A 60,948-nucleotide genomic window follows, 5' to 3' on the forward strand; every position below is an offset into this window, starting at 1 on the left:
CACGTGAGCCCAGCTGCATGCCGGAGCCCTTCTCTTTGGTGACCCGGTGGCTGACGGTAGGCCAGGCCAGTCACCAGGCAGCCTCTGGCACTGCTGAGCACCCAGAGGTGGCGTCCTATTCTCGGCTCTCGGCCAAGGGTGGCACTGAGTTGGCCTGGGCATCCGACGGCCCTGAGCCCCAGGGACAAAGAGAAAAGTCATCGCTTTCAGGCGCCACACTGGGCACTCGACCAGCTACTGTGGCTTTGCTGATTTCACAGCCTCACCGGGCAAAGCCCGAAGCGGATGTCAGCTGTGGCCATGAGGCTGCTGAGAAGGGTGAGGTGGGTGACAGCTGCTGAGCAGCAACCCTAGGTGGGGCTGGTCTGCCCCCTCGCACGCGCATCTGCCCCGGGGGCAAGCCTCTCCTTTGCTGGGTCTTGCCTCGGTTGACAAGCCCGGGTATTTGCCCGTTTGGAGATCACCTGCCAGGGTGGCTCCCCACTACTTTTAAATGCATCCCGGAGCTCGGGCTGGGAGTGGCCCTGGGCAGCGTGAGGCGTGGACCTGAACGCAGGGCATCCTCCTGGGGAGAAGCAAAGGCGTTCTCTAGGGAGAATGAAAAGCGACACATGCATAAATCCTCTCTCCACAGAAACTGTTTCAATCGCCCAAGAGAGCTCAAGTTTTGGACCTCACCCCTTTGGGGTTACCTGCCCCCTTGGGTGCTTCTTAGCGACTGAGGTGAGACTCTTCACTCGCTAGAGCCCAGGGTGGGACGAGACCCTCGCTCACCTGAGGACATGAAATTTGACCTGAGCCACGCAGCTCCGGTCTGTTCCCCAAAACCAGAGAAGACTCGGGATCTGGAGATGTCTTGATTACAAATACAGGGGCGAGAACATGATCAAGTAGCTTTCCTGAGTACCAACGTTGGTGGTGCCTCCTCGGCCCTGTCTGAACACACCCCACTAAGGAAGGAGCCGCCAGGCAGCTCTGGGGAAAGCCTGGTTTTTCCAAGAAGTGACCTCATCTTTGAAGAGAGTGTCAGCCTGAGTCACAGCAAAGCAAGCTGTGGCTTGAGGGCATCTGTGAGGAGTCTGCGGAGCCCCAGCCCTTCCCGGGAAGCTCAGGGTCAGGCAGACGGCCAGCCGCACTGCCCTTAGGACAGCGCGGTGAAGGCACTGTCCACGGCTGCAAGGATGTCCTATCCCCTTTGGTGACAGACGACCCCTGAGGATTTTGTGGCGTTGGAGGGCTCTGCAGGAGTGGTTTTCTCCCCATTGTGGAGCAAGTGGTGTTTTGCTTGAAGTCACGTGGCCCAGTGGGCCCCCCACACGCTCCAGGGCACAGATGGGAAGCTGATGGGACACTCCATCCTTGAGCCTGGAAGCCCAGCCCGGCCCAGGGCCTCCTGAGTCCACTGGCTGGGAGTGCCTGAGCTGCTGTTTTGTAGGAGCCCAGGGCCAGGCCTGAGGGTGGAGAGTAGCAGGAGGGATACACACCCGCAGAGTCCTGGGCCCTTGGAAGCTGGGAAGCAGACGCAGAGTTGTCGATGACCTCTCCTGTGCCAGGAGCTGTGCTGAGCCCCGGGATTCATCCCCAAACTGGAACACATCCCAGGTGTCTCCTCCGTTGGGGAGCTGTACTCTCAAGGGGAAAATGGACAAGTAATAATGAACAAACCCAAAGCGCACCAAGTGCTACAAAGGAACAGGGACATGTTCACAAGTCCAAGTCAACATGGGCAGGAAGGAGGTGACAGTCCTTAAGGAAGTGACCTCTGAATGACCAGAGATAAAAGAAGAAGCCAGACGTGCAGAAAATCAGGAGTGGAGCATCCCAGGCACAGGCACAACGTGCACAAAGCCCGGAGGCCAGAAAATGCTTTCTGTGCCAAGGGAGGGCTGGCAGGCCTTGGGGTGGGGAGGGAGAGCGAGACTGTGTGCGTCCCGCAAGAGGGCGGCCGCCCCAGGCTTCGCGTGACCAGACCTCCGTGTCACGGTTACTGGCAGCCGTCCAGGGCAGCAGCTCTCGTGGTGGAACAGGTGCCCTTCGCTGGCTGCGGCGGGGTCCGTGTGCAAGGCCAGGGGGCCTGTGCTCTGCAGACCAAGGGGCAGATTCGAAGGCCAAGGGCCTCAGGATCCCAGAACAGCAGCTCCGTTTGCCTGAGTTCCGCGCTTTGGCAGCCCAGGCAACGCAGACATCCCTTCCGGAGCAAGACAGATGCGCTGCTGTATCCAGCAAGTCCACGGCCGCGGAGTCAGTCTTGTTTTCACCCTGTGTGCGCCGGGGGGAGCAAACAGTGGACGTACGCTTGTGGGGGTCCCCCTTCAGCTTCCGTCCAGAGGGCATGGCATCAGCTGGATCCTAAGGCCCCTCTAGGTCACCCCGCTCTTCTTGGCCTGGCCTCCACCTCCCGGGGGCACAAATGGGCTCGGAGGAGGACAGCCATCCTCCCGAGGCCCCGCACGGCTGGCCCCCTGGATCCGCCCTCGCTGGCCAGTGCCTCCAGCGCCTCCTGGGCTCTGCAGTATTCTCCTGAGAGCCGCCTGGCTTTAAAATAAATCAGTCTGGGTTGTTAAAAAATTATCTCCGCCCAGCTGGTCCCAGAGCATAGACTTCAAAGCCGACTCAACAGAAGCTGCCGAACGGCATTCCCTTAACCTCGACACCGTCACGGGTCACAGGGGTTTTACCGTTTCACAGCCACCAACTGAAACAGGAAGGAGATGTCAGTGAATGGAAGGGTAGGTAATTGGGTGAGCACTATGCACAGGGGATCATGAAATTTGCTCTTGGTGTGTTTTCTTGTAGACCGTATTCGAGGAAGGTTATTCCAGTCCGGTTACAGCCTTTCCCCATGATCACAGGTGTGGTTCTTAGGTTCTCACTTTCCCGTCTGGATGTTAGGATCGGTCGGCAGGAGCACGTCAGGGGGTGAATGCTGCTCCCTGAAAACAGGGTGCCTTTTTGACCTGCTTGGATGCGAACGTTCTGGCAGGAGGACCCCCGGCTCCTGGCGGACCCAAGGCGCCCACCCACACTCCCAGTCGGGCCACAAGCTAACCAGTATCCACCCACCGTTCAGGCAACAAGGACACCGCACACCGACTGTGGGCCGAGGCCCCTGGTGGTGCTCAGGGCTCGTGGTGGCCGTGAGGTCTAGGTGTCAGAGGCACCGACACGCCCCAGGCTTGGAGCCAGGGAGACACACGGAATGCTCGGGCCTCAGGCAGGTGTGGGAATGACTCGGTTGCCCTCCCCACCCCCCCCGTCCCAGGGCCACTTCAGAAGAGCACTTTGGCAATAAGGGCCGTGTCCACACGAGACGGGTTCCTCACAAGAAGGCCCTGGTAACTGAAACGCAGAGGTGGGACCGGTCACACTGGGACAGTCTGGTGCCAAACGGGTTCAGAGCCGCTGCCCCAGCTCGCGTGCGGGACAACAGATACACCTCGCCGGCGTCACCGAGCAGCCTCTGGCCCACATTCAGTGGCTGTTCAAAAGCCAGATGGAATCTGTAAACACACTGAAAAAGCCACCTGAATCTGCCTTCCCCCACCCCAGTTAACTGGTTCTGACTAATGAAATAACGATGCGTCTCTGAGAGTGTCACCTCTCAATTCTTGTTTTAATTCGGTTTCCATATGGATTTGATTTAAAAAGGCAGCCTAGAGCTGATCCAAGAGAGGGTGTGTGCGTGTGCACGTGTCTGTGTTCTAAATCAGGGCGACAGATTCCTGCGTGTTCCACCCGGGAACCCAGTGGTTGCTTAGCAACATACCGATCTCTGCAGCCAGGAGGATCCAGTGAATAATGTCAGCGTGATGAACCGAGAGTAATCAAACTACTGAGAAGGAGGGCAGGATGGGCCAGCCCGGGGAGGGCCTTTGCTCTGCTTCTCAGGCTCTCTGGTTAGTTACTCTTTTCCATGGCGACTTTCCGCCGGCCCCAAGCTCGTGGCCGGATCCGGCATCCCCCCACTATCAGTTGCCAGGCTCTCGGCTCACGTTGGAGGCTTGAAGCAAAGCACAGGTACCCGCGGGGCGCCTTCCCCCACCAGGAATGTCGATTTAGGCTTGCCAAGCTGCAGAAGACAAAGGACACACGGCTTGGGAGCCCTCGTCAGGGTCTTAGCAACGAGCTGGTCCTCTGAGGACTTCAGGCAGAGGCTCATGTCATTCCGATGCTGTGGTCCTCGCTTTCTCACCAGGTTTTCCCTGGATAATTTTCTTCTTTATGTTCACATTATCCCAAGCCAAAGAAGGCAGGGTCGTGAGTTTCCCATTCTAAACATGAAAGTGAGGCCCGTATTCATCTTCTGTCCTGGCCAGCGAGGCGGACTGCCCACTCTGCCCGCCTCCCCGGCCAAAAAGGAACCAGCCTCCGGAGATTCTCAGCTGACATCTGTACCCCCGCTTTCATTTCATCCATCGAAAAAAAGCTTCTTTTTTAATTTTAATTAATTTTGCAGTGTTGTCTCAAGCCATTCCATTCTGTCATTTTCATGTGCTCTCGTGATGGGTGTTCACAGAAGAGGGTCATGCTGAACAGAAGTAAGTGCCACTCACAAAACTGCCTTGATTTCTGGTGTGTGCTGTTCCCCCCGCCCCCACCCACCCACCCACCCGTGTGTTTGGAGAGCCTGCTCTTTGTTTCCAACAACAAACACAGCTGCCTGCAAGGCTTTCCTTTAAAAAAACAAAACAAAACAAAACCCCATCCCAGCTACCTAGAAACGGTCGGACAGCCACCCTCTGGCTTGGAGGTGCCCGCTGTTCAGTGTGGCCCGGGCTTGGGGGGCCCCTCCCTGACTGTGCTGCCCTGGTGGGTCCAACCAGAGTCAGGGACATGGACACTGTCACCATGCAGTGTCACCTCTAGAAAAAGCACATCAGGACTGTTACGACAAAGCAACACCTGAGCAAAGGTGCTCTTGTACATTTACCCACTTTACAAAAACGTCGTCTCTTCCCCAAAGGTTCTAGGCCCTAATGAACAACTCAGATCACCTCTGGATGGAGCGGCTTTGCGCCTACTCAACCACCTTAGCTTAATTGTTGTATCAAAGCAGAACCAATGAGTCTTCCCAAAACAGAGGTGCCCCAGCGCCGTGGAGCAGGCACAGGGAGGGCATGGGCCGCCTTGAAGGACACTCCACAGCACCCCCTGCCAGCGCGCGCTTCGGCCCAAGCCGGAAGTGGAGTGGGTCTTCCGATCCTACTCGAGCAGCAGAACATGCAGCTTTCTCCTTAAACCCTTGCTGCTCCACCCCTCTCTCAAGAACCTGATCTCGGCCCCAGAGGTGCTGGCTCCCCGTCCCTACAGCTCGCACCATCGGGGCTCCTACTTCTGGATTTGGAGTAACTGAGCCTGGCAGTGGTGGATGGGCTGCCTTTACCGGCCAGTATAACCAGTAACCAGCACCCACGGCCCCGGAGGTTCTTGACGGAGGTCTCCTGTCTGTACCAGATCCCACCCGGGGCACCCGGCCCTCCAGGAAGCTGCATGGGGACACTCTGGGGGTGGCTGTCCCTGGCCCAGTCGCATCCACCTGCCCCTGGGAGTGCTTGTGTCAGGATCGAAGTGCGAGTCCGCCCAGGCCCCTCTACACCTGCTGCTTCCACATCCCGGCCTTGAAGCAGCCGAGACTGCCATCTGGCGCAGAAGTGTCACAAGCTTGGAGACACCCAGGTAGCTGACATGGGGTGCTTGTATCCACACACCAGTGGCAGAGAAAACACCGCAGCAAAGAAAAGCTAGGGAGAGGACGGGCTGACTGGGCCTCGTGCCCAGCTCACCCCTTCGTGTACAGAGGCCCCCCCATCCCTGTCGTCCATTTTCATCACCCGCCACGGCAACACCTGTGCGGCTCCTCACACACTCCCGAACACACCCTACCCCGACTCTCCCCACTTGGGAGGGAGAGGAGCCCATTTCACGTATGAAGACATGGAGACTCACAGGCTAAAACGTGCCTACGCTGGTGTTAGGTGGAGCCAGGCTTCATACACCTCAAGTCCAAATCCTGAGGAGGAACCCACAGTAGGAGGGACCCTTTGGAAGGGGGTGGGTGGTCGGTCCACATTCACATGAATGAGCCCAGAAGATAAGAAATACACACCTACTCTTGCCACCTCCCCTGTTGGCTGTGGCTTTGTTGGGCTGGTAGCGTGGATAATGCCTTCCGTTTGGGGACAGCAGAGAAGAGCATGAACCAGAGCCCAGAGGCGTGGCTGTTCTCTGTATGTGGCTGGAAAGCCTCCCGTGGGCTTTGGCCAGACCCAGGGAGGGGGCCCTGCGCAGGTGAGCACAAAGACCAGAGACTTCCCTGGCACTGAGATGCAGTCTCCTCCCCTCAGGTCATCCAGCGTCTCCTTGAGGCCAGTAAAGGCCGAGCCTCAGAGGCGTGAGTGTACCCCACTCCAACCCCTCGGGCTTCACCTGCCTGGCCAGAGCAGGAAGGACATGGGGGACTCCCAAGGACTCTCCTGGCCACTTGGGAGAAGGGGGTTCCTTTCAGATTTCTGCTTTTTGGTGAGGATCGTTACCTACCAACACTGAGCTTCCCACACTGCCTTCATATGGGGAGAGAAAACATTAGCGCGCCCACTCCATTCCGCAATCAAATGGCCCCGCCGACACTGGACCCAAAGTCGCAGCAGTTCTGGGTTTAGCCCTCCGGGTCAGTACGGACTGCACTCTGGCAAATTACTCCTTGTTCTCAGGGTCCGTGGATGGTTTCTTCAAACCCTGAGTGCCCCCAAGTCGGTGTGGGGCTTCCCACTCACTGCAACAGGACCAGCCTGCAAGGGACCCTTCCCTGCACTTGTCCTTTCAAGCCGAAAAGCCCAAAGCCTGACAGGCAGTTAAGAGGGAGGGTCTCTCCCCAAGGGTGCTCTTCCTTCTACGTGCCAGAACGGAGGCAAAAGCTGTCCTTTGCTCATACTGGTGGTGTACTTGTGACATCACCAGACACGTCTCACCCAGGGAGCAGGACCTTGTGCAGGTCCCGTCCTCATGTGCCTCCCTGGCCGCCCCGGGCTGGCCCTCCCTGCTCACGCGGTGCAGGCGCCCCCACCCGGCAGCCGCCCCCTCGAGGGGCCAGGTGAGTGGGCCGCCTTGGTGTGCTGTGGCTTCTTCTCAGAACTCTGCCTCCTGCCCCCTTCTGCCCTGCCCCGGTCCTGGCATGGCAAGTCGTCTGCTCACTGCCAGGGAGGCTGCGCCTATAGTGTCTCCCCCCCAGCCATGCCCCTGACCTTGGCGGTCTGCATCCCGCTGACCCACGTCGTGATGCGGCTTGTGATATTTGTCTCTGTTGCTGTTTCAGAAGTCCAGAGGTCATGAGCACCGTCTCAGGTACACGGAGCACGACGGTGACCTTCACGGTTCGCCCGGGGACCTCGCAGCCCATCACTCTGCAGAGCCGGCCTGCAGACTTTGAGAGTAGGACCTCAGGAACAAGACGTGCCCCGAGCCCTGTGGTGTCACCAACAGAGCTGAGTAAAGAGATCCTGCCTGCCCCCCTCTCCGCCGCTGCTGCCACTCCTTCTCCCACTCTCTCAGAGGTCTTTAGCCTTCCAAGCCAGCCCCCGTCCGGGGACCTGTTTGGCTTGAACCCAGCGGGACGCAGCAGGTCACCATCCCCCTCGATACTGCAACAGCCAATCTCAAATAAGCCTTTTACGACTAAGCCTGTGCACCTGTGGACTAAACCAGACGTGGCGGATTGGCTGGAAAGTCTAAACTTGGGTGAGCATAAAGAGACCTTCATGGACAATGAGATTGATGGCAGTCACCTACCAAACCTTCAGAAGGAAGATCTAATAGATCTTGGGGTGACTCGGGTCGGGCACCGGATGAACATAGAAAGGGCTTTGAAACAGCTGCTGGACAGATAAGGGTGGCTGCTCTTTACCTTTACAAACTTCTTGTTATAAGTAGAGATGGGCTTCTACTGAAATATTTGGGCGGCCAAGCACAGTCTGTGAGCACCAACCCCATTCCATGGGTTTGTCTCCTGGTACCCAAAGAAATGCCGAGTGTGTCCAGGTGTGGCTGAGCGAAGGCCTTGAAACGCCCCCACTCTCCACGTGGGCTTCACGGGCTCTTTCTGTGCAGCAGGGGACACGGGGAGGGAGTTCTGCCACCACGGAAAGAGGCACAGCTTGCCTCCCAGCATGCAGATGACCTCACTTTGCCCGGTCCCAGGGACGCCCCCGTCGATTTAGCACGGGACCCTTGCTCTTGCAGGCAGACACCAGTGTCCTCTAGATACCTCCTGAGACCTCCCTCCTCTGCTTTCCGGGCAGCTCTCACCACCCAGGCCCGCCTCAGTCTGTGGCCTCCGGGAGGGCACTCAAAGCTCACTTGCTCCTTTCTTTCCTCTACTTTGCTTGCGGTAAGACACCCCAGACCTGTCTGTCCGGTGCCCCTTCTTAGGCCCGAAAGGTAGAGAATCTTTTTTTCCTCTGGATTCTTTACCCCATCTCCTCCTGCAATGTGCATCTGTGGTTCTTTGGCCATGAAGTTTTTGGTCATGGTGGGGAGTCTGAATGGGATCGTGCCCGGCTTTGCTTAGCTTTCTTTATTTCTGTAAATCTATTAGCATAATTCCAAGGTGGCCAAACAGATGTCACACGGAGTTAGTCAAAGCACAAAGTCACGATTCCAAGGAGGAGGGGAGACCTGGCCATGGGAAGCAGCCAGTGTGCGGCTGCCTGGGTCCCAAGTCCCCTCCAGGGGAAGAGCGGTCAGTCATCTGCCAGGAGTGTCTCCAGGACGGTGAGAAGGGGATTCTCTGCCTTTCGCAAATTTTTTTTAAACTGAAAGTGTGTTGCATCCTGCAAAATCAGAGCAGGTGAGCATCCACTTTAACACGAGGGTGGGACACGAGGTGAACGGTGGGTGCGTGCTGCGGTGGGGGAGACGGCATCTTCCCTGGAGCCGGGTGGGGCGCCATGACGTCAGGTCCAAGCCCGGCCCAGGGTGAGCATCTCTGCCGAGACAGCCTCTCTGCTCTCTGAGGCCAGGGAAGATGGTCCTTGGGGGCTCTCTCCCTCTGTCTCCGACTGTCCACACAGCCCCTCAGTTTGTCTTGCAACAGGCTTCTTGAGCACCCAGTGGGTACGGCGTCTAGACCGGACCCCAGGCTGAGAACACACGGTGGGCTACAGGCTGAGGGTGCAGGCAGACAAACGAAGGAAGGAAAGCCAGGGAGGTTTCCCGGGCTGCGCCAGGCCCCTCTCGTGAGGCTTTCCTGAGCCATGCCCGCTCTCCTCCCTGGAGTCCCCTCCCCTGTAACAATACCTCCGGTTTCCAAGGGAGGTTGCCACCTGCACGGGGAGCCACCGGACATCCAGCCAGGCCTCCAGCACATTCTCCCACACTTGGAAGAAACTTGAACAGCAGGTTTTGGCTTTTATTATGATTTCAGAACTAGCCTAGCCCATCTCTAATTATAAAAACATGATTTTTTTTTTTCCTTTCTTTTCTTTATGCTCACAATCAAGTGTCTGATTAGGTCTGGAACAGCTCTAGAATGAACACATAAAATTTAGCAATTTAAAATTTCTTTCTTTACTGCAAGTTTAAATAGTTGTACAGATAGTTTATAAGCACAATATTTTAAGAAAAAAAAGTGGCTGGTCTACTAGGCAGCCTTTGTGCCACTTCAGTGCTAGAAAGTTAAAGAAAAAAAAAAACTTTTGTGATTTAATAACACTATTTCTGTGGAATTATAAAAGTATGACCTTTTTAAATCAACCTTATTTGGATGCATCTGAACCAGCAGAGCTGTGTTATATTTTCTATCTTTGCTAGAACTTCGTCATCGAAGGACAATTATTTCTTCAAAAGTGGTTACAATTCACAATGCAGCAGTTTCTCCAAAAACAAACATGCACCACACACGCGCACGCGCACACACATACGCACATACACAGTTTTTCCAGCCACATGCCCCTGAATTGGAAACTGAGTTTTGGACCTTTCTCTGTTCCAAACCCTTCTGCAGGGCAACCTGTATTTGAATGCCCCGATCCAACGTGAAATCATTTGAACACGAAGGCGCTTCTGTCCCGCGCACCTTCCATCTCTTGGTCGTGGGGTGTGCTGGGGATGCCATGGGTGGCCCGCTGAGGCCACCTACGAGTGTTCAGAAAACGAAAAGGTGGTGGTTGGGCCATTATTTGTCTTCCATTTGGTGATAGAGCAAAATTCAGTCAGTGCACCGCTCACCCTGGTTCTTCCCTCCTCTGTCTACTGTTCAGCATTACCTCCACGCTCAGTGCCAGGCGACACGCCAGAACAAGAGAGGACAGGAAGGGAAGGCGCTGCTAAGTTGCCATCTGGTGGCTTTAGGTTCACTGGACTTTGGCTGCCACTCCCTTTCTTAGAGAGACGCCAAGCCACGGGCAACTAACCAGAAGCAAGCAGAGTGCAAGACAGAAAAAAAAAGCTGGGCAGTCACTTATTTTTGCCTTGTCTTATTCTAGAAAAGTCACAGGACCCCGCAGAACCTGCACTGACCAACAGAGTAACCCATGTTGCCAAGATGAACCCATCTCTAGCCCTATTCGATGGTGTTGCTACAGAAAGCAATAGTTCCTCACTGAGATCGCCGCCCACTGTTCTCCCTCCCCGCCCCCCTTGGACACATTAGGACCAGGCCCTATTCCACGACCTCCTCAATGGTGGGACCCAAGTCAAACTGCTCATATAAAGATCATGTTAATACTACTCCAGGTTTTAAGATCAACTTTTGTTATCTACTGTAATTTAAATAAATTGCATTTACATGCCTAGTCTCTGTAACATTGTGTATACAAAACCAAAATCTCTCAAGATGTAAATTATGTATACCTGCCAAGACACCTTCTCCAGGGTGTCTGTGCACATTTTAAGTTAATTCATATAATATAAAATGACTCAATGTGACTGTTGATTTGCTGAACTTTACATATCACAAAGTGGATTATTTGTGGTACTTTAGTTAGTAAAATGGTGATTTTTTTTTTTCCTGAGTTACTGAACAAGCAAGCATTACCCAGGTGATCTGGCAATGACTTTGTGTGTGTGGGCCACAAATATTGATTTTTTTTTTCCCATTAACGAATTTTTTTTTTTTTTTAGAAACTAATATGTTTCACACTATGGTTTGTGTAACTTGTGTTCGCATTATCTGTGTTGCTGTTACTTTTGTGCTTTTATTCCTTTTAAAACTTTATTTTGAAAAAAAACAAAACAAAACAAAAAAACAAGCTCCTGTAATTTGCACTTCCTCCCGATCCTTCAATCTCTTGTATGGCAACCAAAATCCCTGTAAGAGAAATAAATATGCGATTGCACTAAGGCTGCAAGGCTCTGATTGCACACGGTGAAAGCCGTCTGGGTGAACCAGGAGCTGCCGACGTGCAGTCTAACGTAGGCTCTTCGAACACGATCACCACCGTACCTCCATGAGGTTGACCAGGTACCGCGTTTCTTCAGAGAGTAAGCGCCCTCCCTTCGCGGAGTTCACCTGCCTGGGCTCCCACCCTTCACAGGGCAGAGACACGCGCGACTTCAGAGCCGTGTGCGTTTCGGCGTGCACGTCTGTGAGCTCTACTGTAAGAGTCCAGCTGAGGCCTGTCCTTCCTTTGGTTTGGGACGGAAGTGGGGGTGGCGCCGAGGGGGGCCCCCCACGCCCCCACCTGCTCATCTTCTTCCCGCCAGGCCGTGGGGTGGCAGAACTGGGCTGCTCTGGTTCATGTGCAGCCAGCCATGTTTGGGTCAGCAAGCAGGCCCTGAGGCTTGGGGCAAGAGAATTTGTGTCTTTTGGCGAAGAACTGAGCCGGGAAGACATGGGCTATCCCTTTGTCTGTAGGGAAGTATGTTTTAAACACTGAACCTCATCTCTGGTCTCATCAATGAATACCTGATGTCTTTAGTTCCTGGACAGTTTCCTCTATGTTGGCACATTCTCCATTCGAACAGCAGCCACTGTGTTTCTATGTTCATGAAAACTTCGAATCCTCCTATCTTGCGTAATTCACCCTCCCTAAAGCCTCCCGCCTCACTGTCCGGTGGTTTCTCCCAGCCCTTAACCACCCCCATCACCTCCAGTGGTTTCTCCTAGACCTCTTCTGGGTACATGTATCAGTTTGTCTTAAGGAAAAAAAATGGAAGACTTTTTCTTTGACTTGTACTTTATTTGAGGCATTTTACCAACCAGGGCACTGGAGCGTCTGTCTGTACTCATAGCTCTCCATGTACACACCGAGCAGGTGGAAATCCCACGGTGCTGGGGGAGCACAGCGCGGCTACACTGGGGGCGGCCGCGCTCCGTGGGGACTCGGTCATTTCCAAATCGGTCCCTCCGACGCCAGCAGGCCTGACCACTTCAGTTTCCAATCCGCGCTGTATCCGTGATTTTCTTTCTTTACTGTTCCTGTAACGTCTCTGCATTTCAGTCTTTACCGTTCTGTGTTTAAAATTACAACAATCACTGTCCATTGCTTCTACTCTGGAACTCTCTGTTTATAGCAATTCTGAAACTTTAATATGAGCCTTCAAATAAATAGAGAAATGAAAAAAAAAAGGAGAAAAATAAAGTGTGTGCCTTGGGTGTTTTGAACCTGATCTGCATAAAACCATATTGTATTCAAATGCTGTATATTTAATGAAAGGATACATATATCTTCACTGTATTAATGTAGCTGATAAAATAGTTCTAGTGCCTTGTTTTCTGAACTGAGAAGCCCATATCAATGCACAACGTAAAGTAAAAACCAATTCGAGAACTGAAATGTTGAGAAGACGTAGACATGATTCTGGAGCCTTCATCCTAAGACTGTGGAATATACACAGTCATTTAAATTAAAAAATAAAAAGAAAATTGAAATAAGAGTGTGTTATCAGTTAATTTTCCATCAAAAGTGCTCTCTGCTCTGTCACTTTCACTTAACGCACACAGTGTGCGTGAGAGTCCCCACGGAAGAGAAAGGCGTCCTGACGGGAGTCCTGGCCAACGCCTGCCTCCCTGGTGGCACTTTGTTGGCGGCTTCTCCAAGTCAGCAGTGTTGTTTTCAGCTTTTGTTAAAAATTAACAAAATATCTGTCGATAGTGACTGAGGCCTCTCATTACAGAACTACTTCCAATGTTTACAAGTGAAAGAAGTGCCAGCACATAGTCCGTTTCTCTTTGAAAAGTGAAAGGACATAGGAAGTCCCCGAATTCTGGCCCAGCGGCGCTACACTCCCTGTGCTGCAAGTTATGCGAGGGCCTTTGTCATCTTAGAAGCTGTCCGGGGTGCAGACGGCGCCTCAGGAGCCGCTGCCCGGCCTGCGGGGCCACAGCCATCACCGCCGGAGCGGCGGTGGGAGACGGCTCAGCCCGTCGAGAGGCAGGTACACGCCGTGCGCCGTGCCCACCGCCACGTCTTTGGGCTCTCTGCCAAACACGTGTCTCAAGGGAGCAAGGACCTCCGCAGGCTGTGCCTGTTTATCTCACGAGACTAGCATCGATGCTGCTGTGTACCAGGCCAAAGTCAATTGGAGACCCAAACTTATTCATTTCAGGCCACAAATGTAGCCGATAATCCGAGAATCTGAAAGAGGTGGTTTGGGAGAGATGGTGGGGCTTCTTGGGGTCCCCATTCCACACGCTGCTGCTGCCTCGGCTGGAAGCGTGTAAGTGTCCCGAGTCAAAGGGGTGTGCCCCAGCGCCAACCACAGCCACCAGGCAAGGAGGATGGGCAGGCAAGCCCTGGGCTCCGCGGGAGATGAGGATCAGAGAAATCGCAGGTTGGCGTTCAGGGCAGCCAGGTGAGCGGATCTGAGCGTGAAGACAGCTGATCTCGGCTGCATCTGGTGGCGGCACACCTGTCCTGTGCTCCTAGCCATCAAGCTTTCCTGCCACTGCCCACCCGCTCATAGTCTGTCTTGCCAAGGAGCTTACAAGGACTTAAATGTGTTCTTCAAACCCCAGGGCCCAGGGAGCAGGAGGAGAACACAGCCTTTGAACTGCCAGGGAAGCGACCACAGCACAAGGCAGAGATCAGTTTATTTCCATGCGTGGTCCCAACAGGTAGCACAGGCTGGAAACAACACTACATCTCCTGGGTGCACTCTGCGCCAGGGAACCATCCAGAGCACTGCACCCACTGAGTGTCCAACAGCCCTGCGGTAGAAACAGCCCCATTTTACAGGAAGCGAAGTCTTGCCACGGTCCATGGTGACAGCAGAACCAGGATTTGCTATAGAAGCTCCATGGCTAAGTCCATCAGCAGGAAAGAGAACCCCCATCAGGCACCCCGAGAACTGCTGGTGGGGTCAGGGTCTACCACTGATAACAAGGACACATCCCCACTCTGACCCTCCAAAGTCATTTGTGCAGGGCCAGGGGCCCAGGAGGCTGGGCAAGGTGGGGCTTTCTCCCAGCTGAATCACCGCAGGGGTGTGGAAAGAGGAGACTGAATTCAGAGGCAACCTGCTTACCCCACTGCCCTTGACCAGGATCAGGGAAGCCAGGACCTCGGGATCACAGGCTTTCTCAAAGACTTGATATTTGTAAAAGGCCCACAGCTTAGAGATGTGTGACATGTGGCATCTGCTTTAATTCTCTCAAGAATCCACGAGGCCAGTGTGCAAAAGATGAACCATCTCCTTTACTGGTAAGGAAAGGATGCTCTCAGCCACGGTCTACAGGCAGCGGGGACAATTCATCCCGAAGACTGACGGGCCTCACCAAGCCCCGTCTTTCCCAGGCCCTCCTGCTCAACTCTTCCTCCCACGGCCCTGAGCCACCCAGCATCCTCCCAACGTGTTCCTTTGCGGCCTAAGTCTGCCAGAGCCTGCTTCTGTCGCTTGCAACCACAGACTGCTCGCACAGACAGCTCCGCACCCCGATGCTAGCGTGTTCTCTCCCACACCCCATGGCCTCCTTGCGCCAGTCAGAACTGGGGCAGCCCCTTCCTGCCCCTTCCCAATCACCCTCAACGGCAGAGGAGAAAGGCCAAGCGAACGAGCAATAAGGAGTCAGGCACAGGGCTACAGAATGAGCTTGAACACGAGTCTGACAGGCCCACGCGGCTTTGAAGCGTAACAGAAAGCCAACGGCGCGGCAGCTCCCTCCCTTGGTCTTGGAGCCTGCCATCTGGGCAAGCTAAAAATAAAGGCTCCGTTTTGAAGCAACAGTTTATAAATGTGACTACAAAGGTCCCAATAAAGACATCAAGGCTCTGGGGGGCCTGCATGGCCTGAAACCTTCAGCACCGGCGGGGCGGCCAGGAGAGCCCAGCCCCCACCTCCCACACAGGCCCCGGTGGCCAACTTCCCCGGGCAGCAGTGGGGGCGAGGGGGGGGAAGCGGAGAGTGCGACGCCTCCTTCTGGTTGGGAGGGAGAGAGACCCTAAGAGAGAGGGCTGCATACAGCATGAAGGGCAGGCCGTGATGTCTTCACAGCAACAACACAGAAACAGCCGCATGGACCCCAACTCTGCCCTCCAGTCCCGGGCCCACATCGTCTGGGGCCCCCTGACCCCTGCCCGCCTGTCCAAGCTGCTCCTTGCTCACCTTGCTTCAGCCACACTCCCACAGCAGGGCCTCCTCTCTGCCGGCTCCCCCTCGTATCTGGAATATTCTTCCCCTGTGTCTGCACCGCTTCCTGGACCACCAGATTCAGAGAAGAGCTCGTCCCAATCCCACACTCTCATCTCCCCACCTTCCTTTCTCCCAGCCGTTATTACTACCTCAAATTGGCCTATTAATTTGCTTATTGAACCCCCGCCCCCGCCCCCGACACACCCCCCTCTGGAAGAGATGCCCCAGGAGCGTGGCCGCCCATCCTGCCCCAGCTCGTGCACTGCTATTCCCCTGCCCCTCACAGCCTCAGCCCTCCCGCAGCTGCACCCTTTCCGCCACCGAGCCCGTGCCTGCAGCTCTGATACGGTCCTCCCACACCTGGTAAGGACCGCAGGGCTCTGCCCGCCGCTCTGCTGACCCTCCCTGTCCAGGGAAGCTTCCCGGGACGCCTGCCCTTGGCCCGCCCATCCACGCCCCCTGCCCCCCGCCCCGTGACACCAGGCACCTGCTCCCTCTAGAACCACCTAGTTCTCAGGGACGCTACGGGAGCAGCAGTAGGAGCCCTGCCCAGGCGGAGGGGGCGGTGGGTGGCCGCGCGGGGAGAGGGCGCTCAGCCGCGGGCCTACCAAGCTCTGGAGGACAGGGTGGGGGGCGCCTACCTCAGGCCTGGCTTCTGGAGGCGGCAGCCACGTGGATCCCGAGCGCCTCCGCCACAGCTCTGGCCGGACGAGGGTACGGACGGGGGCATGAGGGGGTCTCACGCCCGCACGTCCCTCGCTCCCGGGACAAGGGAGAACACCGGCACCACCCCCCGCCACCGCCACGGCGCGCCGCTTGGGCCGCAAAGGACGCTGGGCCTGTCAGTCACGTGCCCCCACCCCCCCCGCCCCGTCACATGCCAGGCATGGACCAATCAAGACTGGCAGAGGGACTGCTGAGCACGTGCCCCGCGAGGACCAATCACGACTGGCAAAGGAGGGGAATCGTGATTGGCCAGCTGGAGGAGGAGCGGCTTTTGGCCAATCCCCGGAGCCAGGAGGCGGGCTGTGGATGAGGCGCCCCGCCCACTGTGGGGGTTGGGGGACTGGGTGCAGCTGGTGGGGGCGAGTAAGACACCTGTGGCGGAGGCTCCGGGCTTGCTAGCCGCGTGGACAGGGCTGCCTCGCACAGCTGGGAGCATCTTCACCCCATCCCTGGAAACAGATCGGTATTAATAAAAAACAGCTTTGGCTGCAAATAATGGAAACTCGCATTAAAAGTGGCTTAAACCAAAAGTGCTTTATTTTTTCCATAGGACACAAAAACGTAAGCTCCACGAGGGCGGGAATTTTATCCACCTAGTTCGCCGCCCTGCGCCTACCACGGGAGGTTCCCAATAAGGGTGTGTTGGAGACATGGATGAAGGGCCGGGCACTCCTTGGTGGCCCCCGGCTTTGGTCCAACAGCTCAACATGGTCACGTCTGAGATTCAGCCTCTCCCTCCAACGTCTCAGCCTCACAGCAACAAAAGGCTGCTGCCTCTCTACACATCACATTCTGTTCCAAGTCAGGAAGAAGAGGGGAAGACCATGTCCGTTGTGTCTGCTTCGCTTTACCAGGGAAGCCGATGCTTTCCCAGAAGTGTCTACCAACATGTCATGAGCCACGGTCGTTTCTAAAGCCATCCCTAGAAGCAAGGCGGACCGGGAAGGGGAGCAGTCAGCTTGGCACAGTGCTGCCAGGAACAAAGTTGTGGCTGTGTTAAAAGGCAGAACGTGAATGGAGAGCATATGGGGTCACAAGAGTGTCCAGGTAGATTTTCCTCACTGAGCATTTGAAAGTACACAATCCAGGGGCGCCTGGGTGGCTCAGTAGATTAAGCGTCGGACTCTTGATCTCAGCTCAGGTCTTGATTCTCAGGGTCGTGTGTTCAAGCCCTGAGTTGGGCTCCACGCTGGGCATGGAGCCTACTTTAAAAAAAAAGAAAAAGAAAAGGGAAGAAAGTACACAGTCCAGTGACATTAAACACATTCACAACGCCATACGGCCATCAGCACTGTCCATTTCCATCCTGCCAAAGAGAAGCCTTCTGCCCGTCATCCCCTCTACCCCACTGTCCAGGGCCCCAGGCAACCAGGAATCTAATGTCTCTGTGGATTTGCCTATTCCATACATTTCATGTAAATGGAATCACACCATATGTGGTCTTTTGGGTCTGGTTTCTCCCGCTGCACATGATCTTTTTCAAGGGTCATGCATGGTGTAGCATGTCTTGCCCTGGATGATCCACCCACCAAGCTTCACTGTCCAAGGTGGGACTTCACCTGGGAACCAGCCACCAGCTTTTGTGGCTGAAGAATATTCCATCGGAGGGGTAAACCACGCTTCATTTTTCCCTTTGTCAGTTGATGGACATGTGGGTTGTCTCCATCTTCTGGCTGTTGTGAATAGTACTGCTGTGAACACACATGTACATGTGTTTGAGTCCCTGTTTTCAGATCTCTGGGGCGTACGTCCCGGGAGTGGAGTTGCTGGGTCGTGTGGTCACTCCATGTTGAACCTGTCAAGGAACCACCAGACTGTTTCCTGCAAAGGCCGACCTTTTACATTCCCACCAGCAGTGGGTGAGGGCTCCTCCCTGGAGACTTTTGAGGCCCCGTTTCTGGAGGCTGCAATTCTTTGGGGGGCTGAGCTCCATCTCAGGCTTCCAGGTACAGCCCAGGCCCCCGGAACAGGTTGGGGCACAAAGACTCTACCTTTCCAGCAAGCCCCAGGCACTGCTGGGGAGACTGGTCTGGAACTGCTCACTTCACCTCCCTGCGGCTCCCAGGGAGTGTCCGTGAGCAGATTACCAGGCCTCCTCCCCAGCATCCAGTTTCAGTAGGAAGTGTCAAAATTCTGAGAGCTTTACTCTATGAATACTTTACTGAGGGAGAAACAAACTGTTCTCAAACAGGGAGATTTCAGATTTGAAAGTGGTAGGAAGCTCAGGGGCGTGGCATTACAGGATGGCTTATAAAGCAAGAATGATTACTAGGTTGGGGGTTTCCAGATGGCAGGGAATTGGGTAAATAGGAGTATCTTACACCATTTGGGGGAGACAATGTGGGTTTCATTTATGATGATCAGAGGCATTCACAATAACCTGCTTTCAGGGCACCTGGGTGGCTCAGTTAAGCGTCTGCCTTCGGCTCAGGTCATGATCCCGGGGTCCTGGGATCAAGCACCACATTGGGCTCCCTGCTTGGCGGAGAGCCTGCTTCTCCCTCTCCCTCTGCGTGCCGCTCTGCCTACTTGTGCTCTGTCTCTGTCGAATAAATAAATAAAAATCTTTTAAATAAATAAATAAATAACCTGCTTTCTTGTTCATGAGATGAGCTCAGTTAAGTTTTGCTCACATGAGGTGAACTGGTTCGGTCTGCTCAGGACTTTTTATTTTATTTTAGACCAGAGGAAGCCCTGAATCTGTGTGGTTGACACCCTCCTGGGTGGGTCTTAAGGGAAGTTAGAGAAATAGCGCCTTGCATCCACCATCACATCCGGCTGGAGTGGGTGAGGAGTGGGTGGCAGACCGTGGTGCTGACGCTGCAGCTCGTGGGAGTCCAGCCTGGCACACAGGCGACCTTTGGAGGGTGGGCAGCTTGTACCTCCGCTCTCTGGGATTGTCCCTGGACTGTCCCCTGTGGCTCCATCAGTCTGCCACGTACAGAGAGGAGGCTCTGAAGCAGGGGTCCTCACCATCCGGTCCCTGGGCCAGCTGCAGCAGGGTCACCGGGGACCTGGTTAGAAATGCAGATTCTTGCCCCTTCCCCATCTGCAGAATCAGAAGCTCTGGGGCAGGGCCCAGCAACCTGGGTTAATAAGCCCTCTGGGTGACCTCCATGCCTGCTACAGTTGGAGAACCTCTTCTCTAAAGCAACCCCTGCAAAATAAACCTTCCCCGAACCCTCCAGCGATGCAGCATCAGGGGACAGCTGAAGCTCCACCATGTCCCGTGTGGCTGTGTAGCGCTGAGCGTGCAGCGCTCCACTCTGCAAGGGGACACCTCGGAGAACAGCCCACCTAGCCATGCCGAATGCCCAGAGGGAGGGCACCATGGGCCTGAGGCCGCTTCCGTCCTGTGCCAAGGAGCCGGCAGACTTGCCCTGGATGATCCACCCACCAAGCTTCACTGTCCAAGGTGGGACCTCACCTGGGAACCAGCCACCAGTCCCTGAGTTGTGCAACCTCTGGGCCCCTCACTGTCCTCATCTGAAATATGGACTGATGATCCCAGTGGCCCCAGGAACTTGTGAGGACAAATGAGGTCTTACAGGGGAAATGGCTTGCCCATGCCAAAGGGAATAAACAAAGACAGGTTGGGTAATCTTTTTAATCAAGTGGTAAAAATACATATGGTATGAAATCCAAAATGATCAGGAAAAAGAGTCTCTCCCTTCCCCACTGGCTCCCCCGACCCCACGGCGCACCCCCCCCCCCCCCCCCCCCCGCCCAGAGCTTGTGCCTATTATGGATTCCTTGTGATTCTTTCCTGGCCTTGCACATACATCTGCAAGCATATGTGTATGAATAATTTTTAAAACCCAAATATAGCTCACTCTACACACTGCTCTGTACTAGTCTTGCTCTTTTTAAATTAAGCATGCCGGGCACACTGAAAGGGTGCTGAAACGAACACCCATGTGCACCACCTGGCTTGACGACATCAGACATCACAGGGACGCTCGAAGCCCCTTGCGTCCCCTCCTGATTCCACCTCCTTCCTTCCATCGCAGGGGAAGCCACTGCCCTGAATGTGGTGTTTATCATCTCTATGCAGGTTGGTACATTCACTGCTTATATACGTGTCCATAAACAACACGTAGTCGTATGCACATTTTATTTTCATTTTCTTAAGATTTATTTGAGAGAGAGAGAGAGAGAGCAAGCACAAGCAGGAGGGGCAGAGGGAGAAGGAGAGAGAGCATCCCAAGCAGACTCCACACCGTGAGCAGAGCCTGACTTGGGGCTTGATTCCACGACCCCAAGATAACGACCCAAGCCGAAACCAAGAATCAGACACTCAACCGACTGCACCATCCAGGTGCCCCTGTTATGTACATTTCATTATTTTTTTTAAAGATTTTATTTATTTATTTGACAGAGAGAGAGGGCGCGCGTGCACATGAGTAGGGGGAGGGGCAGAGGCAGAGGGAGAAGTAGGCTCCCCGCTGAGCAGGGAGCCTGATGCAGGACTTGATCCCAGGACCCTGAGGTCATGACCCGAGCCGAAGGCAGACGCTTCACCAACTGCACCACCCAGGCACTCCTATTATGCACATTTTAAAACCTTATAGAAATGATCTCTACTTCATGCATGATCAATTAGCAATCCTCAAAGAGAACAGTGCCGGGCACTTAGTTGCCACTCAGTTAAGTGGTGGCCACCTTCATCATCGATATTACAATTATTGGCAATCATGAATCCTGCAGCTGGCTTATTTATTTCAATATTACTTTTGAAACTCATCAAAGGGGACAGATGTAGCTCTAAATCATTCATGTTCACAGTGGAATACACTTCACTATATGAATATATCAAAATTGATTTATCCATTCATCTGTTGACCTTTAGATTTTTTTTTTTTTTTGCTATAAAAACAAAGCTTTTCAACATCGTGCTAAGTGAAAGAAGCCTGTCCCAAATTACCACATATCATGCAATTCCGTTTCCATGCAATGTCTTGAACAGGGAGATCCACAGACACGGACAGCAGATGAGTGGGAGCCAGGCATGGGGGGAGGGGAAGGGGAGTAACCACTGCCCAGCATGGGTTGCTTTTTGGGTGATGAAAATGTTCTGGAATTAGACAGTGGTAGTATTTCCGTAACTCTGCAAATACACTAAAAGCTCTAGCTAGGTGAATTATATGGTAAGCAAATTATGTCTCAATACATCTCCTTTTTAAGAAAAAAAAAAATGTTTTCTAAATGGAATGTGGGATCCTGGATCTTGGAACAGAAAAAGGACATTCATGAAAACAATTTAAATCCAAATAAAGTCTGTCAGTTAACGGTGTTATACCAATGTTAATTTCTTAGTTTGAGTAAGTGGATGGACGGTGGTTGAGCAAGAAGTTAATCATAAGGGAAATTGGCAGGGAGTATTTTAAGAATTTCCCTGTATTGAATTTACAACCTTTCTAAAAATCTAAAAGTATTCTAAAATTAAAAGTTTATTTAAAAAACAAACCAAGGAAAACCCCATTCTGTTCCTTGTTGCTGTGGACCGTGGACTGCTGGGGTCGGTGAAGGATCTCATGATGGCTGGGTGAAAACTTACTCTAAAAGCCATTGACTGGGTAGCTTCTGGGGAGATCATACCCCAAAACCAGAAGACCATTGCTAACTCCCTGAAATCCTGGAAGGAGACGCTTACCTCCAGGTTGGCTACTCCCCCCGAGAATCCACCTGCTATCGACGGGGCTTACGACAAGGGCTGGGCATGGTAGATGACCTGGAGAAGTTTAATGCCCTGAAGGTTCCCATGCCCGAGGACAGATACACTGTTCAGGTGGATGCTGAAGAAAAAGCCGATGAAAAGCTGTGCTGAGTTTTAGTCTCCCTCAAAGGCCAGGATTGAGGAATATGAACAAGAGCTGGAGAAGATGAGGAACATAATTCCATTTGATCAGATAACCATTGAGGACCCGAATGAAGTCTTCCCAGAAACCAAATTAGACAAGAAGTATCCCTATTGGCCTCACAAGCCAATCGAAAATGTATAAACTTGAGTTGGGAAGAAAACTCTGGCCCTCGTATTATAAATGCTGGACATTAAAAATAAAAATAAATTAATTAATTAAAAAACCAAAGGGTGGGGGCACCTGGGTGGCTCAGTCGTTAAGCGTCTGCCTTCGGCTCGGGTCATGATCCCGGGGTCCTGGGATCGAGCCCCGCATCGGGCTCCCTGCTCCGCGGGAAGCCTGCTTCTCTCTCTCTCCCACTCCCCCTGCTTGTGTTCCCTCTCTTGCTGTGTCTCTGTCAAATAAATAAAATCTTTAAAAAAAAAAAAAAAAACCAAAGGGTGCCTGGATGGTGTAGGCAGCTAAGTGCCCAACTCTTGGTTTCAGCTCGGGTCGTGATCTCGGGGTGGTGAGGTCGAGCCCTGTGTGGGGCTCCACACTCAGCAGGGAGTCTGCTTCAAGGACTCCCTCTCCCTCTCCTTCTGCGCCTCCCCCTCCCCAAATAAATATTTTTTTAAATAATAAAAAACAAACCAAACCAAGCAGTGCTGCTGTGAATATACCCAAGTCCGCGTGTGTGAGAGCATCTCTCGGGTGCTCCCTGGGGACTGGATCTCGGCATCTCCGAGCTCCCAGAAATCACCAAACCGCTGCCCCCAGGACCACTCGCCTGTGTCAGCTCCCACGCATCTTGGTGATGGTTCCCCGGGGGGCCTGCCCTTTCTCGGCTGCCCAGCCCCTCGGCACAGATGTTCCACACTCTCACGGGCCCTGCAGACGGGCATGGGGGGCGTCTCCCTTATGCACAGGTGCACGTACAACCAGGATAAATCCTTAGACGTAGAACTGGGGGGGTGAAGGGCGTTCTATACATTTTCATAAGTCCTTGCAGGGCCTGACAGCCGCCCCCTCACAAAGGGTACCAAGGTATGCCCATGAGCAGAGCATCGTTTTCTATGAAGGAGCCCATGCCCATTCTTTGCCGGATTCAAATAAGAAACTCAAACATCTCCCTAGTTACACGTTGCTGCCTTATAAGTTACCCCAAAATTGAGTGGCCTAAAGCAACAGTAAACATTGATTATCTCATACTGTTTGTGTAGGCCAGGAATTTGGGAGCCGCTTAGCGAGGTGGTTGTGGTTCAGCCCCTCTCGTGAGGCGTCGGCTGACATGTTGACCGAGACTTTCTGGGGACAGAGGGTTTGTTTCCAAGGTGACACACTCACATGGCTGTTGGCAGGAGGCCTCAGCTCCTTGAGGGCTGTCTGAGCTTCCTCATGACGGAGGGCCAGTTTCTCTGAGAGCTCCTGATCCAAGAGAGCAAGGCCGAAACTACGGTGTCTCCGATGACTCACATTCGGAGGTGACACCCCGCCATTTTCCCAGCATCCTATCATTACGCAGGTTGCCCTCTTCTATGGGGAGGGGCTGCCCTGGGGCACGATCCCAGGAGCACTGGGGTCGTCCTGGAGGCCAGCTGTGACAGCGTCATTGCGGTTTATGGATGAAGGTAGGACCGGAAGACACATCTAGTCAATACTGTTACAAAGGCGTAAATAGAGCATCTACCAGAAACCTACAGGTAACACTCCACTTAATGGGGAAAGCTTGAGCGCTTTCCTCCAAAGACTGGGAACAAGGACGTCTACTGTCAGCACTCCCGACATAGTGCTAGACATTCTAGCCAAGGCAATATGGCAAGAAAAGGCATATAGATTGGAAAGGAAGAGATAAAACGGTCTCATTTTGCAGGTGATGTGACTGTCTGCGTAGAAAATCCCAAGGCATCTACAACAACAACAAAAACTTTCTAGAATTTATAAGGAAGCACAGCAAGGTTACAAGATATAAGATAAACGTAAGAAAATCAATTGTATTTCTTCTACAGAAAAGCAATGGATGTGTGAACACTGAAAACAGAAATAGAGTTCATAACTGCCAAAAATAAATGAAATACTTAGATGTAGATCTGATAAAATACATATAAGACTTAGATACTAAAAACTACAAAATGCTGACGCAATAAATGAAAGAAGATGTAAATAAATGGAGGGAAATACCATATTTCTATATTGAAGGCTCTCTACAGGGTGAAGACAATATGTAAGTGTAGTGTAATTCCTATCAAAATCCCAGCAAGGGGCGCCTGGGTGGCTCAGTCATTAAGCATCTGCCTTCGGCTCAGGTCATGATCGCAGGGTCCTGGGATCAAGCCCCGCATCGGGCTCCCTGCTCCACGGGAAGCCTGCTTCTCCCTCTCCCACTCCCCCTGCTTGTGCTCCTGCTCTCGCTGTGTCTCTCTCTGTCACATAAATAAATAAAATCTTTAAAAAAAAAAAAAAGTAAGATGGGGCGCCTGGGTGGCTCAGTCGTTAAGCGTCTGCCTTCGGCTCAGGTCATGATCCCGGGGTCCCGGGATCGAGCCCCGCATCGGGCTCCCTGCTCGGCGGGAAGCCTGCTTCTCCCTCTCCCTCTCCCCCTGCTTGTGTTCCCTCTCTCGCTGTGTCTCTCTCTGTCAAATAAATAAATAAAATCTTTAAAAAAAAAAATCCCAGCAAGATTTTTCATAGATATAAACAAGATTATTCTAAATGTATATGGAAAAGCAAAGACCTATAACAGCTAAGACAATTTTGAAAAGAAGAATAAAGTGAGAGAAATCAGTCCACCCAATTTCAAGGCTCACTGTAGAGCCACAGTAACCAAGACTGTGTGGCGTTGGTGGAAAGATAAATAGGTTAACAGAACAGAGTAGAGAACCCAGGATCAATTCCAAGTAATACTGTGTTTTCTTTGTTTTCAGTAAATGAAATGAGGCTTTTTTACTTTTTTCCTTCGCAAGTACACAGGGCAAAAGCTAATAATAACCCTTGAAATACTAAGGGTTAAATTCTAACACTTTAGTTTTATTTATGACATTCATCTTTAAGGACTTTGGTGCTAAGAAGTTAAGTATCACGCTGACATCTCAGATGCCTAACTGATCCTTCCAGAAAACAGATGGGATCACTTCAGGGCTTGAAAGTCTTCAATAACTCCTGTGTGCACTCAGAATAAAGCCCAATCCCCGTAACTGGCTGATAAAGCCCTTTATGACCTGATCGCTAGCTCTGGTGTTTCTCCATACCCACCTGTGCCTGAGAGTTCAGCAATATCAAGGCCCTGCTCGCACACTGTCCTCCTGCTCAGACCACCCTGCTTCCCCCCCAACCCAAGACCCAGCTCAAGCCTGACCTCCTCCCAGAATCTGTCCCTGACTCTGCCCAGCTGCCCTCCTCTGATGCCCATGGCACCCCTGCCTTTCATATGGTATCAAGATTTTCTGGGGCGCCTGGGTGGCTCAGTTGCTTGGGCGACTGCCTTCGGCTCAGGTCATGATCCTGGAGTCCCTGGATCGAGTCCCGCATCGGGCTCCCTGCTCGGCAGGGAGTCTGCTTCTCCCTCTGACCCTCCCCCCTCTCATGTGCTCTCTCTCATTCTCTCTCTCTCAAATAAATAAATTAAAAAAAAAAAAAAAGATTTTCTGTCTGTCCCTATACCTACAAACTACAGGATTGGGACTGTCTCTCTCCTTTTCTTTAAACCATTTACCATTTTAGTGTACAACTCGATGACATTTCGTGCATTCAGGATGTTGTGTGACCACCTCCTATGTCTAATGCCAGAACATCATGACCCCAAAAGGAAACCTCAGAGCCACCAGCAGTCGCTCCATGCCTCCCCTGTCCAGAGACTCTTTATCTCTGCATCCCCAATTCTTTTTTTTTTTAAGATTATTTATTTATTCATTCATTTGAGAGAGAGCGACCGAGCATGAGTTGGGGGAAAGGGGCAGAGGGAGAAGCAGGCTCCCCGCTGAGCAGGGAGCCTGATGCAGGGCTCGATCCCAGGACCCCGGGATCATGACCCGAGCTGAAGGCAGACGCTTAACTGACTGAGCCACCCAGGAGCCCTCTGCATCCCCAATTCTTAAGCAAAGAGGCAGGGATATAGTAGGAAATCGCTATTTGCTCAGTGAGAGGGCAACCAAGCTGTCCTGAGTTAAGGTCACCCCCAGCAGCTAGTTTGGGAAAACGTCTGCCCTAACATCCTCCTCCATTCTTTCTGCGCCACTCAGGGGGTTCTGCCAAGCTTGCCTTTTCCACTTCATCAGTTTCAGTTAATCTCCTTTGAACAAAATCTTGACCAAACATCATACCACCTCTTTTTCCCTACCCGGACCTGCAGGCTAGACAGACAAGTTACTGGGATCTCTGGTGCTGCCGACGGGCACAGGCTTACCCTGCTACCCTTTCCTTGAGGCAATGTCCCGTTAAGGGCCCCAGCTTTGTTGGGGTCCTCTGTCCCAGCGGTACACCCCGCTGGGCCTCAAGCCATGCCTCCCGCCCGTGTGCAGGCAAACCCCTCCACTCCAGGCTCCTCCACCTGCCGCACACTGATGACCTCGTGCTCATCAGGACTGGAGGCCGAGCTTTCTGTTTGGCTCCTGAGGATATTCTTAACCTTCCTACCACCTCAGCTCTACATTTAAAAGATGTTGGTTACCATTTATCTAATGTTTTTGGCATTTTATGGCAAGAAGGTTATCATAATGTCCAGTTCCAGGTATTTCCAGAATTGAAAGTCCTTGTTTGAATGGTCACCATGAGTCTGTCATGAGTCGCTTGTGCGTGTGTAAGAAAGGAAGCAAGCAGATGATAAAAGGAGAGGGAAGGAAAGAAAGGGGGCCATTCCCTGGAAGTAAAATGAAACACAAGCAACAAGAATATGCATTTTCATTTAGAAGATAGTCAGAGACCTGAAATTTTTATAATACTTGAATTTGGTGAAAGTTAGAAGAAACATGCTCTCGTGTGCAAACTTTCAAGAGGGAAATTTCATACTCATTGACCTAGCGAATCAGTTGGAAACTGTTTGCACTTGTAGCAGATACTGGAAATAATTATGGCTTAGATAGAATAAAAGTTTGTCTCTGCCTCATTAGAAAAAAAAAAAGGAACTGAAGCATGCAAGACTAGTGGGGCAGCTCCCTGATGTTGTCAGAAACCCAGGCCCTTTCTGCCTTTCTGTTCCACTATCCTCAGAAGGTACCTTCAAAGTGCCTCATACTCCAAAAGACGAGGGGGTCCCAGCAGACCTGTGGCGGCGGTGAGTGACCCCCAGCTCCCATAAATGGAGGATGGCACGACTCTGGACTGTCCGGGATCTGCGCTGTCCTCCGCTTCTTCCAGGGACGGTGAGGGCGGCACATCCAGAAGTCTCCACGCCGTCCTGCCACACAGACGTCCACAAGGAGAGGCCCGCCTACCCCCACGGCACCTGGGGAGCCTGGTCTGTGCACACGGCCCCTCCACCGCCATGCTGGGGGGGGGACTCCAACGTAGAACCCCCGTGACCAGGAGTGGACGACCACCGAGCTGGGCAGTCCAGACCTGCTCACGGAGTCTGTCCGTCCCGACACCCACGCCAGCCTCCACACGCCCCACGTTCAACGGCTGCTTCGAACCTCAGTACTGCACCCCAAAGGAGAACAGTGCCTTCAGCCCCACTATAACCACCTCGGGATTTACTGTGAGAACTATTAATTCCTAATGATTTTTAAATAGATGGGGTTTTCTATTTTGCTTGGAATTCCTGTCTAAATAATATCAAAGTGTAAACACATTTCCCCTCATAAAAAGTGCTCTTTAAGGAGCATGCTTCTTAAAAAGGGAAACTTTAGTTTGTCTAAAGCTGATAAATTAAAGGTCAAGGGTCAGGAAGCCAACTTCTAGGTGGAACAAAGTGACCAATACCAGAGGGACATCAGCAAGCAAGTGGATCAAAAAAGTTTATTTTGAATATTTAATTTAAAAAAAATCATACCTATGATGTGTGCTACAGGAACGTAGATACAATAATTGCATATAAAACCCGACCTAACTGTGGTAAAGCAAGGATTATGCAGAAACGCACTTTAGGAAGTAGACGCTCACGTCCCCAACACCCGAGACACCGCGACAGAATCTTCCGGAAAGACTGCCCCGGACCGTTGCCAGTGCTGACCTGGCCTCCCCGGCTACCAGGAGGGCGATGTGCTCCCAGGCAGTGTCCACGGGGAGCGTCCGGGGCGGGAGAACGCACTCTCCGCTTCACTCTTTAGCCAAGTCAATCGATCGCATTTGACTGTCACGTGACGTGGTATTTTGGCACAACGAACACGAGTGCCTTGACGGGAAAAATGTTTCTGGCAGGGTACGACAGTGAAGGCGGCTGCCTTTCCGGGCCGCCCGGGGGGGGCGGTGTGCGCCAGCACTGGGTGACGCTGCTTCGGGGGCAGGAGCCGCGGCAGGAGCGGCACTCCTGGCAGCAGGTGCCAGGGGAGGGACGAGGGAGGGAGGCGGAGAGCGCGGGTCTGGGGAAACGCGAAGGTGCTCCCACCCAGAGCTAAAGCCGCCGCCCGCTGCACCACTGCTCTCAGTCCCAGCCTCCCGTCAGCGCCCCCTCTGCCAGGGACAGTGACTCCCGCCCAACAGCGCGCGGCCGGTCCGAGCACAGGCAGCGTGTCAGGGGCCCGACCGCCACCGGTGGGGCGAGGAGGGCATGCACTCAGGACAGCCGAGGGTCCCAAAGTGGCTCCACGTGACAGTCAATTTGGCAGAAACAAAGAAAATGCCTTAAATGCATAAAATCGATTACCCGAGTCCTCCTAAGGTGTGTGATTACAATATATTAGCGAATTCTGTGGCATGAGCATTTCCAAAAGCATCAGCGGAAGGATCACGTATAAAAGCGGTTTGTACAGCGGCCTCCCGCCGGGCACCTACGGCCGCAGCTCCACGTAGTTGGCCGGGAAGAGCCCGTACCTGCCCTTGCACAGCCCGCGCCACCAGCCGTCATCGATCATCTCTATGTTGGTGATGATGTCGTCGGGGTCGAAGGAGATTTCGTCGTCGCCCGCTAAGGGAGAGGGGAGAGAGACAGGAGGGTGACACTGACACCGAGCCCGGCCCGGTCCACTGGGAGGGGCGTGCTCCGGGCCCCCGGCCGGGCGGCACAGCAAGCCCTCCCCCAGAGCTCGGCCTTCCTTCCGCTGCCCTGCCCTTCGCCTCACACAGCAGCCCCGAGCACGCGAGCCCCCAGCGCCAGACTTCTCCCATTCTCCCACTGGAGAACGTGCTTACAAGGCGCCAAGGGGAGCCTAGGAAGGAGCCCGAGGTGGCAGCTGGGGCGGCAGATACAAGGGTAAATGTACCACGGTGTAAAAATTACAGATGCCCAATTTCACAAAATCCACACCCGTGCCGACAGGTGCGTGGAAACAGATATAAGCAAACGGGAGGGGCACGTGCTCTTCCTAGGGCAGGATGGAGGCACCACCGGCAGGGAGGGGGACGCGGGCACACCGCACCGGGGGCTGGCAGTGCGCCTGGAGCGATGGCCGGCAGCCTGAGGACGCCCAGCATCTTGGGAGGACCACACAACAGCCCTCAGCAGCAGCAGGAGAAATGCTGGCCCACACACTGGACCACGGGTGGTGGGGACACTGCAGTGCGGGACAGATGGAGGGGCCCGTCACAGTAAAAAGCAGGAAGCTCTCCCGGGGCCGCCCAGTCCTCAGGGCACAGCCTCAGGCGGGCCGCGGGTCACCCCAGGATGAGGCCATGGGGTGGATCAGAGACAACCGGTGCAAACGGGACAAGAGGTAGCTGGGACAGCTGGTAAAAATGGGACCCGCAGCAGACCTCACGGTGTCTCAGGGCTGACCCTCCCACTTGGATGGAGTATGCTTTGGGGTGGGCAGTGTCCTCGGTTCCGGGGAGTTCACACTGGGGCCTCTGGGGGGCCTGGGGCACCCCTGTGGCTAAGAGTAACCAAGGGTCCGAGGAGGCATAGAAATGGTGGGGAAAATGGAGTTTCTGTAACTTTGAGATTACTTCAAAACAAGTTACTTCTTAAAAATTGTAATAACGCTCTGGGAGTCAAACTCCTAAGAGCAGCATCAGCGGAGAACAAGCAGCAGGTAGGAACGTGGGTCCCTCACCAGCCTGGTAGTCGTACAGGGCGACGGCCGTGATCCCAAGGTCATTTTCATATTCGTCATAGGTGTTTTCCTCTAAAAATAAACCGGGACAAAAGCTGAGGGTTAACCAAAGTGCCTCCTCGCCTTTCTCAGCCAGCCCTGCCTGGGGCGCCGATCAGCAAGAGGAAGGAGTCCGGGTTTACAGAGCAAACCCACCCCTTCCCAACGCGGACGCCAGCCGGGGCGTGTGACGATCTGGGTGGGCACCAAGGCAACTTTCAGAGGACGGGCTGTTAAATTTTATGTATTTGGTACTCTGAGAAGGGGCCCCGCACTGCCCAACGCCTCCCGTCGCACTCGGGGAAAAGCCAAGGCTCTGTCCTGAGCTGTGTTCTCGGATGGGTTCAGGCTCAATCTGCCCAAATATACGGAAGGAAACCTCATCTTTAAAGATGAGAGACCGACTTGCGTGTTCATCCCACTGAAACATGTATAAAATTTTTTGATTTTATAGGAATCACCTTGAAGGACCTCAAGACACTCTGTCTTCCTGGAGCCAGGCTCTGCCCGAGCTGCTACCGTGAAGGGAGAGCAGCAGAGACCACTCCCTTCACACTCCTCCCCACCCACCACCCCGCAGCAGCCGCGGCCTTCCTGTAACCCCCATGGGAGGCCGCGCCGAGCCCTGGGGGAGGGGGGCCTGGTGCCCTCCCAGCGGGGGAGACGAGGACCCCGCCAGCACAGGCCAGGTGGGGCGGGTCAGGCCACGGGGAGACGGACACCACTTTCACAGATGAGCAGAGACAGACGGGGATTTGGCGGGGCGCCCCTCCCCCTGTACCTGCTGGATAGTGCCCGGGGGCCTCTGTGGCCTCATAGACGGGGTCCGAGGCGTAGGCCAGGCCCTGCTGGCTGCCGGCGTCTTGGTAGTTGGCCGCCTCCATGCTGTACCTGGGCTCGGGCTCGGGCTCGGGCTCGGCCTTGAATGAAGCCGCGTCCTGGGGTAGGGGAGAGTCAAGGAGACATTTCCTGTAGCCCACGCTGGGTCCCCAACACGGGCTTCCTGTCAGTCCCGGGGGGTCGCAGCACGGACCCGCGGTGAGGAGGCACCATCCGCTCACGTTTTGAGAATGCTCAGATTCTAATCGTGGCGCAGCACAGTTAAGAGGACCACGTGCCATTTCCTGCTGAGCAACCCCACCGTCACAGCCCCCGACACCCCAGAGTCTTGCAGTGACGAAACCACGCGGCCTGTGGGGAACAGCACCGCCCCGAGCCGTGCCTGCAGCTGAACCCCGGGGCCCGGGGCAGGTTGGCCTGTGAATAAAGGCCCGGGCCGCCGAGGCTGCCCGGGGCGCCCAAGGACCCGCCAGGCCTGCCGGGCTTCTGCGCGCTGCTTCGCAGCCCCACCCCCAGCCGGCGGGTTCGGGTCTGCCCAAATCCTCCAGCGGAAGGGAAGGGGGGCCGGCGAGCCACGGGCAAGCGCAGACACCCAGAGGAAACCAACGCCAGGCTGTTCACAGCCGTCGTGACTTCTGACTCTAACGGAAACAAGTGGCTTTAGTTCGTTTTTCCGACCAGGGACCATCTGAAGGCACCGTCGGGGGCTCAGAGAGCAAGGGACACACAGAAACGCCCCAGTGAGAACCAGCGGGGTCAGGCACTGGCTTTCGCCGGCAAAGGGCCATCATGGCTCGGGCAGCCCGTGAGAGCCACTAGGGAGGCCACGGAGAGGGGACTCCGCATCCAGGCCAGGCACTGAGCCACTCAAGGGACTAACCGCAAGAGAGCGACAGGCCCAGAGCCTTCTTTGGGCAAGTCTGCCCTGGATGTGCAGGGGACGCCCTGAGGGTTTGAGGCCGGGTCTTGGTGTGGGGGCACCATGCTGGCTGCCCCGCACATCCTGAGCAGGTCGGGGGTGTGGGGATCCCATCCTAGGCTGCCTGGCCGCACCCTACTCCGTATCTTCTGGCATCAGCACCGCTGTCCCCGGCGTATCACGTGGTTCTGGCCGGGCTGCCGGTCACGGGACCCACCTGCTCTGCCACTAGGGACAGCAAGTCACGCCGCCTTCTCCAAGGACCGACTCCTCAGTGACCGGCCCAGCAGTGGAACAGGACAAGGGGAGATGACTCAAGGCCCCTCCTGCCACTGGGTTACGAGCCCCAAGGCCACGCCACAATGCCTACAAGTCCAGGAGGACAGAGCCACCACGAGGGGGCAACAGCTCACAGAGGGCCCTGGTGGCACTGTGCCTACGCCAAGACCCAGGCTCGCTGCCCAGAGCTGTCCGGTTCACGAGCTACCGGACGCCTCACCCCTGCAAGTGTCAGCAGGGCTGAGGCAGCTTCTGTTCCTCACAACCCAGGCCTCTGAGGATGTCCCGGTGAGAGAGGTGGGCAGGGGACCCAGGGCAGTGGCCAGGGCAGAGGGGACGGGACACAGGGCTTGGCCAGGTGTGGCCCCCGAGGCAGCAGCAGAGGAGCTCCTGAGAGGCCGGGCAGAGACCCGTGATGGAACGGGGGACAGTGAGGCAGGCAGCCCAGTAACTCGGAGCCCAGGAGAGAAGACAGGTGTGAGGGACGCGAGCAGGCAGTCACAAGGCACCGATGACGGGAATGAGGATTACAGGCCAAGGACAGTCGCCGGGGAACACAAAGGTCGAGAGGGACTGAGGGAAGGAGAGCTGGGGAGGGCGGCTCATGTGGAAGGACGGCAGCTGGGTGCCGGGAAATGGGTTTCCAGAAGGGAGTGGGGTCAGTGTCAAGTGCTGCAGAGAGCAGTCGAGATGAACTAGAAATCATCTACACAGCATCAGGAGACCCGCCCGGGAGGCAGCAGGCTCGGCCAGGAAAGCCAGCGGGGGCGGCCGCACACACAGAGAGGCTGGACGTGCGGCGCGTGCCCCCAGCACTCACGAGGGCTCCTCCCCAGGCCATCCCCTCGGGTGGGGCACCAAGCAGAGTGGGGTAGGGGACCCCTCCATGGACAGTGGCATGGACCTGCGAAGGATGTGTTCGGGGGGTCAGACTCATTTGCACACTGAACGAAAACACCAACCTCGTAGACGGGGCTTGGGGGTGGCCTCTCCTGAGCCGGCTGAGGAGTCGGGGAGGCTGGGGGCGTTGGCTTCTGGGCTCGGGCTTGCTCCTGTAATTGAAAGGCAAGCGCCGGTCAGAAGGCTACCAGAAAAAGGTCCACCCAGGCTTACGGGACCGCGCTCACTGCCAGAGCAGAGCGTGGGGAGTATGAAGCATGGAGACTCAGCATCCAAAACGTTAAGGACAAGGTGAAGTGAAGGTCACGCATCATCAACAGCCAGGACGTCAGGGACCCCCAGTCCTCCTGCTGTCACCATGCAAACCACAGGGGGCAGGCAGGCTGCCACCCTGTACCTGGCCCAGACCTCGCATAGGTGACCAGATGAGGACCTTGAGATTCCGAGCTGCTGCTATTGGGACTGAGATTTCTGGGGACCTACAAATGGGGTGTGTACTGCACATAAGACATACAGGAATCTTTGGGGGCCAGAGCGTGGGCTGTAGTGGACAGAAAAATGGCATCTCAAAGACACAGACACCCCAGCCCCCAGATCCCGGGAGGCGGTGACCTCGCAGGGCCAAAGGGACTGAGGATAGAAGCAGTTACGGATGGGAGGTGGGAGACAATCCCAGCTTTCCCAGGTGGGCCCGATGTAACCACAGGGATGGTTCTAGAAGGAGGCAGGCATGTGAGCGACCCATCAGAAGAGATCACCACGGAGACAGAGGCTGGAAGGGGCCCCGAGCCCAGGAACGTGGGTGCCTCTAGAAGCTGGAAAAGCCTCCAGAGCTGTGAGAGGGTCCACGTGTGTTGCTCTGAGGCAGAGTCCGGGATCGCGTGGGATGGCAGCCCCAGGAAACCCGTGCGGACAGCCTGGCATCACAGAGGAAGAGACAGGACCGCGAGGGGCCTGCACCAGGATGCGCCGGAAGCAGGACCTGAACCTTCCCCGGCCTCCGTCCCGCCGGGCTGCCAGTGGGACAGTCAGGTTCACAGGCTGCCTGGAGCCGGCCCCAGCTCAAACACCCAGGCCTGGGCGTGTTCCCGTGCAGGGGTCCCGTCCGGGCTGGCTCCGCACGCATGGCCCGAGACCCGGGCTGCCGCTCGCACCTGAGCTGCCATACGAGGGTCTGGGACGGCCCCTCTCACAGCTGCTGGCCGCAGAGAATAACTTCTCATGGCGAGCCAGCAGGACCCGAGAGTCAAGCAAGTGTGCATTCGTGCTGAAGTCCTGCCCGCCCACCGCCGGGAGCCCACCCACCTCCAGAGGACTCTGGAGTGAGGCCTGAGCGGGGAGGGCTCCCAGGGGCCAGCAGAGGCGAGGGGTAGGGGCTAGAAGCGGAGGACAACACGGCTAAAGGGACAGCAAGACAAGGGAAAGCAAAGGCGCCAGAAAGAACCACAGTGACAGCCGTCCGCAAGCCACCCGCTCGTCCTGCGCCGTCCAGATGCTGACGGGACTAGACGTCACGACGTGCAGGCAGAAAGTGAGGAAGGCAATGATTATTTGATGAGACCGAGATGTCAGGAAAAACGCCTTGTAGTCTGTATATCCACGTGCTAAACAACCAAGAAAACCCAACTCGTGAGCTCCTTACTTGGAAAGTTTCTAGCAATCACGGAATTAACAAGACGTAATTACACAAACTGGCTCTTATTCTGCATGTGATGGAACCACCTTCGGGGCGCATTTAGTTCATATCTCTGGTGCCCACGGCACGTTCATTTCCTCGGCCCCCCGCTCCCTCTCGATGGGGGTTCTCGGAGCCCTAACTACTGATTTTGGGGGGGAGACGTCTATGGAATGGAACAAAGCTTTCCGGTTTACGAAAGAACTTCATGGGCTCTATCCCTCATTCCGCTCCACGACTACCCGGGAGCGCAGCAGTGAGTTCTTCCGTCCCTGGTCCACAGGAGAAGGCGAGGCCGCAGCACGGGGAGCCCCGGACACAGGCGGCCTGCTCAGCAGGTGGGCAATGTGGGTACCACCTTCTCCCCACATCCAGGCCTGGGGAGAAGGCCGAGGAACACGCCCAGGTGCTCCCGCTCTCCTCCCGCAGCCCCCGTTCCTGCCTCCTCTGGGGGACAGCAGGACAAAGACGCATGCACACGACAGATGCAGGTGCAGAAAGACGCGAGAGTCGAACAAGAAAGCAGAAAGCGGCTCTGCTCCTTCACGGGGAGTTCCCTCTGTATTCTTGGCCTTCTCCCCAGGAGGAAGGGGCTTCCAGAGGGCCACAGGTCAGAACGGACACCGCCAGGCACACGTGGGGCCCGGGGCTCCGCGGAGGGAGAATTTCAGAGGCGGGTGGGCACGGGAGCAGCACGGGTGACCGGCTAGTACCTGGCGGTCAACGGCCCCGCCATGTGTGTGGCTGAGTTACAGTTCCTAAGAGCAAGCCTCGAACTAGGGTTCCAAACGTTTTCCACGGAGAACCTTCTGGACCATGGGCCCCACACTCACATGCAGCTGCCTCCGGGCCTCCTCCTGTTCCTGTCTCTCCTTCGCCAGCCTCTGGGCCTTCTCGGCTTCCGCCTTCCGCCTGTCCTCCTGCTCCTTCTCCTTTGCCAGGTTTTCAAAGTTCGCTCTAATGTTGCTTGTTCTGCTGTTCACTACAGAGGGGAGGAGAGATGCACGCTGGGAGTGAGAGGGGCAGTGTGTCCCCCCGACCACAGCCCCGCGCCAGGGTGGCCTGCCCCACGGGAGCCAGCGGCCCGCTCAGCCTGCCCATCCCAGACCGGCCTCGGCGCCTCCGTCTCCCGCACGTTCCGGAGGACTGCCAGACGGCGGGAGCCTGGTATCTGGAGTATTTCACATTCCCAACGGCCCTGGATTCTTCACCAGCACACACTCAGGAGGGAAGAAATACATTTTCCCTAACGATGCCCTCGATGACGCCGTACAAAGCACTGATGCTGTGTCGATCTCAAGCCCGGGGTGTACATCTGCCAATCCCCTGTGGCGGGTGGGAGGGGGCCACAGAAGCAAATTCTGCAGCCGTCTCGAGGAAAACGATTTGTGCGCTGAGCTGCAAGTTGCACTGATTCTTCCTGGAACACTATTTTGCCCTGAGATAACTGACAAAGTACGAGTGTGCATCTTTGGTATCTGACAGACATTCTCTCTAAAATGAATCAACTCAGGGCGCCTGGGTGGCTCAGTTGGTTAAGCGACTGCCTTCGGCTCAGGTCATGATCCTGGAGTCCCGGGATCGAGTCCCGCATCGGGCTACCTGCTCAGCGGGGAGCCTGCTTCTCCCTCTCCCGCTCCCCCCTCTTGTGCTCTCTCTCTCTCTCTCTCAAATAAATAAAATCTTTACAAAATAAAATAAAATGAATCAACTCAGTCTATTATGTCAAGAAAAACGGCAGTATCTATCGTCAACGGGAAAATTCAAGCTTTCAAGAAAAATCAGAATTGTGAAAAACCTGTATCTGCTCCGAGCATGACAACTTCCCAGGTCCATAAGGACTCTGGTAAGACTGACGAAATGTGAATGAATGTCACTGGGGGGACTACAGAATGAAAAACAAAACATTTGGAAGTTCGGCTAACTCAATGGTCTAGTACTCTGCAAACGTCCAACGCGTGTTCCAGAACCATGCGGCAGCCTGTGAGGGAGAGGACCCACTGGGAGCACCAGGAAACCACTGCCCGTCCCAGTGCAGGGTTGCGAAGGAGCATCCGCAGCTAGGGTAACGCCCTTCTCTTTTCCGACAGCGTATCTAGGGGAGTGCAGAGCTCCTTCCTAAACATCCTTTACCACAACAGATCGAATGCAGAAGCAGCTTAAGAATAAAGGTCTTCGAGGAAAATTTACAGACACGCAAAGCAATGCCACGCTTCTGTGCGAGTTTTGTTTCAAAAATGTGGTTATTTTTTCCATAAACAGTATTATGATGTTAACATGTGATGTTTCCTTGTTTTTTTTTTTTGTTTTAAAGATTTTATTTATTTATTTGAGAGAGCGAGAATGAGAGAGCACATGAGAGGGGGGGAGGGTCAGAGAGAGAAGCAGGCTCCTCGCCGAGCAGGGAGCCCGATGCGGGACTCGATCCCGGGACTCCAGGATCATGACCTGAGCCGAAGGCAGTCGCTTAACCAACTGAGCCACCCAGGCGCCCTGTTTCCTTGTTTTTAAGTGAATTAGTAAAATCTTAAATTCTCGTGTTTTAATCCCACTACATCAAAGATCAAGAGACACAAGCCTCACAAAGGATCCCTACGAGTGTCAGATGTCCCGAGACCCCCAAGTCTGGGAACCGCTGACCCGGGGCGTCCACAGGAAACAATGGGGATGCTCTGCCTCCTACCGTCCATTTACCACTTTCTATACATTTCCCCCAACTCAGCAGTGCTCCTCAGGGCGTGGCCATGCAACTGAGGCGGGAGAAGACACCTTCTCTGGTGGCAGCCAGCTCTGAAGACAGGCTGGGAGCAGCCTGGCGCAGGGACCAGAGAGAGAGAAAAGGCGAGAGCGTCTACTTCGGCTTCTGCACAAGCGAGCAACACGCTCCTCACATCACGGCTGCGGCCGACTGGCCAGCCGGGGGCGTCTGCACGCACTAGAACCTCCCAGAACCTGGTCCCGGGCAGTGAGGGGGGCCCCTGCAGATGGGTGGCTGGCCCAGCTCTGCTTTGGGAGGCACCCCCCCACACACACAGACCCCCACTGGCAGAGCACTGCAACACGCTGCGTCCGAAAGGAGCCTCCGAGCATCCGCGGGGACACGCAGGCCTTCCGTCAGGGCACGGCAAAACCCCCTCCCCGAGTGAGCAGAACAAGGGCGCTCTCCGTCGCTCCCAGCCCACGCTGTGCCCACGACGGGAACACCCACGGCGCAGAAGTTCGTCCTGGGAAAACCGCGGCACTGGGGTCGGCCACGACTTACCCGCCTCGACGGGGATGGTCTTCTGATAAGCAGGGGCCACCTGGGCAACGTCCTCGAATGTGGAAGCGTTCTACCAAGACAGAAGCGGGAGAATCAGGGGAGCACCTTCCTTCCTCCTCAGCCTGCGAGGGCTCCTACCTCACCCGAACGTGGGAGCCTGCCCTGCAGCTTCCAAAAGAGCCGAGAGCGCCCAGAGGTCTCACCTCCGCCTCTCTGCCCACGCACAAGGACATCAGGGCGGTAAGACTACCCCGTGTGATGCCGCACCGGAGGGGACGTGTCGTCACGCATCTGCCCAGACCCATGCAACATACGACACCAAGAGCGAAGCCTGGCGTCACCTAAGGACCCTGCGCGATGAACACGTGTCTGCACAGGCTCCTGGGCTGTAACGAGCGCATCCCCCGGGGGGGGCGGTGCTAGTAACTGGTAGTAGGAGGGGCTGGCTGTGCACGAGGGAAAGCAGGGGTGTATGGGAAACCTGTCGCTTTGTCCCATACTTGCTAAAACTGCTCTGACCCCTCGCCCCCAAAATACGTATCGGCATTCGTGCAATCATAACCCGACGATGCGCTCAAGCCCTGCCCCCGCCGGCCACCGAGAGAGGCTTGTGTGTTTGCAGGGACCCCGATGCCTCTGCTCGGCCAGGGACAACACCCTGGGTCACGCTGGAGCCTCACAGGGCCTGATGCGCGAGATCCCCGCTTCCCGTTCTGTAGAGGACCCAACTCTGTCACAGCAAAGGGACAGTGATGACCGTCCATCCAGAGGCGGACTCAGACGCACACAGACAGGCTCACAGGCCCTCCGGCCATCCTCAGTTTCCCCGTGAGTAAACACCTCCCAGAGAAACATGTTTGGGGCTCAGGACACAGCTGCTTTTCTGCCACACAGAACAAGGAGGAAGGGGGCCAAAGGAGGCGAGCAGTTGAAGCTCACTGGCCACGTGAAGCTGAGGGGTGCAGCACGGGCAGCACAGGGGTCGTGACCCAGCCCACTCCCCCCGCCCCCCACCTGCCCTTCCAACCCAGCGTCATCCAGTCCCGGCGCCTGCACACCCAGGGGTCACTGAGCCATCCCTGCCTCACCTCCAAGTGCAGCTGCTGGGCTGCCCTCAACAAACCCTCTGCCCCTTCCCAGACGCCCGCCCAAACTGCCCGTGTCTGCCACGCCTCCTTCCAGAACAGTCTCGGAGCCCCCCCACCGCCCCGCAGCCTTGAGCGAAGAGGGTGTCTGCACCCTCTGGATTGCTCCCTGCTGCTCCAAGGGGTGACGGCCTCGTCCAGCCAGTTCTCCAGCACACTATGCTGCTTGAGGTCGTCTCTGCCACCACCCTGGGGGCTTCTGTCCCAGCTGTGCTGTCTCCCCAACACCCCGTCCTCTCTCCTCCTTCCTGACCAGAACCCTCTCCCTCTGCTGCTACTCCTCAACACGGACTCTGCTCCCTGTCCCCTGGTCCAGCCTGCAGGACACCTCTCACCCATTTCCATCACCCCAGGGACTACTGCAGACCCAAGTCCCAGGGACCCACCTCTCTAGGGACAACCTCGTGTCACCGCCTGGCTCTGAACCCCTTGCGCACATTTACGGGAACCCAGGTAGTCCCCACCCTGTTCCAAGCCTGTGCCCTGCCACTCACTCCCGGGGCCCACACACGGTCATGTGGCAGAGTCCCCCAGGTGATGATGTCTGTGTGGCCAGCTGTGAGCCCCATGGAGCAGGACTGCAGGAGGACCAGCCCTGTCATCGGTGACCAGGGGCCAGGCCCAGGACTGGGCGGGACGGCTTGACTTTGTTCAGCTGAACTGAGGGGACGGAGCCGCTCCCAGGCCCCAGCGTGGAGCTCGTAAGCCCACCACACTGATGTAGCTGGGCTGCAAGCTAGAAAGGCCATCCGACCGCGCTTAAGACCGAGCCGCCAAGGCTATGAAGCCGTTGGGAGGGACAAAGTCCTTGGCAAGAGGAACGGGGTATCTCGAGGGGAACGCTGTAGGAGGCAGCCCAGCGCCCAGGCTCTGACCCTAGACACACACTGTGCCGTGGGCCTTCCGCAGGAGGCCGACGTTCCGGGGCTGCGTGCTCCAGCGTGGAACCAGCACTCACGCGTGGCCAGGAGCTCTTCTTCCGTGGCCCGTGGGACCAAGGAACCCAATTTCCAATTTGGTTTACCACTAACCTGAATTCAGAGAGCCACACGCTCTTGGGCTGTCACGTTGGCCTGGAGTCTAATGCCCGGGTTCCAACGGTGGCCCGGCCACACGCCCGACTATGGAACAGGCAAGGACAGTATCTGCCTCACGGCGCAGCTGTGCACGGCCCAGGACAGGACACCCCTGGCATGCGAGGCAAGGCCTGGCGCACGGGAAGCACCGCTCCAGGGTCTGTCCTTCTGAACACGTGAGCCGACACCCACTGGAGACCATCCCCGGAGCAGCACACAGCAAGAGCTCCGTGTACCCCCAAACCCATCCACAGAAAACACTCGGCCCTGGATTGGAAATACTCACCTTATCCATCCGATCCTTCTGCACCCCATATTTTCCGCCGAATCCCTTGGAGTAGTCTGAAACGCAGCACAAGACAACACTTACTCTGCGGTCGAGGACCAGCACGGAGCCGCACGCAGAGGCATGCAGACAGATCCAGAACCAGCCCACGAAAATGCACCCAGCGCGCAAAGAAATGAGAACCGCCAAACAATGAGTCTTTACTTGCAAGGCTGAGTTTTGTTTCTACCAATGGTATTCAGGAGGCAGGCAGGCGCGAGGCAGAAAGAGGCGTGTGCATGCTTTCCCGCATTCTCCCAAGGGACAGAAAGGGTGCCGGGCGAGGGCTGGAGGCAATGAGAGCGAGGAGGCCAGAGCACGGGCCGGGGAATGCACCACTTCAAGAGCACAATCTTCCGCCCAGCAACGGCTGACCGGCCGCATCCCTTCCTGCGTCCTGCTCCACTGAGCGCTACAAGGGGGCTCAACCGCAGGCTTCTCTTGCTTTTTAAAAGAAAAACAATTCCCCGGGGAAATTCTACCGGCCGAATACTTATGTCCCCCAACACAGATCTGCATGACTGTCACGCCGTCATGCAGCCCTGGTGCCACGGAGAGAGCCAAGGCCGTCCCCGGGCCGTCCGCCGGATGGACCCGAGTGCATGCTCCTGCCCTGCCAGGACCCTGGCACTGGACGCCTGAACTCTGCCCCCGGAACTCAGGCCAAGTTTGGACGGTAATTAAAGAAGGACAGGGGCGCCTGGATGGCTCAGTCGTTAAGCATCTGCCTTCGGCTCAGGTCATGACCCAGGGTCCTGGGATCGAGCCCCATGTCAGGCTCCCTGCTCAGCGGGACGCCTGCTTCTCCCTCTCCCACTCCCCCTGCTTGTGTTCCTGCTCTCGCTGTGTCTCTCTGTCAAATAAATAAATAAAATCTTAAAAAAAAAAAAAAAGGACAAATGCACTGGCCAGAGTCCCAGTATCTACATCTAAAACTTCCCCATTTCTTTTCAGTTTTGAACACATACTATCAGCTCTGTGTGAAGAACTTATACGTAGATGGTGTCACCCAAAAAACAAAAACAAACAGAAAACATCCCCACCCCAGCCGAAGACACCACCACAAGGGAAACACAGAAACCACACAGAACACGCCGGCCCCGGGCCCCTCACTGCCACCTTCCCTCTGGTTGAAGGCTCGGGACCAGGCGGAACCAAACAGCTCACTGGGTGACTCCCAGCGGTCACGTCAGCAGCAAGAGCTCCTGGAGAAGGTTGCTGGGCACCCCACCCCACCCCTAGTCATGTTACGGGGTTAGCAGGACATTACCCTGCAAACTACTCATCTTACCAAACACAAAGTTCTAAGGGGCAGAGGGGCAGAAAGGGGTGCAAGTCAGAATCACTCCAGCGTAGAACTGGGTTGAAAACACCCACGTGCCCCTGGCAAGGGACAGCGGCTAACTCGGAAGGCTGAGCCCCTGAAGTCTGTGCTAGATGGGGCTGCACCGGAAGGGGAGGCGGGAGGCGGGGGCGGGGCTGGTGAGCAACTATGCCTTGCTGGGACTCGTGCTTGGCCAGTCTCTCCTTGTAATCAAACCCCACAGCACAGGAGTCCTGCCTCTCGGACTGAACACCAAATCTGCCTCCGAAACCAGCCTTATAATCTGAAAATCCACCAGCAACAGTGGAGAAAACCGAGAGAGGAAACACAGTTTGGTTAGAATCGTTTTAGCAAGTGCAAGCATCAAACACATCGTTTAGAAAGCAGGGCTCGGGCGCCTGGGTGGTTCAGTTGGTTGGGCGACTGCCTTCGGCTCAGGTCATGGTCCCGGAATCCTGGGATCGAGTCCCACATCGGGCTCCCGGCTCAGCGGGGAGCCTGCTTCTCCCTCTGACCCTATCCCCTCTCATGCTGTTTCTCTCTCTCTCTCTCAAATAAATAAATAAATAAAACCTTAAAAAAAAAAAAAGAAAGCAGGGCTCTGCGGAGTGCAGGGGCTTGGAGCCGGCTCCCGGGCTCACGAAGAGGCCAAAGTCGGCTCCGAGGTTACAGGACACACTGAAACTCAAAACACTTCAGCCAAGATCTGGAAATAAGTTAGGAACTGCATCTGAAATAATTCAGAAAAAGCACTCCATGCTTTGAGGTTTCCTTCCGGGGTCCTACCCGCGCTGCAGACACGAGAGTGCATCTCTGTGCGTGTGGAGAGAGACATGTTGTACGCAAGTATCACGGGGCCCCTTGGGTCGGCCCCACTTTCCAGGGTGCTGGCTGCAAGGGTGGGTGCGAGGCCGGGGCACATGTGATGGGGCCCCCCCACCCCGCAGCCTAGGTCCCAGGGATGCTGTTTGTTCTGACGAGAACATGCTTCCAAGCGGAGGCAGTGCCCCACAGCACACTTTATCAACGGGAATGCACACGCGGGCAGAAAGCAGCGTTCCCAGGATGCTCCGGGAGCAAGGCGGGCACGGTGCCCCCTTATCAGCAGCTCCCGGGGGCGGGGGGGCTCATTGCTACACTAGCTGGGGAGCGTTTCAAAAATGTGGCAAGCACAGGACAACCCCCAACGGTGGAGAGAAAAACAACACATGACAGAAATGTAGCAAAAACACAGCACATTGATGGACCTGTGGACGGAAACAAACTGGAATGATCTCGGGAGGAGTAGGCATAATAAATGTACCTTTTTGGGATTCGTGCAGTTGCAATTTCTCCTGGTGATCCCAGCCAAGAGCACATTTGTCTTGTCTGTCTGTCTGTACACCGAATTTTCCTCCAAACCCTTTCACATAGTCTACACGCACAAGAATAGGCCACAATCTAGTGTTAGTGGGGAGCCCGGGCAGCATGTTCCTAATACAGTGAGACACACATAACCTGCTAAACCAATCTCTCTTCCTGCAGGAAGAAGGCCTCCTCGACAATGTCTGGAAAGCAGCCTGATTTATACTCTCGGCACCGTGAGCACAAAGAGGACCCTGCATACAGAGCTCCAAGGCACGCAGCCTAAAGCAGCCCCCACGAGTCACCACTATCTCCGCGTTTACAACACAGATGTGCGACACATGGCCATTATTACAGGCAACTGCTGGGGTGCCAGGGCCAAAGATGTGTCAGGATATGGTTTCTTCATTTAACAGCTGCACTTATGGATTTGCTATATTTCAAAGTGCGGTATTTAATTAAAAAGAGGCATCTACTTTAGGGGTTCCTAGGGACACTTTCCCTTTCTGTTCTGGCCAACACTCATCATGCTACCAGCTGCGGGCGAGAGGAGAGGAGAAAGTGGAAGGCACCTTTCTGCGACTCGTGCTTCTCCGTCCTGCCCTGGTACTCAAAGCCCACGGCGCTCTTATCCACCTTGTCCTTGTCGATGCCATACTTGCCGCCGAAGCCCTTGGAGTAATCTGCAAACAAGGGAAGTACTGTTTATGCAGCAGCAACACAATCGGGGAGCTGATTTGAGAAAGTACTCTTATCACCCAATTAAAAACAAAACAACACAAACCAAAAATCTTTCAGGCACACTGTAAGATCACTAATATGGGAGACAGTGGGAAGTATTATTTGTATATGTAACAACAGAAATGTGAAGAGCAGCCTGTATAACGGATTTTAACAATTGTCTTATCGTCCCTGCATTCCAAAGGAGATCACGAAATAAGCGTGTTAGATGTTGGCGAGGATGCGGAGAAAGGGAAACCCTCCTACACTGTTGGTGGGAATGCAAGCTGGTGCAGCCACTCGGGAAAACATTTCCTCAAAAAGTTGAAAACAGAGCTACCCTATGACCCAGCAATTGCACTGCTGGGTATTTACCCCAAAGACACAAATGTAGGGATCCGAAGGGACACGTGCACCCCGATGTTTATAGCAGCAATGTCCACAATAGCCAAACTATGAAAAGAGCCCAGATGTCCACCGACAGATGAATGGATGAAGAAGATGTGGTTCATATACACAATGAGATATTACTCAACCATCAAAAAAATGAAATCTTGCCGTTTACAAAGATATGGATGGAACTAGAGGGTATTGCACTAGGTGAAATAAGTCAATCAGAGAAAGACAATGATCACATGATCTCACTCATAAGTGGAATTTAAGAAACAACAGAGAGGATCCTAGGGGAAGGGAGGGAAAGATAAAACGAAATCAGAGAGGGAGACAAACTCTTCATAAGAGAGTCTTCACTCTAGGAAACACACTGAGGGCTGCTGGACTGGACGGGGGTGGGGGGCTGGGGTAACTGGGTGATGGGCATCAAGGAGGGCAGGCGATGTGATGAGCACTGGGTGTGATATGCAACGGATGAGTCACTGAACTCCACCCCTGAAACGGTAATATACTGTGTGTCAATTAACTGAATTTAAATTTTAAAAAAGAAATAAAAAGGAAAGAAAGACGCGTGTTATGTCTGAGAGCGAGATGAGCCCCGGAGCCGTAGTGGCCAGCTTTCACGAGGTCCCTCTGCCTCACCAACTAAAGCCAGCAGAAAGATACACACGGAGCATCTTCCAGAAACACTACTTCTACCCAAAGCAACGTCACTGAAATACGTATCTTGACACTTAAGCACGGCTCCCCCAGGGCCACTCGCAGAACAGACCCAAGATCAGACCCTTGGGGGGAGGCCTGGGCTGCAGAGGAACCCTGTCTGCCCCACGGGCTCTGCCTTCCGCTCCCCGACTTCCCAGAGGCGGCTTTTATTCTTCTTCACAGGCTCGTAGGAGAGAGGGTCCGAGAGCCCTGAGCAGATCCGAGGGCAGGCCCCGACTCGCAGGCTGCGTGCCGTACTGGGCAGCGGAGGATGGGCTTGCCCCAAGTGGACAGAGGAGGCCGAGTTGAAAGTGACCCTGTGCGGCACACTTCGTGCCGGGGCCGTGGTCTCAGGACAGGCGGGCAGGCCTGGTGTGACAGGAAGAGACGCCCACAGCAAAGCAGAGGCCCGGCCGCCCCGCAGGCCTCACGGCTGCGTCCCCAGGAAATCCCGAGCCAGCCGTGCCTCCAGTGGGGACTTCTCTTTTTGCCTCTTACGGAAATCTGGGGTTTTAAAGAAGACGTGTGCGCTCTGTTTTTACATATAAAATTTACAAGTGCGGGGCGTCTGGCTGGCTCAGTCGGTGGAGCATGTGACTCTTGATCTTGGGGTTGTAAGTTTGAGCCCCATGTTGGGTGTACAGATTACTTTAAAAAAAAAAATTAAGTATGCAGGCCACACGAAATAAACAACGCAGAAGAACCAAGCATCCAGGGCCTCCGCGGGAGGGACCGCATCTGTAAACCCTGTATGGAGACACCCCTCCCCGGGCAGGATTCCCAACGACGGAGGGAAAAGTCAGCATGGCAGGTGAGGACAATCTGCAGTAGCCACAGCAATTTTAAACTCAACGTCCCTGGGGCGCCTGGGGGGCTCAGTCATTAGGTGTCTGCCTTCAGCTCGGGTCATGATCCCAGGGTCCTGGGATTGAGCCCCGCGTTGGGCTCCCTGCTCCGCGGGAGGCCTGCTTCTCCCTCTCCCACTCCCCCTGCTTGTGCTCTGTGTCTGTCTCTCTGTCAAATAAATAAATAAAATCTTTTAAATAAATAAATAAATAAATAAATAAAATAAACTCAACGTCCTTTTGACCCTGCAATTCCTTTTCTAGAAATTCACTTTTTTAAATAATCACTTATATATATGAGACACAGGGACAAGAATATTCACTGTAGTCGATTTTTAGCTTCAAAAATCATAAATGACCTAAATTCCACGTTCTAAAAAGGAATAGTTACGTGTCTGCAGCTTCTCCGCATGACGGGGACGGAGTGGTAGACGTACGACAAAGCCCCGACGCTGACCTGAACAGGACAAGAGCGTCCCCACATGTGCAGTGAAAAAGGCTGCGCAGGGTCCCGTGAGCCGCCTGGCACGGGGGAGAAATTCTCCCGGTGCGGATGGACGTCTGTCCACGCGGGACAGAGCGGGAGGAAGGCAGGAGCCGCACTGGCCTGACCTTTCTGCGACTGGTGCTTCTCCGTCCTGCCCTGGTAGTCGAAGCCCACGGCGCTCTTGTCCACCCGGTCGGCCTGCACGCCGTACTTGCCGCCGAAACCGCTCGAGTAGTCTGCAGAGACAGGGCAGCAGTCAGTAAAGAAGCCCGGTGACAGGCTCAACTGTCACTTCGGCTCTTTGACCGAGCAAGACAAAAACATGTCAGAGTCAGGACTCATCAAGAGATCGGCACCCAGTTTAAAACGTTCCCCAGGGTCACCCATGAGTGACCAACTCCGTCTCCAGCACGGTCCCCAGCAACCACGAGAGGGGCGTGTCTTTCTCAACGGCACACATGAGCTGCAGTCCCACTTGGGAAATGAATCATCCGAATAAAGCAAGCTGTGCAGCTCATCCCTTCCCAAAGGGACTGGGAAGGTCCATCGGGGCCAAACGGACAGAGCGCCCGCTCCCGGAGCCATCCGATGACACGCAAGACACAGAAGTAAACCCATGCGCAAAAAAGGCTTTGAGAAAGTGACATGCTCCCGTTCCCAAAAAAGGCTTTCCAAGACCGGCACGACTTGGAAGGTCAGCCGGCGCCGTCTGAGGACCACACGCACAGCAAAGCATCAGTGAGCTAAGGGCTCCGGTTTCCACCGCTGGGGGACAGTGAGCTTTCCGCCAGCCACGCCCGAGACCAGACTCTCCCGGGCCAATGCCGCTTGGAGGGAGAAAAGGCAGCCTCTGCCGCAGGCTGGGAGGCGCCAGGGTGACACGCGACCCAGATGCTTAGGGAGCACGGCCCTGCCCAGGAAACCCCCTCTGGCGACAATGCTCTCGCCCCCAAGGCGGCGGGGGCACCCACCCCCGCAAGCACAACACAGCTTACCTCTCTGTGAGGCGTGCTTCTCGGTCTTCCCCTGGTATTCAAAGCCTACAGCAGACTGCAGGTACCACAAAAAGGGAAACACATTTTAAATACCTCCAAATCTGTTCATCTGAACCCCCAATACATACAACATTTTTAAAAACAAGAACCACATTATTTTTTGACCTCTGATTTCCTAAGCCAGGTGCAGGTCTAATCAGCGCCCCAAGCCCTGGTGTCTGACGTTTGTGGGAACACGGCCCCGTGGGCTGTGCGGGCCAAGCTGCACAGCAAGTTCCACTCGTGGATTTCCGGCCCACGATGTCAACCTGGGACAACACCCACTGCCACACGTGACCTTGCTTTGCACGTGAGCTCTTCCAAGAGCAACACGGACATCAGGCACGAGAACGGGGGCGGTGGGGGCATCTGCACGCACAGCCCCGGGAGAGACAGGCACCATCACCCCGTGGTACAGTTAACACAGAACCACGGCTAATAGGGAGCAAAGCCTGAATGTAGACTGAGCTGCAACTCCAGAGTCCAGGCTCTCAGATGCTATGATAGAAAACAAAGGTGTTGACAGTCCTTGGTCAGAGATTCAGACACCAGGCCTTAGTCCTGGAAATGGGCACGGGGGCGGGGGGGGGGGGGGGGGGGGGGGCGAGGCCCCTCTGCCATACCGCTCTGAACACTGCCCTGTCACAGGGACGTCCATGCAGCAAGGGTGGCTAGAAATGGTCCCCAGGGACACAGTTTCAGGCAAATCTAAGGCTGTCCCCAGTCCATCTGATGAATAGATACCAACACGGAGGATTTCTACAGCAAACAGCAAAAAAGATCCTTACACGTTCCTGTTTTCGATTCTTAGCCCAGCCAGCCAATCATCTCAGAGCCTGGCGGGGGGGCGGGGAGGTGGGTGCTTCTAGGAATCCTGCCATCGGAACGCCCACCCCGCAGAGCCGAGCCAGAGGCACCTCGTGCTACCGTGACCATCCCGGCGGACTCCCCGATCGCCCGGGTGCCGGTTCCCACGACGCTCACTCACCTGGTCAACTCTGTCCACCTGGACACCAAACTTGCCTCCAAAGCCCCGGACGGAGTCCACCTGGGAGCAGTGCTTGGAGAGCTTCGACTGGTACTCATGGCCGACAGCTGACTGCAACAGGGTGCGGAGAGGGGGTGTTAGCTGCCAGTGGCCCGGCCACCCCCGCACAAGGACCATGCGGCACCAGCCCCCCACAGTCTGGGCTGGGCTCCTCCCTGAAACACACACAGGGTGAACACCGGCGTACGGGCCACCTGCCAGGTGGGGCCTTCGGCCGCAATGGGGACAAGGCAAGGACCCCGAGGTCAATTAGGCCCCGAACCCGGCCTGCGACACCCGGCCTGCCCACGGAGACTGCTGGCCTGAGTTACTTGCCGGCTGAAGCGAAGCACGTTTGTACCGCGTGATGCAGGGACGGGGACCAGAAATACCTTGCTAACGGACAGAGCTGCGGACAGCGTGCTTCCGTTACAACACACTTCCGGCCACTAGTCTACCGAGCGAGCACCCCATGCAGGGCGAGGAGCGGGCACCACCGCGTCCCCACACGGCCCTCGGCGAAGGAGGCGAACTCAGCCGCCGCCGTGCAGACCCCATCACCACGGCCTCTGGGCCACACCGGGCACCCAGCTCGTTGTAAATAAAGTCTCTGGAGCACAGCCACACCTGCTCATTTGCATACTGAGGCCACTTCTGAGATTCAGCCACCAAATTCAGGAAACTGCCAGAGACCCCACAGCCCGCAAACCTGAACACACTTACTACCGAACCCTGAGCAGCCCCCAGCCCTGCCCAGCCTCCCGGCACCCGGCTCCGCCCCCAGAGTGGACAGTGACCACGGGTGGCGGGGCCCTGTGACACAGAACGGGGACGGCACATCTGAACCCTTCTTCCAGCTCTGACAGTCACACCGCCCGGGAAGCACCCCTCAAATGCCCGCTGCTTGTCTCCGGAGATCCACAGGACACCCGGGTTCAGGCTGAACTAAAGCAGGGTCAGCCCCACTGCTGACCCTCCGTAGGCAACTCAGGAGTCCGTTCTGTCGTATCCCAGGGGAAGGAGCAGTGGAGTTTTCCTGGAAGCAGAATAACCTTTGGATTCCTGTCTCCTCGCCCCGAGGCTGCTCAACGTTGGGACTGACCGACGAGCTCCGAGACGCACCGGCCACCTGCAGCCTCGAGTCCCCCCAGAAGGCACTGATAGGGCAACCGCGAGGTGCAGCCTGCCGAAGGGGCCCCCCAGCACCAATCTCAGCAGAAAGAGGGGAAAGAAGTTTTAAGAAAACTTTTCTAAAAATGTAGCCAGAGTGACAGCTTGGCAATTATTCTAAACTGGTTTATCAACACGGATTTACGCCACTGACCAAAGTCATGTCTGTAACTAGAGGTCAGCCCTGGGCAGGGCACCGTCTGGATGCACACTCCAGCTCCGGGGTGTGGCTGCGACCAGGAACGAGGCCTGCCACCTAGGCCGCGGCCAGCTCGACCCTGACTGAAGGGCAGGGGGCCTGAAAGCCTCGCAGACAGGGGCCAGCGGCTGCCTCACCTGCCCAGACCACACACCTCTGGCAAATCCGTGCCTGCCCGGGATGGGTCTTGCTCTGAAAGTCTCTACTGCGTTGTCCTCAACTCTTAACACAGAGATCTTAGGGCTTTTTCCAATTTCTGGAGAGAACAGGTTACAAGTAAGAGTTATTTGGTTTGGGAATCTTCATTATTTCTGACAACCGGTCCAATCATGCCCCCAGGAGCTGCAAGCTAGCCTCGCCTAAGTGTGCAGTGAGGCGCGGAGGGAGGAACCACGAGCCACATCAGCATCCCTACCAGGTTCCTCTTTAAGGGGCGCCACCCACTCTACCGGCCCCAGAGGCACGAGGGTGTTTCCCCGAGCCGTCTGGGGACCGCTAACGTATCGGCCAGAGACGTGCCGCATGGGCACTCATAAGACGTCCCTGAACACGTTCACAGTACCCGGCCAGGCACCAGGTAAGGACAGGTCTCAGCCCTGAAGAGCCTCCACGGAAAGGTGGCAACGTGGAGGGGGAGCAGAGGACAACAGGGAGAAGGCACAGGGGAAGGGCCGCTGCGGCCTGGCGGGAGGGGGGACTCCTCAGGGAAGCTTCTCGACTAGAAAGGCCGGTGCTGGGAGGGCAGGAGGGGCAGTCCCACCAGTAGCAGAGGCCAGAAGTGAACACCGTGTCGCTCCTGCCATGGAGCGCTTCCTTGATACTTCATTGTCCCCAGTGTGTCATTTTTCCAACCCAGACCTGGGGGCCCAAATTGATAATGCATTTCTAACTGCCCACAATCCCATGCTCACAGGCTTTGTTTGGGGTGGGAAAAGCTTCCACTTACTTGATTCTTTCACTGTCCCAAGCACATGAAGGTTTTGTCTGTTTGCACTGCAAAAAGCTACCAGGCTTTTTTTTAGAATCCAAAGATTATTCTGCTCCCCGCTTTCCCTGTTGAGATATCTCCGGGGAATGACAGTCACACCAGGAAACATCCCTGTGTCTTTCCTGCAGCTCGCACTTTGTCCAACTCCAGCTTAGGCAAATTTCGGACCTGGTTTGGGGCCCACAGGTACACTGTGACCCCGCAGTGTCATTCCATGTCAGCTCAGACACTGAATCTGATCCATGCGTGCGGTGGGTGGGGGGCGGGGAGACAGGTCTGGAATTACAGACCAGAACTCGCTATCAGCTGATGGTTTCCCTTCTACGCAGAATGAAGGCAGACATCTGTCGGGTCAGAGCAATCTCACAGTGTTCAGACTGGGAAATTCGCGTCTACAGGGACGTCTGAAGAACGTAAAGAACTGCCTCAGTGGCAAAGCCTGGGATACGCTGGCCCCTGCTCTGCCTTCTCCTGCAGGATCAGCCCTCCAGAGCTCCTCTGCTCCCTCTCAGGACAGAGAAGACGCAGGGTGCTGTCAAAGGCTGATATGTTCAGTCGACAACGCTGACACCGCGTCCCCGGATGCCTACACTCGCCCGGTGATGGCTCAGGGGAGGCTCGCCCACTGTTCTCAGAGGGAGCATTCTCTCCTGGCCTGTGGGCAGGGACTCCGTGTTACACGGAGCGCCAGACTCCTGCATGAAGGTCATTCATGCACGAAGGACGTCAGCACACCTGCTGGCCCAACGCTCACCTGTGGCGGGAAACAAGGGAGCCCCCGGATTTGATTCCGGCTGCAGGCTGAGCTGCGCGCAGTAGTCCACACCTGCAGTCAAGATGCCTCTGGGCTTCTGTCCGGGTCACAGGGCGGGCCTCCCAAAGCCCGGAGCAGCCCTGGGCCTCCCTACACGTCACCCACACCCAGGAACCAAGAGAATCCTAAAAGAGCTTCTCAACAGCAGGAGCAGTTTACAAGTCAGGTCAATCAACAGAGGACTACTACTCAGCTCCCAGAAACCGACTCAAAACATTTAATCCAAGGAGGCCGGAGCCCCCGCTCTGCCGACTACGGGCTCCTCGAGAAGCATCACACAGCTGCCATGCCTCACCTTGTCCATCCTGTCCTGTTCCACGCCGAACTTCCCTCCATAACCGTGCGAGGCTTTCGGTCCTGTTTCAAGCTCCTTCTCCTTGAGGGTCTGGTGTTCTTGAAAAACATTCTCTCTCAGCTTGTGTATGCTTGAAGGAAAGAGAGAAAATAAAAACAAACTGATAGAAAGGAAGCGCATCCTCACCTCCGAGAAGGACACGCGAGGACAGGGGACATCATCTTCGCAAACCTGCAATCCTGTGACTCCAGGCCCCCAAATCCCCACCTTCATTGTGCTTTCCTGACTCCTCTGCTTGCTGGCCCACCTGCTCCACCAGCTCTCCAAGTCAAGTTTAAGGGGAAAAAGAAACCAACCTGGGCACCTAAAGGGAGGCATCCCAAGCCCCCGGAGTACCTATCCTGAAACATGGACTTTTTCTCAAACGCAGAAAAGTTCTCTGTTTCATCAGGTAACAGGACCAGGAGAACCAGTTCTGTGAGCGGCCCCCAACCCAAGGCAGAAGGGGAAACAAAGTCAGCAGTCCCTTACCCCAGACACCCTGAGGACACTGGTCCAAGACAGTGAGACAGAACATTTAGACAGCATCCCTTTACTTGAAATACTCCAGCTTTGTAAATATTCAAAGCTGAAATGAAAGACTTTCAGAATTTATCATCCAAAGCCATTTTTTACTTGAAACGCTGGGGATTGTCAAACAGATCACAGGATGTGGTCAACATCTGGCAGGTCAGGGAGCTGTCACCATCAGGAGACCATGAAGTGGCACACTGCCCCCCCCCCCCCCCGCCAAGCCCCTCAGGAGAAGGAGCAAGAACACGGCTCCTCACCCCCGAAGGACCCCAGGGCACCCAGAACCGTCCCAGGGGCTGCTCTACCAGGAGCTCCTATGAAGGTCAACACGTCTCAAAGCCACGGGAACAGAGAAAACGAGGAGAGAAATAGGTGACTTAACCCATTCGGGAGGCGGCCTAACCCACGATGGTGCCGGCTCCCCTCCAGGCAGGCCCAGGGCCCTCCCTCGACGCCCTCCACAGGCTTCTGTGGTGGGTGTGGGCACAGCAGGTCAGGGAGGAATGGACACTCGGTCTAAAACGCCCACACTACAGACGTCACCCTCTCTTATGGACGATTTTCCGCCTCTTTCTCAGCCAAGAATGGCTTCATCTTCCTGAGAGATAGTGGGGCCAAGTAAGACAAATGGTGCAAATGGCCACCACAGGTCATGGGGTCAGGGACGGCCCTTCACGACAGGGAAAGGGCGGATACGTTCTGCAGCCAGCACGGCCTACACTAAAGTCTGAGTGCGTTTTAAAAGTTGCTTTTATCTACACTTCTTGACAAGGAAACACCACCCAGAGAGGTGACAGGTCAAGGCAGGGCCAAGTCGGGAACAAGGCCATGTTCTCCTACAATGGCGACCATCAGTTCTCCTATTTTGGGGTTTTCGCGAGAATACAGTGCCTAGAATCCAGCTCCCAGGACCCAAAGGCCAGTGATAAAGTAGTGAAGTTGTAAGAAAATCACGGGGGGAGGATGTTTCAGGTCTAAGGCATTCAAAGACACGGTGCGTGTTAGACCGGCCACTTGCAGAGGGAGCGCAGGGGACCGCGTCCTGCAAGGAGGCTTCGGCTACTGGAAGAGTGGACTCTGGAATCGTAAATACAATACTCATCCGCAGCAGGAACTTAAAGTCCCTGCACATGTGAGCGCACACGCACATGCACTTGCACACATGTGCAGAAGTACATCACTGTGTCCTACACTCTTCTTGCACAGCGGACGGAGGGACCGCGTGAGGGACAGAGGCCAGGGCCCCCGCCCCATCTGCTGTCCGTTTTTCAGGGGGCCATTTTCATGCCAACAGGAAGAAAGTCTCTTACTTGATGTGTTCCTGGTGCCCAGAGCCCTGCACGGTTTTCGCCCCCCATCTCTGCTCTTTCTCGCTCACATCGTTCTGAAAAGAAGAAGAAATGATCAGCAGACTTCACACGACCCAGAGGAACAGCAGAGGAAAGCCCCTTTCGGGAGAAGTACAGCCAAGGTGGGCTGGTGACTCGTACCACGAAGTCAGGGTCGGTCTCCCAGTCGTCGGCGCCCCCGTCGTCCTGGGTGATGGACACGGCATGGCCCGCCGAAGCCTTCCACATCTGAAAGAGCAGTGTCTGGGGTCACGGAGGCCGAGCAGGCGGCTCCCGGCCCCCAAGCCCCCCAACTCCAACCCGGCTCGGGGAGGCGCAGCCACGCCGGCGAGGGAGCGTCCACCAGCCCCGCGCGCGGACAACACCCCAAAGGAAGGAAACTGAACACTGCACTTCCAGCACTGTTCTCCAGCGGCATCCAAAACACCGGTCGGAAATACTCTGTTTCAATTCAAATGAGAACACCTTCTGGAAAATAAAAGTCTCCCGTGCGCTTCCTTCCTTAAGAATACATCCCTCCTGCACTGAGTCGTGACAACAGTGCTGACCGAACAGGAGAGCAGCCCACACCGCGAGCGTAAAGCCTACATTACCACAGTTAAAAAAGAAAAGTACCCATTTTGATTTCTAGTACTTACTGGACATTTAACAGTGACTTCCTTAACTCAGACTCCGACAAGTGAACAAATGTTTCAAGTGATTAATGAGAGGGTCGCTTCACTGTCTACCTGGGGAAGTACCCAGGACATGGACTGCGACGCTTCCCCGCACTGGGCAGCCCCGAGCGCGGCCTGTCGCCTTTCCGCCCCAGCGGACGGTTTCACCTGGCACAGAGGACGACGGCTTCACAGCTGCCCAGCTCGAGGCTCTTCCTAACCGCAAAGGTAAAATCTAATCTTTAAGAGTTTCAAGAGAAAACGATGTCTGAGAAGAACGGACTCCTTTTCCCCAGAAGTATTAGTAAAATTTCACCTAGCCCAGGAAGCACCTGGAAGGTTACTTTAACTCGATCAACCGAAAGCTTCTGTGGCTTGAATTCAGACAGGACAGAAGGCCCTCACAAGCCCGAAAACCTCCCATCTAGATCCGCACCACCCCCTCCCCAGCTCTGCTGGGCCTCGAGTCCAAATTCAAGGTGGTAGTGAGGGGCGCCTCACAGCGCTCTCAAGTTCCCAGATGGGACTGCTGTCGCCGTCACCTGAGCAGTCACCTGATCCTGGGTAAGGCAGAATCAACACTGTCCCCAAGGCCACCGCAAACCTTGCTCTCCTCTGTCTGGCTGTCCCAGGCACGGCAAGCATTTCCCAGATGTAATCCGCTTTTGACATGATTTTAGAGAACAAACAGACTAAACCCTCAGCCCTGGGAGGAGCAACCAGATACGCTCCGTCCCCGTGCGCCCACTTACAAATGCAGGGGCAGCTGCCCGAAAGTTGATTCGCCCAGTCTGCCGCTCTCAGTCAAGTGTGCCCTGTATGTCACCACACTAGAAAGGGGCCACCCAACTGTGGGACTTCAGCTGCCCATAGTTCAAGCCACTGAGGTTCCAACCACTGAGGACATGGTCACACAGAAGGACAGGGTCTCTGGGGAGGACCGTGAGGCTACGTTTCCCCCTCAGGCAAAGGTGAAAGAGGTCTTGCCCGTTGCTTTTGTAGACTCATCCGGAGAACACAGCAGAGCCCATCTCCAGTGGTCCTTCTGGAAGCCAGCCTCCTTCGAGGGCAAGGTGAGCACTAGCACCTGCTTCCTACCATCCTGCCTGGCAGCCCCTCCACCTTCCACAGCAAGACACCAGACGGCTCCTCCCAGGACAGAGATGTTTCCTGTTCCTCCACTCCAGAGTTTTCTGGAACCCGTTGCTATTTCTAAACCGCAGGCAACACTGGAAACTGGACTGACTGACTTACTTAACTTACTTATTTCTAAGTAATCTCTACACCCAACATGGGGCTCGCAAGACCCCAAGATCAAGGGTCACATGCTCTTCTGATGGAGCCAGCCAGGCGTCCCTTGACTTTACTTTTTAAACAACGCAATTTCCTCCCAGAAAAATATTGTCCCTATCTCTGCACACCAAAAGGGAGAACACCCACCCCTTTCCTTGCTCAGGGATCCACCCTGACAGTCCGAGGGGAAAGAAGATTAGACTGCTCACGATGCACAAACCTTTCTTTCTGGCTGAAGATGAAAGGCTGCTCACGAATCTCTGTGGAAAGCCCAGTGATCCAGTGAGGAATTTCCAGGCATTTGGGAGTGGATTCTGTCTGCAAAAAGATGAAGAGTAGAAAGCTCAGACGGATGTCTACTGACAGGCAGTCTGGGCAAATCCCTGTACGCACAGGTCCTTTCAGGAAACTCTGACATCCTCCCACGGTTCACGAGGCTTTGTAAAGAAATCTGAAAGGAGGATGGCAAGATTTGCATCTTACTAACCTAAAAGCTCAATCGATTTTCAGACACATTGAGAAAATACAGAAAAGAGCAAGTTTCAAAAGGCTTATAGCTGTATAAAGTTTCTTCTTCGTGCAAACAGAAATTACTGCTGCAATCACTAGCAGACATCTTCTGTTGGCTATCATCCTGACGCGTCTCCGTTCTTTGCTCATTCTAAATTATGACTTTGCTAAAAATGATAAAATTCTATTACTGTGAGTTTAAAAAAATAACATAAGGAAAACTCTGAAGGGATCACAATGTGGCTGGGAGACAAAAGCCGCACAGTGACGGCTACCTGGATGAGAAGCGGGGTGACGCGGGGAGCAGCGCAGAACAGGCGGTGCTTCTAATGAGCGGATATGGTTACAGCACAGAGATCAAGACTCCACTTCCCTGGGCCACTGACGCACCACCTTCTCCCAAGGACGAGACAACAACTTCCACCAGCACTGTACTGCTAAACATTACAGAGCGGAGGAATCCGGTCCCCTTGCTCCCTAGGAACAAGCCAGTCACAAGCACGAGCCGCTTGCGTCAGCCTGCAGCCTTGTCACACATTAGGAACTGGAGGGATGGTGCTTTGCTAGCCTTCCCTACACTCAGTTTCCTACTGAGTTCCTGACCCAACTATTCACTCCTTCTCTCTCCTCAAGTCCCCTCTGGAAACCCTAACTTCTGTAGGCTGCTTAGTATATGCTAGGGACTGAGGTTATTACTGTAATCAGCAAGCATCTATAAAAATCTACCCAAGGGCAGCTAGTGAGAGCCTCAAATCTACAACAATTTATTACCCCCTCAAATTTTTAAATTAAAAAAAAAATCACAAAGATAACTGAAAATGTAAAAGCTTGGGTATGTTTTTGGACCCAAGGATAATGCCTTTGGCTCCCTACCTCACACCATATACAAAAATTAACCCCAAAGCAGGTCAAAGATCTCAAATCTAAGCTTAAACTATTAAACTCTCACAAGAAAACATAAGCACAGATTTTCATCACCTTCAATGTGGCAACAGCTCTTAGATGTGACACCAAAAGCACAAGCACGAAGAGGAAATAACAGATAAACTGGACAAAATCTGAAACATTCTGCTTCAAAAGACACCGGCAAGAGACTCGGGACAATTCCCAGAATGAGAGAAACAATGTTTTCAGATCATATACCCAAAATAAAGAAAGAACTCTGACAACTCAACAATAAACAGGACAATTAACCACCAGACAATTAACCCCATTGTAAAACCAAGTGGAAAGGATCTGAACAGACACTTCCCCAAAGATGAATAAATGGCTACTAAGCTCACAAAAAGATACTAGGTATCATTAACCATGAAGGGAATGCAAATCAAAACCATAAGTGAGCTACCACAACACTCATTCTAGGATGGCTAAAATAAAAAATCAGACAATAACAAGTTTGAGGAGGGTGTGGAGAAACCAGAACCGCCTCACAGGGCTGGTGTGAAGAAAAATGAGTAACAGTGTGGCAGGTCGTCAAAAAGTTAAACACAGTTACCACGTGGCCCAGCGATCCCCACCGACAGAGACAGACCCAAGAGAAAGGAAAATTTATGTCTGCACAAAACCTCACGCAGGAACGCTCCCAGCAGTATTATTCATTATGGCCAGAAAGCAGAAACAACGCAGATGCCCACGTGAGGCAGCAGGTACATGTGATCCCTTCACGCAGAGGACTGTTATTTGGCAACACCCAGGAGGGAAGGCCTGACGGCACGCCACAGCACGAGTGACTCCCGAAAACACGCTAAGGGAAAGAAGCCAGACACCAAACCCCAGGTATCATACAGTCCCATTTACATGAAATGTCCAGAATTGGCAAATCTAGAGAGACAAAAAGTAGATTTGTGGTTACCTAGTATTGGAAGGAGGTAACAGGGATCCTTTTTGAGGTGATAAAATTATTCTCAAATGGATTGTGATGATGATTGCACAACTGTGTGAATATACGACAAAACGACTGTACCCTTTATTTTTATTTTTTATTTTTTTAAAGATTTTTTAAAAATTTATTTATTAGAGAGAGTGAGAGAGAGAGTGCAAGAGGGGGTAGGGTTAGAGGGAGAAGCAGACTCCCCGCCGAGCAGGGAACCCGATGTGGGACTCGATCCCGGGACTCCGGGATCATGACCTGAGCCGAAGGCAGTGGCTTAACCAACTGAGCCACCCAGGCGCCCGAATTGTACCCTTTAAATGGGTGAATTATACGGTATGTGAATTGCATCTCAAATAAAATGTTAACAGAAAACCCCCCTCACCATTAACAGACCTTCCTTGCAAACGTCACACGTACTCACTCATCAAGACCGCACAAGTGTGACGTCACTGGATGCTGCCATATAAACCGAGTGGAAAACTCTACAGGACAAGGTTCTAGATGATGGGACAGAATTAGCTTCCCATTAAGGTCATAATCGCCAGGGCAGCAGAGAAGCAGAGAAAACAAGGCCCAGAGGAGCCAAAACAGCTGCCGGGAGACCCACTCCTCCATGCCGCACTTCCGCTGAGAAAAGCTCCCTGGCGCCTGGGCATGCTTCCCCTGGGTCTGCTCAGAGCACCAGCTTGCACACCTGCAAACCTGAAAGAGGAGGCCAGTGCTGGAGGCCATGTCCCGCGGGGGCCCTGGGAACACACCAGGCAGTCCGGGTGCTCCCAATGACTCAGGCCCTCGACCACACCCTTTCCGAGCACCTACCTGGGCTGCCCCGCACCCAACAAAGATGAATCACCAATCAGAACCACTTAGAAGTGCTTTAAAGATAAGCCCATCAAAATGATCCACCCAAAAGTCAGAGGTAGGCACTGGGAGACAAAGTATCAAAAACAACCGGGCACCCCCTCCCTTTTTATTCTTATTCTGGAGAACCGGAAAGTGGCCCTTAGGGCTCTTCCTGCTCCTTGGGGATATGGGAGTGCTTCTCTGAGAGAGACAGGGCTGCCTCCACGCACTGGGGCAGGGACAGCAGGGGCCTGCCCAACGCACAGCCCTTCCCAGCCCTGGGCCCGCTGGGCCGGACCAGGCGGCCAGAACCCAGGGGGTTAACCCCCGACAGAGCACAGCGCGGCCAAGTCGACGCAACCCAAATGGGGCGCTGGCGGGGCGGTCCCAGGGAGGGGAGCGCCCACTCGGGATGCCTCCAGAGCTGCGGTCAGCGGAAAATGGGATTCCTCCCCCAGAGGCCCCACTCGTCCACAGATTCCAGTCCGAGGAAGCCCTGTCCCCTCTTCTCCCGACCCTCCAGTAGGGCGATCGAGCTCCCGTAATATTCAAGAGATGGAAACACAACAAACAGCCCAAAAGAACCTTTCTGGTGACTTCCAACACACCCAGAGGAGGGACTGCTCCAAATTTAGAGCCTCTCAACTAGCCGCAGTTGCGCGTGTCGCTGCATTCCAACTGACCTGATTGCAGAAACTCCCGGTAGGTGCGGGCACCGGAAAACCCCGGCCCCCGGCCCCTCCCCGCCCGACCCCGGCCCTTCCCCGGCCCCGCGGCCCCTAAGACACCGGCGGATCCCGCCAGGCGTAGACTCCTGGCCCCTCCCCGCCCGACCCTGACCCTTCCCCGACCCCAGGCCTCTCCCTGCCAGACCCCGGCCCCTCGGACCCCGGCCCCACCCCGCCCGACCTCGGCCTTTCCCCGGCCCCTCCCTCCCCGGCCACTCGGACCGCAGCCGACCCCGCCCCGCGCAGACCCCCGGTCTTTCTCCCTCGGCTCTCACCGGCTCCCCCCTAGGGACCCAGGCACCCTGCACTCAGACGGAGGACCCCTACCCCCGTCTGACCCTCCGGTCCCCCTTCCTCCACGCAGCCCCAGCCTCTCCCCTTCAGGGCCCGGAGCCCTCCTCTCGGAGCCCAGCGACCGGCCCGCGCGCGCCCCCCCCCGCCCGCGCCCGCGCCCTCGCCCTCGCCCTCGCCCTAAACCGCGAGCGGAAGAGCGGCGAGACCGCAGCGACCGCCGCTTCCTTCCCGTTCCGGGGCTGGCGGCGCCCAGGGCAGCCGGCAGAGGAGCGGGCCCCCCCTCCCAGCACCCCCCAGAGGAAGCCGCGATCGCTCACCGCAGCCTGGGGTCGGTCCGGCCCGGCCCTACCTCCGCCGCGCCCGCTGCTCCCGGGCGCCCGGCTCCACTTCCGGTTCCGCGGCGGGGGGCGGGGCCGCATCCGGGTCCCGGCGAGGCCCCGCCCCAGGCCCTCCGGGTGGGCGGCTGGCCGCGGGCCCCTCCGGCCGGAGCCGCCTCCACCGCCCACGTGGCACGGGCTGCGCCCTCCGGTGGCGCAGGCGCGAGCTCCGCCAGTGTGCGGGCTGCGGAGCCGACCTGAAAATGAAGTCAACTCCTTACGGAGTTAAGTGCGGGGGGACGCCCGCTCGGCCTGTGCTCAAGGGCAGATGCTCCCAGGGGTGCTCTAGGATTCCTAGAACTGCCCCGGGTGAGAAAGGGAAAATGAGCTAGGCAAGGTGGACTCGCAAGAGGTGACTGTAATGGTCAGTCAGCTA

At 55.1% G+C, this 60,948-nt stretch overlaps 2 protein-coding genes and 1 pseudogene across 7 annotated transcripts in view; 2 read left to right on the forward strand and 1 right to left on the reverse strand.

Annotated features, from left to right (window-relative positions):
• SHANK2 (SH3 and multiple ankyrin repeat domains 2) overlaps positions 1 to 11,414 on the forward strand; it is a 144,970-nt gene extending 133,556 nt beyond the window's left edge. The window contains 1 exon segment of the mRNA XM_044919205.1: positions 7,313 to 11,414. Coding sequence (XP_044775140.1) covers positions 7,313 to 7,883 — 571 coding nt within the window. The 3' untranslated portion in view covers positions 7,884 to 11,414.
• A 10,413-nt stretch (positions 11,415 to 21,827) lies between these two features.
• LOC110576066 lies at positions 21,828 to 22,292 on the forward strand (annotated as a pseudogene).
• Positions 22,293 to 28,059: 5,767 nt separating this feature from the next.
• On the reverse strand, positions 28,060 to 60,593 carry CTTN (cortactin). Of its 6 annotated transcripts, none has more exons than XM_021685601.1 (18): positions 60,513 to 60,593; positions 56,168 to 56,265; positions 54,140 to 54,226; positions 53,960 to 54,033; positions 52,077 to 52,206; positions 48,572 to 48,682; positions 47,545 to 47,599; positions 46,675 to 46,785; positions 43,975 to 44,085; positions 43,362 to 43,472; positions 42,231 to 42,341; positions 40,696 to 40,751; positions 38,189 to 38,258; positions 35,760 to 35,908; positions 33,314 to 33,403; positions 31,095 to 31,251; positions 30,275 to 30,346; positions 28,060 to 29,190 (listed from the first exon to the last, which is right to left on the reverse strand). In XM_021685601.1, exons 3-18 carry the CDS (start codon positions 54,224 to 54,226, stop codon positions 29,054 to 29,056), a joined length of 1,632 nt encoding a protein of 543 aa, XP_021541276.1. In that variant the 5' UTR covers positions 56,168 to 56,265; positions 60,513 to 60,593; the 3' UTR covers positions 28,060 to 29,053. The 6 variants fall into 6 exon arrangements, with proteins under 6 accessions (XP_021541276.1, XP_021541277.1, XP_021541279.1 ...); XM_021685602.1 differs by having other exon boundaries at positions 60,545 to 60,587; XM_021685604.2 differs by having other exon boundaries at positions 56,168 to 56,261; positions 60,545 to 60,567.
• Positions 60,594 to 60,948: the final 355 nt, after the last annotated feature.

The sequence above is a fragment of the Neomonachus schauinslandi genome, chromosome 11 (assembly GCF_002201575.2).
Source record: "Neomonachus schauinslandi chromosome 11, ASM220157v2, whole genome shotgun sequence".
Classification (NCBI taxonomy): Eukaryota; Metazoa; Chordata; class Mammalia; order Carnivora; family Phocidae; genus Neomonachus; species Neomonachus schauinslandi.

Excerpts from the sequence above, each read along its gene's own strand:
- CTTN (XM_021685601.1), bottom strand. The coding sequence starts at position 54,226 with ATGTGGAAGGCTTCGGCGGGCCATGCCGTGTCCATCACCCAGGACGAC. Across the intron at positions 54,034-54,139 it reads AGACCGACCCTGACTTCGTG|AACGATGTGAGCGAGAAAGA; the intron begins GTACGAGTCACC and ends TCTTCTTTTCAG. Across the intron at positions 29,191-30,274 it reads CCTGTACGACTACCAGGCTG|CGGGCGACGACGAAATCTCC; the intron begins GTGAGGGACCCA and ends CCTCTCCCTTAG.